The 72,089-nt window shown below is 44.3% G+C and overlaps 2 protein-coding genes and 1 pseudogene across 2 annotated transcripts; 2 read left to right on the forward strand and 1 right to left on the reverse strand.

Annotated features, from left to right (window-relative positions):
- The first annotated feature begins 16,693 nt into the window (after positions 1-16,693).
- On the forward strand, positions 16,694-28,515 carry LOC146007095 (peptide YY-like). The gene is made up of 4 exons (XM_083145478.1): positions 16,694-16,799; positions 24,673-24,860; positions 26,182-26,265; positions 28,193-28,515. Exons 2-4 carry the CDS (start codon positions 24,673-24,675, stop codon positions 28,215-28,217), a joined length of 297 nt encoding a protein of 98 aa, XP_083001604.1. The 5' UTR covers positions 16,694-16,799; the 3' UTR covers positions 28,218-28,515.
- A 10,000-nt stretch (positions 28,516-38,515) lies between these two features.
- On the forward strand, positions 38,516-50,582 carry LOC146007096 (peptide YY-like). The gene is made up of 4 exons (XM_083145479.1): positions 38,516-38,618; positions 41,297-41,484; positions 48,718-48,801; positions 50,263-50,582. Exons 2-4 carry the CDS (start codon positions 41,297-41,299, stop codon positions 50,285-50,287), a joined length of 297 nt encoding a protein of 98 aa, XP_083001605.1. The 5' UTR covers positions 38,516-38,618; the 3' UTR covers positions 50,288-50,582.
- A 13,165-nt stretch (positions 50,583-63,747) lies between these two features.
- LOC146011789 (5S ribosomal RNA) lies at positions 63,748-63,865 on the reverse strand (annotated as a pseudogene).
- Between the last annotated feature and the right edge of the window lie 8,224 nt (positions 63,866-72,089).

The following is a 72,089-nucleotide window of genomic DNA, read 5'->3' on the forward strand; positions in this document are numbered from 1 at the left end:
CAACGCTGTGTCTCTGCAATCCACTTCTGTAAAAAATATAATAACAGTAACACCATATTCTGGGTTCTTCCAGGCATCCCTCTGCTGAATTGATAACTGTAGGAGGCAGACATGAGAGTACCTCACCCTCGTGTGACTGAGTGGCCGAATTTGGCCAGGTCCCCGATGGTGGGGGTGTGCACTTGCGCATAGGCGATAAATGCACATGTTACAAACCCCTGCAGCAAGCGCTTTTGGCAAATTTTCATTCACCGTGCCATTCACTGCCTGGGCACCTGGCGTTTCAGGGGCATACCCACAAAAATGGTGGGCATGCCCATAGAAACGCTGGACGGATCCCTGCCTGATCGGAGCGGCAGATGACGTCAGCACCCACCTTCAATTGGGCCATCACCTTTCAACTAAAAAGTAAGTTCTGGAGCAGCTCCTAATAGAATCGCCATTTGTCAGCCGACAGAAGGGGGCGCGCGTGCAGGAGACACTTGCGTGTCCTGTTCCATCAGAGCCCTCCACCGCCCTCAGCACTTGGATGAAAATGGATGAGAATGTCTTTAGATTGGTGCACTACCACTGGTGCAGCAGCAACACTGCATCAGAACCCCTTGGGGCAAATGCAGGCTTTTTAGAGAGGGGTTTCCAAATGTAATCCACACTCTCCCATTCTGCAGCACATTGGAGTAGGTACGGGAGTCTGGGGGATTCACTGGACACTGTATGGAATACAGTATTAATTTTTAACTGTACAGAGTGTCTATAGTATACACTGTTTCAAACATTTGAAGTGGTCAGGAAATGTTTAAACATATAATATATACACAAACATAATAGAAATAGTACTGTCCTTTTTTAGGCGCACCCTCTCCCACTTCATGGCAAGGCTCCTGTCTCTTCCTCTTGGCAGCTGCTCTCTGGTCCATTGCAATGTTTGAGAGTTCAGATCCACACATACAGTAAATGTGGTAGAAGAAGCTGGTACACTGGGCATGTGCGGCAGCTCTGCTCTGTCCCTTAAACTGCATGATGTGGTAGCAGCTCTATTGATCATATTATTATATTATATACCTCTGTTATTGTTGTCCTAATTTAAGGCACTTCTCAAGATGGGGGGTTTCCGGGCACCCAGAAACCCTCCCCTGCGTTTGCCTCTGAAAGGGTCTCCACCCCTGTCTATACCTGCAATGAGTTTCCCCCTGGCCTAAATCCAACCATTTTAACTGTCTATGCTCAGGCTCTTCTCCATCTACCAGTGTGTATACCATTGGGTACTGCTGTACCTGCTTTATCTTTAATAAAACCACTTTACTGATTAGGTAACTGGATTGTTCATAATTACAAGGCATCCACTTATTTGTTCAGAAATTTTGCTACATCCCCAAACCTACAGTAAACACACACATATTTCCAACACTATGTAAGTCTAGGCCACTGGTGGTCTAGATGTTTCTATCTTCAGAGCTTATTATATAGCCACAGTAAATCAATCACAGGATTGTCTACTTTTGAAAAATAATTTCAGAGAGAAAAGTAAAAGCCAGGAGGTGGGCCTTGTGTCGCCAGGAGGCGGGCCTTGCATCACCAGAAGGCGGCCCTTGCATCAACAGGAGGTGGCCCTTGCAGCACCAGGAGGCGGCCCTTGCGCCACCAGGAGGTGGGCCTTGTGTCGCCAGGAGGGGGGCCTTGCGTCACCAGAAGGCGGACCTTGCATCAACAGGAGGCGGCCCTTGCATCACCAGGAGGCGGGGTGCATCACCAGGAGGCGCATCACCAGGCGGCGGGCCTTGCGTCACCAGGAGGCGGGCCTTGCGTCTCCAGGGGGCACACTACATGGTGAAGAGGACTGGACCTGAGTGCAATGCTCTGCAGATAGCATACATGGTGAGGAGGACTGGGGCACAGTGCAATGATCTGCAGATAGCACAGTACATGGTGATGAGGACTAGATCTGTGCAATGCTCTGCAGATAGCATACAGGGTGATGAAGATTCAGAGCACCAAGCATCGAATACAAACTGAGCGAATTATAGGCTGAATATTACACAAATGAATGGTGCAGCACAGGGACATCTGGCTGGAAAGGATGAATGTTTCTATTAATCCAGAAGTTTTAACATCAGACATGGGCATGGCATATAAGGGAACATGCTCAGTGCAGTGTGTGAGCTGATGTTCTAAATACTAAGGTACAGTAGGCAATAGAGGGAAACTGGGAGTGGGTGAGGCTCACTGCACATTAGGGCTTACTCACCCCTGCCTCAGCCATTACCTGTCGCCGGTCACTCCATGTCTCTGACACGGGGGCGGTGGGGGACGCAGTCCTTGTATGATGTGGCCTCTTCAGCAAGATGCACAGAACTACATTTCCCAGTATGCACAAGTCTTTGCTGCCGAGCTCTCTATCTGCCGGCAGAGGGAAGCGCAGGACATGGAAGTGTCGGACTACAAGTCCCGTCAACATGTAGCTGGAGGTATGCCAGCAGGTGGCGCTGCGTCATCGTGTTGGTGGCGTCATAGCTCAAGCACAGTGAATACAAATGCGGAATAAAGTGGCGGCTGCGGGAGAAAGGGGTCCTCTTCCGGGAGTCTGTGAGATGTCCCAGAATTCTGGGAGTCTCACGGACATTCCAGGAGAGTCGGCAACCCTGATCTATCACAGGCATTGGCACTATCACAGGCAGCTGTTGTGAAGTCCCATCATGTCTTGCCACAGTTTTGCTATTAGGGAATGTTAAAACTTTGGCAAGGCATGCTGGGACATGTACTTTTGCAATAGCTGTAGGGCCACAGTTTGGCCATGCCTGAACTCAGTGGCATCACTAGGGGGTGCAGGGGGGGTGCGACCCGCACCCGGGGGTTACCCTTTGTTGGGGTGACACCAAACAGAGTTGTACTCACACCCGCACACCTGCGTCCGCAGTCCACAAGTTCCCGATGGCAAATAGCAGCATATAAGAAGTACTGTTCCACTGGTGCAGTCAACCTATTTATATTTAAATATACTGTAGTACAATTTTTCCTCTAGTTCTCATTGATTTCAATAAGACACAGTGGCCATTTTTAAGGAGTTTTTGTCTCCAATTCAGAAGGGGACATAGGGCCTGAATCTGGTTCACTTGCAAAAGCAAATTCTCTCTCTAATGAACAAAACCATGTGCACTGCAAGTGGGACAGATGTAATATTTGCAGAGAGAGTTAGATTTGGGTGTTATTTTGTTTCTGTGCAGAGTAAATACTGACTGCTTTATGTTTACACTGCAATATAGATATCAGTTTGAAGTACAAACCCCCACCCAAATCTATCTCTCTCTGCACATGATTTTGTCCATTAGAGAGAGAATTTGCATTTGCACATTAACCAGAATCAGGCCCATATTTTGATACACAGATTAATATTAAGCTTAAACAGAAAAACAGCTAGTTGTGAGACGCTCGCACGTCCCTGTCCCGGCAAGTACTGCGCTGTGAGAGGGTTGGTTCGATGTAGTGCCTGCTTCTTTGCAGGTGTAGCTTGACCACTTACCTTGTGCCGCACCCTCTCACCTTCAGGCCATGACAAACAGCGGTCCAGGTAACTAATTTGCACCTGGACAAAATGACCTAGGAGGAAGGAGAGGAGATGAGTACTGTCCAGTGGCGTAATTTGGGCTCCGCAGCCCCGGCGGGGGCGGGGGGGGGGGAGCAGGCTCCTCCGGGGCGCAGGTTTTGTGTTCTAATGTAGCCCAAGAGCAGTGTGCAAGCTGGAAGGGCAGCGCTCTCTGGCTGTCTGTGTGAGGATGCAGTGACAGGGTCACTGAGTGTCCTCACACAGCCAGCCAGCCAGACAGCGCTGCCCTTCCGGCTTGCACAATGTATTTCCGGGCTCCCTGTAGCCAGGCGGAGAATGTATCCGGCGGACGGGGATGGCACGTTACGGGACAGCTGAGACAGTTTTTCTGCCTGCCTCGCCGCTCCTGGCCACAGTGATCAGATAGGCTGTCTGATCACTGTGGCCAGGAACAGCGCGGCTGGTGGAAAACAGCGGCAGGAGCTGTCAGTAGTCAGGACGGCGAGGACGCGGTAAGCAGGGGGCGTGGGGGGGAGAGTGGAGGAGAGAGATCGCCAAGCCCCAGCGCTCACCTCCGCCGGCTAGTATCCCCCGCCAGCTACCGTGTGTGTGTCACTCGTGTCGGCGTCCAGCCTACCCCGCTACCCAGTGCCTGCTGACATTTAGGAGGGGAGGGGGCGCCAATTTTTTGGGGGGCAGGGGGGAGCAAAATTGCTAGTTACGCCACTGGTACTGTCCTTACTTAGTGCAGACTGACGTGCCCTCCATCCTGCGATGTTTCTAGAATACATAGTTTCATGTGAAAGTCATCCTCGGCACTCTTAGCCTCAGAGCCCGAATTAACACCTATCGGCACTTGCGCACCTTAGGTAAAAATTCGACCTCGCAACGTGCAGCAAGGTCCATGGTCCGCCCTGAAGGAAGGGAGACAGGCAGAGACAGACACACAAAAGACAGATGGACAGAGATGAAACACACCAGCACCAGTGGCGGCTCTTACCCTTGCGGAGGAGGAGGGCTGTCTCGTTGTGCCCCCCCCCCCGTCTGCTCCCACCGCCGTTGTGCTCCCCGCTGCTGCCGGTCCCCTGCACGGGCCAGCGCATGTGCAGTAACTTCATACATACTGTGCATGCGCTGGCCCAAGCCTTCATGGGCTGCAATAGGAAGTCCTTGCCAGTCACACTGCAGCCCATAGGTAAAAACCGTCACTGACCAGCACTTATCTTGCACTTCTTCCGCTGCTCCTCTTACAGATGGGGCCAACCCCATCGTTGCTGGAGTATCACCAGCCACCCGGATCTGGCAGCTGGCGTGCTTGCAATCGTCGATGTGCGAGCATCTCTCATGCTTGCACGCCGATTGTCTCCAATGCATGCACACCTTATTCCGTGGCCCTTCCACACACTTTAAACCACTGCTTACTACACATGCCTACCTAGAGCTGGCCAGCTCACATTGAATATTCCCGTTAAACCTACTTGGGGCCGGAGAGCGTGTACACCTTTTACCTCAATTACCCACGGGAAACTTTACGCTATGGGGATTACACTTCTGGGCCTAGTGCCCGCCTATAATTGTCCGAGTGACTTTGGCCTAGTGCCAAAGTCACTTACAATCCTCCTAAGTGCTGTCAGTGCCCACAGATCTAGTACATGAATACACAGCCCATGGGCCTAGAGCCTGTTTGTTGGGGCCTCAGGCTTAATTTCCGGCTAATGGAGCCTCGGCCTAGTGCTCGGCTACTGAGGGCCTTGGGCCTAGAGCTTGGCTAACAGAGGTCACGGGCCTAGTGCCTGACTAATCTTATGGCCCCAGGCCAAGGGACCCAACAGTTTTTGGCCACAGGCCTAATTCCCGACCTATATGGGCCTCGGTCCTGGAGGGTCTGGATGTGGGTCCACAAGCCTGGAGGGCCCAACCACATTGCCCACAGGCTTGGAGGGCCCGATTATAATGCCCATGGGCCAAGGGGGCCCGAATACAGTGGCCACAAGCTGAGAGGCCCTGACTGTGTCTACTGGTTTAATGACGAACCCTGGTGGTCTAGGGAGGGAGTGAGGCCCACATCAGCTAAATTTCTTCCCTCTTTCACTAGCCTCTGCTCTCCCTAGCCAGTTCACCCAGGTGGCGTCTGGTCTCCTCTGCGGCCGCCGGAACAGTTCTCACACCTCCACTATCTTTTTGGGGAGCTCCCATAAACTCTATGCCAAAATATTACAATTTGATATATCACATTTTCACTGCTGTCCTCTGACAATTGGGGAACGCCTCTGCACAGTGCTCAGTCCTCTGCTTTTTCCTTTTAATTTATCTGGTGGTCATTTATGATAATTGATTGTCTAATTTCGTGTCACAGTAAATGTTATATGTATTGCTCTGGATATGTGCAGTAGTACTTACTAATGAGGGCACTTTGTTTGACCTCTGTGGCTGATTTTATGTAGGGAGCAGAGTGAAAACATAGATAACTTTGTTCTTGCTGACTCATAGGACATATACTGTATACACAATATTCGCAATCCATTTGATTAACAAATTATTGCACATGTATACATATCATAGCATGCATGCCCTAAGCCAAAATAGCTACAAAAATAGCAAAAATAACCAATAGCAATCCCCTTTGCAATTTGATGGAATGGAAGTCTTTTAACCCTTTGAGTGCCACGTGAATATGTCAAAATTGGTGTGAAAATTGCCAAGCAAACATTTCATTCATCATAATGACCTGTAATGTTTACCTTATATAGGAAATGCACAAAAGAGGAGGTATGGATCCGCACAGACTTAATACATATTAGATCTTTTATACTACAACCATTAGTAAAACCAATATGCTGGACTACTCAATTGTATAGTGGTAGTCTTGGATTGGTGGTGCGCCCAACACATCAGTATTTGTAACTGTAAGGGGGAGGTTGTATGCAAGAAGCATACAGAAAAGGACAAATGTGCCTTTTTGGGCGCACTCTTTGTTCAATAATTTGGTATGATTAATTCATTAAAACATAGCTTTTATTGGCTTCTTATTCTAAAAAATTAGGAGCATTCATCGTTTCTTGGTCATTTGATACATGGTCATTGACCTTCAATCAAAAAAAGGGTCACATACAACATTTGGACAAGACATCAACAGACATTTAAAGACATGCTAGGCTTCTAGCTGGTCCTCATGTGTAACCATCTAATTCGTGTGACCTTTCACAATAATCAGGTTATAAATTTTTTGTTGTTTATAGTTAATTTAAAAAAAAAAAATTTTAGAAATTTTTTTATTTTATCAAATTGCGGACTGAAGAAGCCAACGGGCGAAACGCGTACCCGCCACCGCCAGCCACACACGTCTGGTCCATCTCCTGCTCAGCACACAGCCGGTGTGAGCACACGCCGCACCATTCAGCCACCGCATCTCGAACTGCTGTCCCCGGCTGGGGAACAACACGCGAACGCTGTCAGGTAACCACTGCCGCAGCTCAGCTGAGCGTGCGTGCACCTGACTCCACAGAGTCACATTCGGTGGGAGCTTACAGCTCCCTTCTATTGCTTCAGGGTTCCACGCTGCAACAAACTATCGACATCAGTACAATAGTAACAGCTACCTGTGGAGTCCTGATATGTGTAAATCTCATTGTTAGAATTAATGTCATGAGATTACCTGTACGGAATTGTTTTACACTGCAGCTGAGATTTATTAACAGTTGTCCAAACCCCAGTGACACTATATTGTCCAAACGGAGCTTGGATAACTTATAGATACAATTTAAATGTCTATAGCCATTTTTCATCTCTGTGCAGCATCCTGATTTATGTGTTTGAGAGCAATTAGCTCCATATATGCTCACTCTGTGTGGACAGATTCCACAGTACAAAGTATATGCATGTATAACCACTGGATATTGTAACGGCATGTGGATTTAAAGATATCAGTGACTTAGACTTTGTTGAAAGATTCACTGCAATCATTTGTGTATAAAAGGAGCAATTTACTCTCCAAAGGTTTAAATTGTGTGGTTACAGTGGATATTAGTACAGGAGATATTTATGTGCATAATCACGGGACTGGACCCCAGGGGGCATGTTACAAGCCGCAGTATAAAGATATCAGTGATGGAATTTATGTGTAAAGATTTATTGTAATCATTTGCAGACAAATAGAGCAATTGGCTCTCTAAAGGTTTAGTTTGTGTGGTTACAGTGGATATCAGTGCATGAGATACACGGGGGTATAATCACTGGACACGACCACAGGGTGTACCTACAGACCTTAGTGGGAGTGGCCAGCACCATTTTCACTACACCGTGTTTCAATGTCTGTATACCAGAATACATGTGCATAGAGATTCACTGTACCCATTTTTGATAAAATCCAGGAACTGCAATAGATTGTGAGATAACCCGCCATTTTTTCTTATATAAGATTTAACCTTTTTTATGCGTATTGGGGTGAGGTCTACTTGTATATAGGCCACCGAGAGGTTTTGACGTGAGTAGACATACATCTGGATATCCAGGAGATGTCACTTCATATTCCACTTAATATCTAAGCCTAATTAAAGTTAAGTATTCCATGCTGGTTGTTTGTGTCACCCATCCATCTTCCGTCTCTTTTTCTACCTTACTTAAAGCTTTCTATTCATGTCATGTAGGATGTCCATGTAATTGGGACTCTCTCATCAGAGATTCGATGCTTGCAGATCTCTGAAAGCAGAAGTACCAACCCATGGTAAAACTGACAAACTGTCACTTATCCACCAATTCCATAACACTCTCTCATCCATCCAGCCCATTGTGTCTCCCTGCAATACTGAAAAGCACCAGGGTGACTCACGGAGCTTATTGGAAAGCAGAAGTGTATCCTATCATAACTCCCACGGTACAACCAACCAAGCACTCTCATTCAACACTAAGTCCAAGAGGTTACCTATATACCCCACCATAGGCCTGATATCAGCAGCACCCACAAGGGGCCGGTCTAGTAGCCAAAGAGGAGACTCCTGGCGAACAAACTGGGTGGTAACTTAGACGGGTGATTGAACAGCAGATGCTTAGGAGCAACCGGTTGTTGGAGTACTTTTCACGGGTGACTACACTCACCTTCTTCAGGTCCACCCACTGGGCTGGGTTACTTTCCTCTTCCAAATAAGAGTGACAATAACCCTATGATACCACAACTGAAGAGTATAAGAGATTGACTGAGCGTGTGTGGCTGAGCGAACCGCTGTTATTTTTTGCCGAGGCAATTTGATAAAATAAAAAAAATTCTAAAATTTTTTTTTTAAAAATAAACTATAAACAACAAAAAATGTATAACCTGATTATTGTGAAAGGTCACACAAATTAGATGGTTACACATGAGGACCAGCTAGAAGCCTAGCATGTCTTTAAATGTCTGTTGATGTCTTGTCCAAATGTTGTATGTGACCCTTTTTTTGATTGAAGGTCAATGACCATGTATCAAATGACCAAGAAACGATGAATGCTCCTAATTTTTCAGAATAAGAAGCCAATAAAAGCTATGTTTTAATGAATTAATCATACCAAATTATTGAACAAAGAGTGCGCCCAAAAAGGCACATTTGTCCTTTTCTGTATGCTTCTTCCATACAACCTCCCCCTTACACACTTATATAGGAAATATAAGCTTTTTTTTTTTAAACAACATTTTTTTTTTATTTGACTTTATATAACAAATGTGCATGATGTCATTTTTAGGGGATATTTTGAGCATCTCTCACAGAGATTATGGCGCTCAAAGGGTTAAGGTGTTTTAAGGGAGGGTCTGTGATGTCAACGCCAACATCGATCAGCCTGTTTCTGGTGCAGAGTTGTGGTCACACTTTCACATTTGCACAGACTGGGAAAATCATTTAATGGTCCAGGAATTGCAATTCACTCACAGATTTACACGGGACAGGTGTTCTTTCTGTCTGGGCAAATTTACAGATGAGCGATTATTGCTTACTTTGCAGTCCTCCAATTGTTAAAACAGCAGCTGATGCCCCAAGTGTTAAAACAATGATGATTACTAATGGTGGCAGTTCCAGAGGTGGGGCTGCAGTGCAGTCCAAAATTTAAATAGGGGAGCCACATGAACTGCCACATAGTCCCGGACAGCGATGTTTGGCAGCATATATGGTTGCAGTTGGCAGGGCTTCCTTATCTAAATTTTGGACTGCATTGCATCCCCTCCTCTGGAGCTGCCACTGATTACTAACGATCGTTCTCCCTGGACTGAACAGAGGAGGTCTGTTCCCAGGAACCACCACCATCCCAGCTCTGAGTAGGGGACCCATAATAAAATAATATGTCACACCACAGTTCAACCAATTAACGCTTGTCAGCCTTTTTATTATTTTATGCTCTGCAATCTTTGCAATCTTTGCAATAATTACTGCTGGGTTTACACTATTTTTATTTTAAGTATTATAAGTAGTAGCTATCATCAAGTATTTGAAGATGACTATGACTTCTATATGCTTACTGAGGCTACATTAAGCTATGCCAGTGTGACTATGCCAAAATTAAGGATGACTCTGAAAGAGGTATCTTTTTTTGTAATGTAATGTAAATGGCAGGTGTTGAACTGTAAACGTCAGTATTGGCGTGTGGGTGGTGGGACCAGTGAGATGAAGTTTTACCTCGGGGACCAAAAAACCTTGCACCAGTCCTGATTTCCATGCAGCAATTCCTTATGCTTTTAGATTTTGAGTATATGTGAAGTGTAGAAGAATTTTTAGATTATAATCTCTAATAAACATGACCCTCCTCCCGAGATGCAGATATCATCCCAGCGGTTTAGACACTGCAGCCAGAATACCAATGTCAGCATCCCAACTAGTGGCCAGAAGTCCAGCACCAGAATCTCCACAATGCCAGATTCACGAATGAGGCATCCCTATTGTAAGCATGCATGGCAGTTTAGGGTTAGACCAGGAAGGGTGGGTGTTAAGGTGCTAAGATTAGGCACTTAAAAGGAGGGGTAAGGGACAGGCTGCAGGGAAGGAGGGTTAGGTTTAGGGTGAGGGATAGAAAGGTTAGTGTTAGGCACTATTGAGGATAGTTAGGGTTTGGATTAGGCTGTGGGGAAGGAGGGTTCAGATTGGGGGACAGAGGGATGGTAAGCATACATACCAGACCCCTGTTAGGAATCCTTTTATTGGGATGCCGATGTTGGTATTCTGACCACCAGCATCCCATCTGATGTGCCTGACTTTTAACCAGGCAAAGGTTTGCTGGGCAGAACACTTTACCTATTTTCACCCCCTTAGCAGCTGATGCCCCATAGTATACCTGCCTAAATGGTGGCTGCACATAACTGTGACTGTATCGAGACCACCTGGTAGGTGCACTGGCAGAGTTGACCAACTGGCTCATTTTCCAGAGATCAATAAACATGTGCAGGAGCTGATATGGATATCCGACACTGAGACTTCCCTCCTCCGAAGGGTCATGGACTACCTTCTCTACCCCTTGCACTTAGACACATAGGGTGCCAAAAAGGGTGTGTGGCTGTGAGAAATGGCCATGGATTGTTGATATCCAGCCGTGAACTCGACAATCCATGGCCGTTCTTGGCAAAAAGAGCCTGACTGCTTTTAAAGTTGGGCTCATTTTGCCGAGATGCCTTTTCAATGCTATCGGGAAAGATAGCATTAAATAGGCACCTGCCGCTATTTTCCCATCAGAAATAGTGGTGGGGGATTGAATATCCCCCAAAGACTGCTCACCTGGGCTGCCCAAGAAAGCAATCTATATCCAGGAGAAGAGGGGGGGGGGGGGGGGGATTTGTCCAAAATTCAATGGAGGGGGAATTCCCAGAGTGGCACACTCATGTTGGCTACTGTGCTCACTTATGGTGATGAATTGGCCGATACTTTGCCTAATACCACAGAAATCAAACAACTTATTGCAATGCCAATATAACTCTGCACATCTACTAACCAAGAGCTTTCATTTGGTATATGATGTGCCCTGCTCAGGCAACGGCATCATAGAAATATGTCATTCAGACTGTGGCACACTAGGATACAATTATTTAAACCTTGGTGACCTATTTGTGCCTTGAAACCCCCATTTTCTCGGTTGTCCTTCTCCTAATGATAAACCACAGTCCTTTATTATATGATGTCTTTATGTTGGGGAAGAACACTTAAAAAGTGACTGAAGTGGCTTTCCGCTGCATTCATTCACTATCCAATTCTCCACAGACAGGAAGAATTGTTGTACTGAAAAAGATCACAAGCAGTGACAAAACTGTTTGAAAGGTCAAAACGCCATGACCGATCTATTGATCCTGAATCACACTCATGTGACTGGAACCACCTGCCACTTTGAGTCATTGACATTGACAGTGGAGATCCCTTATCCAAAGAAGTGTGGGCAGTCAAAGGTTAGCGGATGGGAAATAGAATTTGTGCGTGTTCTAGGTTGCTATTATTTATTCAGACTGCCCCTTTACTCATTCTTCCCCCTTACTGAAAGGCAGCTTCTAATGGGCAGAAAGAAAGACTATCTTTCTCCAGAAGATGCTGAATGATGAGGAGATCACTAAAACTAGGATAACTAATGGATTGTCTGGTAATGCCTGAGGAAATATTTTATAGTTGAGATACCTACTGTCAGATAGATCAGCAATGTACACTAAATACGGCTGAAATTTAACTCATTGATGACAGCAGAATCCTCACAGCCATTTATTAGTAGAATAAGTTTGAAGTCTGAATTGATCAATATATTGCTGAAGTCAGTGGCTGGGGCCCGGTGACAAGCTCACGCTAGAGGGCACAATCCAGAGCAAGTATTTTATTTCAAGATTTATAGATTCAAGCCATTATTTAGCAATAGAAAATGCTTTTTTAAACTATTTTTATAAACTGGTAAAATTAATAAAACTATTATAAAATACTCAAATGCAGACTCATCTGCTCACTATAGTATATATAATATCTACATTATAATAGGAACTTTACAATGATAGATAGGTAGATAGATGTACACGGCACTCTCAGGGTTAATTAAAAGTCATCATGGATTGTATTCATTGTTTGCAAGGGCACCCAGGTGGATATGTTTATTTTTAGCAGTGCATATACTGTACTGTGGGGGTTATTCTGGTCCGTTCCTTCTGACCCCTTCGTTCCCAAGGCATCCAATTGTGGGCGTTTGCGCAGGCGCATTCCTGTGCATGTGCATAGGCAGAGTGCGTGTGGCCACGGCGAACAGACTGTTCGCCAGGTGCATGCACCCAACATTGTGGGCAGGGGGCGTGGGGGAGTGTGGGGCGGTGGGCAGGGGGATTTACCCATGGGAACGTCAGCTGCCCGCCCACTTCCTCTAGAATGTCCATGTGCATGGGCCTTCCACACCATGATGTGGGTGTTCCCCCTGGCCTGCAAATGGATGTTTATGTTAAATGCCAGCACAAGGTACATGAATAACTTTACACCCCACAGTACATAAGGACAGGTGATAGCTAAGAAGAATTTAATAAATTGGGGGGGGGGGGGGGCACCAATATTTTTATTGCCTCCGGGCAACTGGGACGAACTTACGCCACTGGCGCAGAAAGACACTCCCTTCATTAGTACTGGAGTCAGTAAGCTGTATAAGTATAAGGGGCACATTTTCAGAAACAAGAAGTCAGCTAAGGGAGGCCAGTGAGCCCCTTAGCAGCCTACATGTCTAAAACCAAACATTCAGAGTCTCTGAGATTAATGATCATCCTAAAAGTCTGTCTGAGAGCCTTAGGCAGGGCAAAAGTTCAAAGTGCCCCAGGAGTTAATACAAATGTATTGTGTCTTGTAATGCTGCTAAACACACATGTATAGACTCTCAGGGACTCTCCATTCATACTGCCCATGTACATGTAAAGAAGATTATACAACTGGCATGTAGGATCTAATGCTTGTGGCATGTGAAGGAGACTTTGGCTTTAGGCTGCCCGGCTGATGCTGTAGCACAATGTACATAAAGTAATGGTTCCATCAATAAGTTACATTGGCACAGGCATCTGGCATTTAGTTTAAGAACTTTACCCCACACAGTACATTGGGACGGGTGATGGCTAAGAAGCATGGAATAAATTAGGCCTTTATTTTTCTCTCAGTGACAACCTCTTGGTTAATCAGGCATTGGTTAAAGGTTCCCTGTTGTAAGCTCTCAAGGACCATTTCATTGGCATAAAGGATATTATTGATGAATATATCATAGATATGAACAGCTTATAAGAGCTATTAAACAGGAGTAGACACAACAGAGTAGATCCAGTTAGTCTGCGAAATCAGAGACAACTGTTTTCCTCAGACACAGTCAAAGGGCCTGATTCAGACCTGATCACTGCTTTGCGAATTCGCACTGCGGACAATTAAGAATAGACTGTGCATGCGTATGGGCAACAATGCACGTAGCCATCCGCCGAATAAATCCTACTACTTTTTTTCTTGTCTAGCAGTTCACAAGGTTGTGGGAAGTCTAGCGCTGCAATCCCGACACCAACAAAAAATACTGTCAAATATATTATTAGAACAATAGTATTAATACCTCAAATCTCATGCAGCTGTATTATTTAAGGGTTCTCTGCTCCTAAAAGCAAAACTCGAACTACAAAAATAAATAAAACTGCGCAAGGGTTTGGGTAATTAGTTATTCACTGTCATGCGTCCTGCTGGGTCTCCGGGAGCTGCCGACCTGGGCTCTCCTAGAGGGGTCTGGGGTACCCAGGCAGGGGACGCCCGGCCATGCCGGGGATGCAGCTACTGGACAGAATTATATGCTCCGGTGTTTGGTGATGGCTAAGGACTTCCTCCCGTTGCTAAGCAATGGGGATGCCGGGGGTGGCCGGCCTCTGACATCATGCATCTCCTGGCTGCTCAGAGCGAGGTGGCTAGTTCAAATGGCCTGCGCTTGCTCTAGCATACGCCTGTTATAGCTCTGCTATAGGGATGTACGGTATATTCCCCTGGTTCCTGAAATCTCCTAACAGCCGTCCAGTCCTCTGGTTAAAGTGTTAAAGTGTTTTAATGCTCATGCAATTGTTATCATCTAATGTAAACTCCTTTATATATGTCTGTTGTTGTCCTTTAAAGTATTTTATGAGATACTGTATTTAAAATCTACTGTAAAAGCCTAAGGAAGGAGAAGTGTTGTGACAATATCTCAGGTTACTGTACCACAAACTACTTTACTGTGAAATATAATGATTTGTGCCACTAGGAAAGAGCATTGGAACCTGGTAAGAATTACTCATCATTATCAACCAACAATGCAGTACCTTCCTTGGTATCAGACTGGACTACTGTATGTTGTGTTCACCAACCAGCTAAACAAAGCTCAGACATTGAGCCAGATGTGACAAGCTTGGACAAGTGATAAACAATCAGACAATTAGCTCATAAATGTCACTGTTCAAACCCAATCTGTTCTTATTGGCTGGTTTTTGTTTCACTCTCCACTTTATCACTTTTTGAAGCTTGGCGCATCTGGCCCTCTATCTGTTCTCAACTGCACATGTGCGAGTCTGACAGCCATGCATGTGCAATCAGAGACTACTGGGTATAGATCCATTAGCAAAGTGTAGCCCATGGGCTTGAGTGGATACAGTTAGCTACTAGGGCCAAGTATCACATTTTGAAGCTCGCTAATTTGTCATTGATAAAAAATCTTAGAAATCTATGGGGCAAAGGCTTAACTACTATAAATGGAGGAAGTGCAGTTGCTACATGGGCCAGGGTTGAGAGAGTCCCACCTTCCCTTTTAAAGTTCCATGTGTTCTATATATTTTTTTACCATTCGGTGGTGCATAGGAATCCGTACAAACTTAATGCCCTGATTATGCCCCTGGATCTGGGGGCCGCTTTAAATGTTGCTATGAAGCCTGCAAAGTGCTGGCTATTCCCTAGTTTACGTAGCAATAGGATGATGAATATGGAGAGGTTATATACTCATTTATAGGGTAAGTTTAGGCAGGCAATTATTTCTATAATTGGAAAACACATAGAAAAGCTGTCAGACGAGGTCTTTTACATATGAGAATTATTGACGGTCAAAATAATCAAAATAGTGCTCTGGTGTAGGTTATAGGTTACATGCACATAAGCATATATGTAGTATCATGTCCTCAATGATAGGCAACAACGGGGCAGATGTATTAAGCCTGGAGAAGAGATAAACTGGAGATAAAGTGGAGATAAATTAAAAGGAGATAAAGCACAGCCAATAAACTCCCAACAGTCATTTTCAAATACAGCTGATTGGCTGGTGCTTTTTCTCTGCTCCAGGCTTAATACATATGCCCCAATATTAGAATAAATGTACATGGACCCACGTGTTTTGGTTCTAATACATCATTATATTTTGGTTTCCATTTTGATTTAGATACAGGTTTTGGTTCAGGTTAGGATTCCTGTTCAATCATACATTCAATTTAAGAAATGAAAAGAAAACCAGCTAAAATCATGTATTTAGTGTACAGGCAATCCAAAAAAATAGAAAATCCAAAAATCAGTTTTTAAATCTGAGTTCTGAAATGACAACCGATCCGAGCCAAGATGGAACTCAATTCCACTCAGAACCCCTGAGTGTGAGCGTGTTTGCAATTCAGGAAACCCGAAACCACACATCTCTATTAAAAAAAGACCAGTAATCCACCATTTACATAGTTATAATAGGTTATTAAAGAACACTAAAAGTAGCAGCAGTATAAACAAACATAAGAAGTACACATAATGACTGGATATATTAGTGTTATATGTAATAAACGAATAAAAACAAAGGGTCACTTATTTTTCCCTGAACAAACAAAGGCGAATGTCTTTATATTTATTCTAAACATAAAACCTCTCCATAACTAATTAACTTCTATCTACAGTGATAAAATCCAAAAGCAATTGAGTTGTAAAAGCTAATTATGCCCCAAACCAGAAGGTTAATAGATGGTGTATACTGCGCCCACACACACCTCTACCACTACATCTCCCTCAAGTTTTTAACCCCCCCCCCCCCCCAAAAAAAAAAAAGAAACACCCAAGACACCATAATAGCAAACTGATTGATCAATTAGAGATGAGTGAGTGTTTTGTCATCGGAGATGGAGCAGGGAAGTTTGATGGGGAGGAGGAGCTGCCACTCTCCTGCTATCACAAGAGATAAAAACCCACAGAGGAATCAGCAGACAAAGCAGATTGTCCTCAGCTGCCTGCAAACAGAGATAGAGGAGCCTTGGAGCATCTTCACCTGCCTGCACTGTTCCTTCCATCACACAGTAAGTACCACAACCAGACCAGGAATCCAGGCAATTGCTCATCTCATCCTCACTAATGTCACAGTGTCATCAGTCTCATTTTACTTTACATAAAAAACTGTTGTAGCTCATCCCAATGGTATTTAAATGGCTCAAAAGTGTGATATTTCACAGTATAAAACTTCTACTTGTTTTGTAGTGCAAACACATTTTTTTATGCAGACAAATTGACTTTAAAAAATAAGGTGTAAGTTTTGTAGGAGATCATTTTATCAGAAACGTTCTTCTTTGGGATTCCAAGAGGCATTTTTATTTGTTATGCACATAGCCTCTCTCCTGTAATATATACTACACCTTTATTTGTGATAGAACAACTTGAGTTCTGCATAGCTCTGCATTCACAATGTAGCATCTATCTATCTATCTATCTATCTATCTATCTATCTATCTATCTATCTATCTATCTATCTATCTATCTATCTATCTATCTATCTATCTATCTGTCTTCTGTGAGCATAGAGGACCTCACCAACTCCTCACCAGTGGATAACATGTATTATTGGTATCATGGAAAGAAGTCAAGAAATTAATGAGGAACAGAAAACTCAGCAGGCAGCAATATTGATGCAGACTTTTAGAGCGCTACGTATCACGAATAGCCTGCGTGGGGGGAGTCTTCAAGTTAAGTGTTAGCAGCACAATGCAACAGACTGCAGACATTCGGTACTTTAAACAAATCACTCATGGCTAATCATCATTCTCAAACTCCCCACCATGGATTCAACTGCTTATCTGCCAAGAGAGAGGTTCAACTGAGTAGTCAGATGAAGGCCCCTGCATCTGGCTGGTAGGATGCCTGGCTTGGTACCCTTCTTCCAAAGGATCCTCCAGGCACATACACTGCAGTGTGTGGAGCTGTCTGGAGCATCTTGGAACTCCAGGGCACTTTCTCCAGCCACTTGTTTAGTGCAAAGCCTACATTTAAGGTTACACTCCTAGAACAAGTAGAGTTGAGTCCTCTTTGAACAGTACATATGCAATGTGTTCAGGACACTGCATCATTGTAGTTATCTTATAGTATTTTTTGGGACTGTTAGATCAATGAATAGGAAGCGTTAAATGGAAATATTATATGGAGCAATAGGAGGAATAAAATAGGATATGTTTTATGTAGCAATTGTGCTGCCCTCCTCTGCCTCCCACTCCTCCCCTCCATATAATCCACTCATTACAGAACAAACAGCCCCATGCACACAGATCACTGCCCCTAAATCATAGACCACATTGACTTCACAAAGCCCATTCCCACCCTTAGATCAAACTGCTTCCACTCAACCCCCTCTTACATCATACTGGCTCCACACAGCCCCTTCTTACATCATACTGGCTCCACACAGCCTCTTCTTAGATTACACTGCCTCCGCACAACACCCCCCTCACAGATTGCACTGCATACAGTATGGCAGGCATGTCCAAGCGGTGGCCATCCAGCTGTTGTGAAACGACACATCCCAGCATGCCTTGCCATGGTTTTGGCATTCCCTAATAGTAAATCTGTGGAGAGGGTTCTGTAGAATTCCTCAGCAAAGACTGCTTACACATCCATGGTCAGATGACCAGGCATCAGAGGTAGCGCAGTCTTCCCCTGAAGCAGAACAACATAGCAGAACGGGATCCTATCAGAGTACATGTGGCTATATCTACATTACAACAATACAAACTATCTTATTGCCACAATCAGCAGCAATAAAAATATTATAACAATACAGTCGAAAACCTGATAATTAGTAAAAAAGTCCCTTGGTCCAGTTGTATCATTGTGTTTGTTATCTATAAGGAAACAAATATGTAGTGTACTATACTTATGGACTTTACTATAATCTCTGCACTTCAGATATGTGGCCTAGAAACAGTGTCTTCTGGCATTGTCTTGTCATGGAACATTCTCCTTGTAATGCTTCATGGTAAGGACATTTCCAGGTAATGAAAATCATTCTAATGACTATGACGCACAAATGCATGCCCCTACATATGGCAGTGGTTTTGCACAGCATTACAAACTGGGATTCAGGAGTCTCCCCGACACTATGTGGTAAATTTACTAAAGGTGCCCATACATGGTACAATTGCTGGGTGCGATGAGATGCGCGTTCCTGTCATACATCTCATCGCACAGCTCAAAAAGTATGTGCTGCACATACTCTATGTACTAGATCTCATCTCATTGCATTGCAAAAGGTATGTGATGCAATGCAATCTAGTCCAATAATTGTACCATGTATGGGCACATTAAGATAGGAGTTCTATTGAAGATGTGATGTTGCCCATAGCAACTAATCAGAATCTCCTTTTTTATTTTGAAGATAATAGACAGAAGCTGATTGGTTGCCCACAACTACATTTCATCTTCAATAGAACTCCCATCTTCATAAATAAATCCTAACTACTATGCCTCAAATTTTCACTTCCTGTTGCATCACATCATTTACTATTGCTGAATCAATACAATATGGACCCTGCTAGTGGCAGATTGGTGGTGTTACTGTGGGACATGAAATGTTTCCCATTTATGTGCGTAGTTCTTAAACGCTTTTCTGCTAAAAAGTGTTTGGAACCAATTAAGCATACTGTATAGTGGGTTGATACAAAGGGTGACATTTAATAGGATGTGAAATTTGATTTGTGCGATTTTTTCACTAAAAACGGACGAAATCGCATGTTTTGACGAAATCGCATATTTAATGAGATGTGAAAAACGGCGGAAAAACAGCAAAAACATTCTGAAGGTGCGATTTTTAGTAAAGCCAGAACTCGCATCCAGATGTTTTCCCATTATAAAGTATACAAATCGCATATTTAATGAGATGTTAAATGTTACTAAAAATCGCCACACATGCAGACCAGGTTCTGACAGGCGAATTTGCCTGAACCATGCACAGATCATTGAGATCTGTACATGGTCCTGTCTCAAAAATGTGTAAAAGTTATTATTATTTTTTTTAAATGGCGTGAGGTCCCCCTTCCTGAACATAACCAGCCCCGGACTCAATGAGCCGGACCTGGTTTCAAAATACAGGGGAACCCAGATTTTTTTGTCCCCCCTATTTTTGGAACCAGGTCTGGCTCAATGACCCCGGGGGCTGGTTATGCTCATGCCATTTTTTTTATTTTTTTTTTAACACAAATTCGCACATTTCCAAATTCACACATTTTCATGAATAGAAATCGCACATTTTCATGACTAAAAATCGCACATTATCGCACCATATCTCACTTTTTTGCCTGGAACACGCAGCTCATTAAATATGCGATTTCACGGCAAAAAATGCGATTTTAAAAAGTTCGATAATGTGCGATTTTGGAAAGTGAGTAAAACTCTCATCCTATTAAATGTCACCCAAAACATCTACACTTGTGACTGAAGAGACATAACTGTGCTGTACTGGAGTGCTCCCACATAGGAAGAGATTTACCAAAGTTTGGTGAAAGATGAAATACCAAACATCAGCTTCTAACTAAGAGCTGATCGACTGTTGCTTTATTTTCATACAACTTTATCTCTCTACAACAGGGATAGCCAAACCAGTTCCTTGGATCTACCAACAGTTCATATTTTCTAGACTGGTTTGAGCCACCCCTACCCTCCAAGCTTTGGTAATCTCCCCCTGCATTGGCAAAGATCAGTGAGGGCATGATGATGAAATTGTGGGGTACTGTAGACAAAGTTCTGCATAGAGGCAATCACACCTACTTTCTGTTAGATCCTTTACAGAAGGGACAATACCTGGTATAAGTGTGCACTGGTCAGGAATTGAATTTGGTCAATGCGGTAGTAAATGTAACCACTACACCAACCCTGCTGCTCTCCAGCCTCATCCTTGCCTATGTCTCTCCAGCAATATCCCTGCCTTATCTCCAAAGCACTATCCCTGTGTCTTCAGACTTCAGACTCATTCACACCTGTGACTCTCAGCCTTAATATTCTCCCCTCTCATGTCTCTTCATCGTCATCCCTGTTTCTCCAGCTTCATCCTCAACAATGTCTCTGCAGCACCATCAATGTCCTATCTCTACTGCACCATCCCTTTGTCTCCAACCACATCTACACTATGCCTCTCCATCTTGAACCATTGGCTCATCTCATCCTATGTCTCACAGCCTCATTTTCACTTTGATGCCCAGTCTCATCTCCTCTGTCTCTCTCAGTGTAATCTGCACTGAGACTATCAGCCCAATTTCTTCTGTCTCTCAGCATCATCTCCACTGTGACTCACAGTCCCCCCCCCCTGTGTTCCTCAGCCTCATCTTTCCCTAATGTCTCTCAGTTTCATTCATCCCTATGCCCATCAGCCTTATCCCTCCTAGCCTCTCTCAGACTCTTACCCAATGTCTCTCAGCTTTATTCAACCCCCCGCCCTTCCCGAGTCTCTTAGCCCAATTCCCCTTTGTCTCTAAGTGTTTCCAAAGCCATGTATCTTCAGTATCCTTTGTGTCTCTCCATCTCCAGCCACTCTTTCTCCTGCTGCTCCTTTTCACAGGTCCTCTGCAAACCAGTGCATGCAATGTCATGAGCACTGTGCTGGCACAGAGGCAAAACAAGAATAAGCAAGACTTCATCAGGGGTAAAGTTTTTACAAGTATATTTCTTCATTTTCGATTAAGTTCCTATTGGTCTTAAAGTGGTCACACCTTTCTATAGAGTTCCTGTCCTTTTTAAGGGCCAGATTATCAGTGTAGGGTGGTCCTTCATAGAAGGGCCAGATTATCAGTGTAGGGTGGTCCTTCATAGAAGCTTTTTCTAAACTTTTTTTTTCATATGAAGACATACAATGATTTTCCCTTATAGGGAACTGGAGGGGTGAATTATTTTAGCCTCCTTGGCTTCTACCATGATATATCAGTTGAAAGGTGAGGGAGAAATGTACAAATAACCCTTTCTCCTTGAGAAGATAGATAAATGGTAAGATAGAAGTTAGCTGGTCACTCCTGGTTGCAAGTGCTAGTGTGCTCTTCAGTGTTTTAAACATAAGTGTATATATATATATATATATATATATATATATATATATATATATAGTCGCAGTACGGTCCGGCACTCACTCCGAAGGGTTAATGGCCACGGTGCCTGTCTCAGTAAACAGTGTAGGCTAGAAAAGAAGACTAGCACTCGTAGGTCTTTCTTAGAAATTTGTATTCAGCAAACCAACATTTCGGGGCAGCGCCCCTTTGTCACACACACCTTGACAAAGGGGCGCTGCCCCGAAACGTTGGTTTGCTGAATACAAATTTCTAAGAAAGACCTACGAGTGCTAGTCTTCTTTTCTAGCCTATATATATATATATATATATATATATATGATCCCCAATAATCCTAAACACGCTACCAGAAATGCAAATAAAACAAGGTATACAAGTTAACTTTTTCTAGACTTGGCTGCGGACCACAACATTCCCCGAGGGTTCAAGGAATAAAGCCCACAAAATGTTTTCCAATAGTGGAAAGGCGCCTATAATACAGAAACACAGTCCATAAGTGATCATCCTTTTTCAATGATGCAACAAGGATTTCATCCAATATTAGTTTTTATTTTGTCCTTCAATGGAGAGTCAATAGTACAATCATATGCATAAAAAATGAACCAACGCGTTTCGGCTTTAAAAAGACTTCATCAGGGGTACCATGATACAATCTTGTGGCCACTGTGGAAAGTTCACAATGAATAGAACTGATATATTCCTTTATTCTATCCGAAATATGAAAAAAATTCTTAATAGTGAATAAACCGTGAAATATGAAAGTGAAACCTAGGTGGGTATTCAATGCTCCGGCGAGCGCATGGCAGCGAATCCTGTTTTGGATTCGCCATGCGCTCGCCGTGATTCTTCTGTCCCCCGCAATTCGCCGCCAGCCACCAGCCGATACTATTCAATGCGTCAGGGGCTCGCTGCCCCTGACGGCGAAAATGATCCCTTATGACGAATTCAGCTCCCTGCCACTGCTGCTGGGGATGGAGTGGAGTCCCGGCGGGGGGAGCGCGCTTATGCCGGCGGGAGACTCATCACACAGCCTGAGGACGGGTGCAGCAGCAGCAGACCTCTGGCTCCAGCAGTCGCTGTGGAGTGCTGACATCTGCTAACACCGCGCTGGGCTGCTGGAGGTCTGCTATTGCTGCTGCTGCTGGACCCGTCTCTCCTGTCAGGTCAGTGTCACTCCCACCTGTTGCCTTATGGGGTCGGGGAGCAGAGCGGGCTGCGTGTCGGGTGTCGGATCCCGGCTGAGAGGTGCCCGGGCTGCTCACCAGCATCTTCCTCCAGGTGCCCCCCTTTCTCCTCCGCAGCGGTCCGCACTTTACTGAACGGGCGGGGGGCGCAGTTGATCTTACATAACGGCTGCAGGGAGCCCCTGTCCGCCCGTGGGTGGCATGTAGCAGGGTCTGGCAGGATGTCCCTGCGGTGTATGTGAGATCAACGGCGGGGTCCCTGCAGTGGATGGGAACTACTAGTTCCCACCCACTGCAGGGACCCCGCTACTGATCTCACATACACTGCAGGGACCTCCTGCCCGCCAGCACTACCTGACATGACCCTGCGCTGCCAGACCCCACTGCATGCCACCCACCAGCGGGCAGGGGGTCCCTGCAACCCTTATTTGAGATCAGCGGGGCCCCCCTGCAATATGTAAGTGAATCAGCCGCACAACATATGTAATGTGACCAGCAGCGCCCCCCTGCATATGGTATGTAAAAAAAAAAATATATAATTAAAAATATATTTGTGTTACTTGTCCAGTTAAAAAAATAGAAAGACCCAAAAAAAAAATTAATAAAAGATTTTTTTACACCCCCACCCCCCCCCAAAAAAAAACAAAAAACATCATTTTAAAGGATCACATTCCAGTTCACCTAAAAAAGATGACGAATGCTAAACGGAGAATCATGGCGAAAATCAATGGAGAAAGCAGTTCTCCATTTGAGCATTGAATACACTGTCGGCGAATTCCACTAAAAACCCCATTGAAAAATCACAGGCGAATTGTGGAGAATCATTTACGGCGAATCGGCAGACATTCGCTGTTCATTTGTGGCGAATTGCCTCCATTGAATATGGCGAATTGTTTTTTGTGACAGAAAATTCGCCGTTAACCCAGCGAATTGCCAGATTCACTGAAAAAAAACGGCGAATCTGAGGCATTGAATACTGGCCCTAATGTGACTCTCCCAAAGGTACCGTTTACTCTCACCTAAGATATTAACAGAATATTAATGAGAAGTTTATCCTTGAGGGGTTGGTAAGGATAGCAAACAACCTCTCCAAATAGCCTCTTTCTCCTACAATTGTGGTCAGCAGAAACTGGAGCAGCTGCCGAGGCCCAAATGCCCAGTGGCGGTGGGCTGTGCTCTCATAGAGATCCCCCGGCTCCCGCTGCTTTGAGCTCTCTATGATTTACAGAATGTACATTGGAGGGAGCTGCAGTCATTTGAAAGACGCAGCAGAGGATCTCAGCTTTGTCTGCCTGGGGAGGTAGGCTCTCGGAAGCAGCAGGAGCCGCGGGATCTCGGTGTGAGTGCAGCGCCACAGGACCAACTCCATGAAGATTTTGTCTGTCAAGGGGGTTTCTGGGTACTCAGAAACCCCCCTGCGTGCACCACTGAAGAGGTATATTGCATGTGACCTTTTGGAAAATGCAAAATGACAATAGTGCTGGGTCCAGGGTCCTTAAACAAACATACATCTATGTCTTGTACATACAGTATATATTTTACCCTGTATTAGTAAGATTTGAGCATAAGTAGAGTGTTGGGGTTATGCATGTCATTGAAATGTCAGGGGTTACAGTATTCAATTCAGAATTATATAAAAAAGTCTGATTCAGTCTCTTCCAATGTATCTCCAGATGGTGACCTCATTGAAGCTGTGGCCAATGATGATAGCTGTTGCAGTTTGCATCTTAATATGTCTAGGGACAATAGTGGAGGGATATCCACCCAAACCAGAGAATCCTGGAGACAATGCTTCCCCAGAGGAAATGAATAAATATCTGACTGCTCTGCGACATTACATTAACTTGGTGACACGGCAGAGGTGAGAGGTTATTTCAACATGAGTGTACAATATAAAAAAAGAAAGACATTGTTAAATTATTGTTGTGTATATTCCAATTATTTAAATAAAATGTATTTTAGACTGTGGACAGAAAATCTAGAACACACAAGTTTTTTTTTAAATTACTCTTCAAATAATAAAATGTTTTTGATGTAGACAGCCGAGGTTAAATAAAGGACATTGTTCTGGCCAATTCGCTCCCATGCAAAATTGCATGGAAACGCAATATTTTTGTTTTGCGCTTTTCTGCGCATGTGCATGTGCTGTGTGTGACCGGCCAAGTGAATTCACCGGCCCTCACACACAACAGTGCAAGTGGGGGGCACTGGGCATTCTTATGCCCCAAAGACGGGGGTGCCGGGGGCATGCAGCTGACATCACCGGATGTCAGCTGCCCGCCATGTCCTCGCACAGGACACACGCAAAACTAAGACTCCTGAGATTGTCTTAGTTTTGTGTGTACTCACCACACCATTTGGTGGTCGGTGACCATCAAATGATGTGGGTGTCGCCCCATAGGCTGCGAATGGATGTTTATGCAAAACATCCATTCGCAGCCGCGCGGGCGAATTCACCCTGCGAAGGGGGGCAGGCAGCAATGCGAGCGGTGGGTGGGCTAAAAAAGACACACAGCGCTGCAAGTCAACCAGAATAATAATATACAGGCCAACTTATCAATGAGTTTTATCTATTTAAAACTCATTGCATATGATAAATGATGCTCTAGCCAATCAGCTCCCAAGTGTCATTTTTCTAACACTGATTAGGAGCTGATTGGTTGGATCACCATTTATCATACTCAATGGGATTTAAATTGCTAAAACTCATTGATAATTGGGCCCATAGTATTGTAAAACAATTGCTACAATATTTAGATCACTTTTAGCTATATGGAATGTAATATGCAAGTTACTTAAGTATCTTTATGTGATTAATTACATAGTACTATTTTAATTCATTAATTCAATGACAAAAATAATCTACTTTAAGTTCATGTAAACCTAAAACAAATACAATATGCAGCCTGTGCTATTCGGCTGATGTGGAACTAAAGGGGCCTCCACACGGGGAAATTTACTGAGCGTTGTGAGCGATGCTACTGTAGATCGCTTAGAATACTCAGCAGGGCCGGTGAGAACACTGGCCCTGCCCGGTGATATTACTAGATTTATCAAGCATGCTGCATAGGCGATAGCAACGCACAGGTTAGAACATATTCATCTATTTGTATTGTATATGTATTGTGCATCAAATTTCTGCATTTTGCAATTTAATGTTATTCCCATTATCTCTTCTGCAGGTATGGAAAGAGGGACAGTCCTGCTGACAATCTGCTTTCTGAGCTTCTCTATGGAGATAGCGGAAACCACAATAGCAGATCACGGTGAGTAAACTAGATACAGGAGAACAAGTTAGAAAGAAAGCATCTGTACGCAACATGTAGCACAATGTTGTCATAAGGAAGTACCGACAAGAGAGGATCCAATATGCTCATCAGAGGCTCCTCAGAGGCACTGCTTAATTGATGACAAAAGATTGCTAACAAATGTTACTCATTTCTGAAAATGAATTCATACATTTTATTGTAAAAATATATATATATACCTAGGCTGTGTACATAGTCCCCCATTGGTCAGAGATCCCATTAAAATTACCCCCTACCTCCTTAGTACTAAAAGATCTCCTGTTGTATAACGCCACCCCAGTGGTGTTATACAACACCACTGTCGTGGGACACCGGAAGATATGTATTATCAAAATGGGTGCAGTGTGTGGTGTGGGCCCCTCTGGGACTCAGGATACCATGTGCACCGCACACATTGCACCCATTATAGAAACACCACTGATGGTTGGTAATAAGTCTCAGCAGGTGCCGGATGACTGGCCGATCCCAACAGTCAGTGTACCAACATCGACATCCCAACAGTCAGAATCCCAACCAACAGGGGCTATTTACCCTTGATCTGTGGCAAGCACATCAAGCATTCGCCCCCCCTGTCGGAGTCCCGGTTGCTGGGATTCCAATGTCGGTATACTTACCATCAGTATCCCGACCGTTGGCCAGTGATACCACACCCTTCTCAGCTGGCACAGTGTCACCTCAGCAGTTTTATGTACAACTGGTGAACATTGATGTGCACTGTATATCCCTGCTCGAGCTGGAGGTCTAGTTTAGTGTATGTGACACCCAAATGGGTTAAGTAATCAGTAATGTCATTAATTCTTCTGCTGCTCAGTAGCAGGATGCAGTGGTGCATACAGCAAGGGTTTTTGAATACACCCCCTCCCCTTCACCTCATTCCTCATATTCCCCAAACATACACATATACCAGCAGAGGTGCCTGTCTAGGGCCCTGCAGTTCCCAAGGGGCTTCCTATTAGTTCCTGGCCATCCAAAAATGTTGTCACTCTGCAATTAGGGCTTAATTCAGACCTGAATGCAGGGCAAATTTGTTCTCAAAATAGGCAAAACCATGTGCACTGCAGGTGGGGCAAATGTAACATGTGCAGAGAGAGTTAGATTTGGGTGGGGTGTGTTCAAACTGAAATCTAATTTGCAGTGTAAAAATAAAGCAGCCAGTATTTACCCTGCACAGAAACAAAATATCTCCACCAAATCTAACTCTCTGCACATGTTACATCTGCCCCACCTGCAGTGCACATGATTTTTGCCCATTTTGAGAACAGATTTCCCTTGCGATCAAGTATGGATCAGGTCCTTACGGTGTGTAGTCAAAATCTAGTCATCACCCGTGTTCTCTCTATTGAGAACACGGGCAGTGACATAATGCTCAGCACACATATCCCTGCTGCAGTGATGTGTGCTGAACTATCCGTACTGAGCAATCTGTGCTTAACTAGATCACTCAGCACAAAGCTCCCTTCTCCCCGTGTATACGGGGCTGAATAATGACTGAACCTTTAAAATTCTTCATGTCTTCTCTATTGAAACTATTTCTTATGAAATCTTCTGCTACAAGACATCACTAGACCTGGCCCAACTAATTTAGTAGTTGATCATTTATTCAAATATTATGTGGAACATTTTATTATATATTTCTAATGTATTTTTTCTATACTTTTTATGAGAGAAACGGTTTTCCAAACATTAAAGATCTTTTTTAGTATTCATATAACAGAATTCTTAGGAAAATGGATCGTCCCACCAAGACATAAGAAGAAAATTACAAAGGATTGGCGCCATATAGGAAAAGACATACATGGAAATATGTGCAAAATAAATAATTTAAGTATACAGTTATACATAAAGTTCTAGTATGTCCCTAATATGTTTTTTCATATTTCCTTAGGTTTGATGACTCCTACAACTGGTGACCTTTGGACCTTATCACTTCCCCCATCCCCAGGTGGCCGTTCTCCTGCCTTCCCTAATTTTTAACGTATCAATTATTTTTATGCCATTTCGCATTCTGACTGTTTCCTGTATCTCATCTCCCCGTATAGTGGGGAGTCTGCAGACTAGGGGGTGCCACCCTCATGTGGAATAGAGAACACGCGTGTGCGTGTTGTGTGTGTACATCATCCTACCAGAGCTGCCTCCCCCATGACATGCAGTCTGTGATGTTTGACAAGAATTCCACTGTGTCCAGAAATAAAAGCAAATTTAATGGAAGCTAAATGAGTTTGCTATAGTTCTTTAATCTTATAATAAAAAGCTGAGTTCCAAGACATTGGGGTGTGTATCCCACTGGTTTCCTAAAAAGTCAGACACTCGCCCATATCCCACACACTAGCTAGCGAAATGGACAGGTATGATGAGATAATTTTCTGTCAAACATAATGCCAAGATTTTCCGCTTTGCGCTATGGGGGCGGGGCCAAATGGTGTAATTCGTTCTCCACCCCCTTCTCACAGTGTCCACCTCCAGACTTTTGTGTATGGGGATTTTTAAGTATTGTCTTGTATGCACTGCAGTCTCATTCTTATATTTGTGCATAACAATAATATTATCACTGAACTGATTTGTAGTATATTGGAGATCTATAATAGTTACATACAAAATATGAATGTGCATATAAATAAATATAAAAGTGGATTGATTCTTTCCAAGGAGGCTTCTATAATTATTTCCAAATATTTAACAACTAAAATAGTACTTAAACAAAAATACAAATACATTATATATATATATATATATATATATATATATATATATATATATATATAGGCCCTTATTCTTGTTCACTCTTTCTGACAAAATATTTCCTAGATGGACAAAACCATGTGCACTGCAGGTGAGGCAGGTGTAAAACCCCACCCACATCTAATTATCTCTGCACAAGTAACACCTGCCTCACCTGCAGTGCATATGGTTTTGTCCATCTAAGAAATATTTTGTCTGAAAGAGTGAACTTGAATAAGGGCCTCAGTTCCTGCTGGAGCCTGCACAAAAATAGCCCTGTATATATATAATCAATAGATAAAATAAGAATCTTGCTAACCCCAGCAATGATGGCTGAAAATGTTTTGCTAGAAACCGTAGTTCATGCACATCATGCCATAGGAACGTGTGCAACATTAGCAGGACCTTTCAGGAAGGTAAGCCAGAGGGGGTCGGCGAGGTGGCGGGTTTGCGTCGGAGGCGGCGGGTGGCGAAAAGAAGCCCATAGGCTTCTATAGGGTATCGCCACCCAAAGGTGGAAATACCCTTCAATGTGGTATCGGTGCGGCCGGGTTTTGATACATAGGAAAATGCGGTAAAACCGGGGTTTTACCACATTTTCAGTTTAATACATCTCGCCATCTTATAACACATCTTAGGGGGAGATGTATTAAACTGAAAATGCGGTAAACCCCGGTTTTACCGCATTTTCCTGTGTATCAAAACCCGGCCGCACTGATACCGCATTGAAGGGTATTGCCACCCTTGGGTGGCGATACCCTATAGAAGCCTATGGGCTTCTTTTCGCCGCCCGCCGCCTCAGACGCAAACCCGCCACCTCGCCGACCCCCCTCTGGCTTACCTTCCTGAAAGGTCCTGCTGGACCCCGGAAGGTAAACCCCTCCTCCCCCTAGTGAAGCAGCCGGACATCCTTCCGGCTGCAGGGGGGAGGAGGAGGCGCCGCGGACAGCCTGCTTAGCTGTTCCCGGCATGAGGGGAGAACCAGGCGGCAGGGAGATGACGGAGACCCCCACACACCACAGTACAGGTATTGCGGGGGTCTCCATCACCGCACCGCAATGCCAGCCGCATATGTTAGTACATATGCGCTGGCAACGCGGCGGGCGGGCGGCGAAGGGCGGCGATGTATTTTAATACATCCCGCCCTAAGTGTTTTCCTAAACGGATTTAATACTGGCACAGTGCCATAGGTTTTGCTTTTAATGTGCGGCACCATTTCCCACAGAGGTAACTGGGAAGATAGCACATGGAGGATGAGGGAAACAATTTCTGGTATAGGGTAAGTTGACTCTATGGGACCCATTATAAACAAGCCTTGGTATCTGCTTCTACAGTCCATGCACACAGAGTTTTGGTTGAGGTCATAGGCATTTCTATAATAGGTGCAGTGTGCATGGTGCACACAGACCCCTGAGTCAAGGGGGCCCACACCGCACACACTGCACCCATACATTATACTTACCTATCCGGAGTGCTTGATATGTCCGCAGAAACAAGGCAAGAGTGCCATGTTTCTGGAGACCTGCGCATGCACAGGAGACACTGGCAAAATGCCAGCAAGTACTCAACGTCAGAGAGGAAGGGGCCTGCAGCAGAGGCGACACATGGGTCTTCTCCTCTCTTGAAATGCCCCTTGTTGATGTACATGTATTGGGTGCTCCGGACATCCTGGGAAGTGATAGGAGGGTTAAGTGAATACATGGAGATGATCCATTTTTTGATTGGGTGAGAGAAGTCCCAGTGACTGATCAGTCACTGGAATTCCCTCAGTAGCGGGGGGAAGAGCCATTTGGGAGCAGTGCCTAAATTGCTACTACGCAAGCGAGGCACCTGCCTAGGGGTGGCACATGTTTGGGAGCGGCACTTGGATGCTTGTGATAGTACTGTCACCCTGAAATGTACCAGTAACTGCAAAATATCCACTGTACTGTCCATATTCCACCTTAAATAGAGTGTAAATGGATAAGACATGCAGATACTGCCCCTGTAATCAATCCTACTTAATATATATATATATATATATATATATATATAATGGTAAGAGGCGGCACTCGAATATAATGAATGACACAAACGCAAGTACTTAGTCAAACGTTTTCGATGTATTTACATCGTCATCAGGACAACCAAATAACAGTGCAAACATACCTTATATCTACCCTCCACCAAGTGAGCTGACACCCACAGATCGCCGCGCTGAAGCTGATGCGCCCATCAGTGACGTCATCACGCCCCGCCGGTTACCATGGTAGCCTGTAATCCAAGAAAAAAAAAAAAGTAAAACAATTGTTGCAGTGCATGGCGATAGCAAAGATAAACATGTAGCAATAAGCGCATAACAATCCCAATGCAGATACATAAAGCAGGATGACATGACAACAGAAGAACGTCCTGCAGTGGCGCCAGCAACAACATAAGAGAACAATGGTGCAAACATACGCAGTCAATCCTAGATACTGACTATAGGAAGCAATGCAATCCTGCAGATTCATTCAGGCCTTTGGGCGAAAGTGTCCCTAACCTATGGATCCACCTTGCCTCTCTTTGGAGAAGGCGCAGGGCCCTGTCACCTCTCCTCGCTGTCAGGGGCTCATGATCAATGATCATGTATTTAAGTTGGGTAATGCTATGTTTGTTAGGCAGATAGTGCCGTGCGACAGGTTGGTCGCTATGGTTACTGGAATACGCTGCCCGTATCGAGGTCTTGTGCACTGCCATCCGTTCCCTCAAGGTGCGCTCGGTCTTTCCTACATAGCAAAGGCCGCAGGGACAAGTGATCAGGTAGACAATGTACCTGGTGGTACATGTCACCCTGTGTCTAATCTCATACCTGCGACCCGTATGTGGATGAGGAAAGTCCTTGCCAACCGTGAGGGCTCCACAGACGGCGCAATTAAGACAGCGAAAACAGCCCTTTCTGAGTTGTAAAAAGGAAGAGGTTTGTTCAGAACTGGCAGCTCTCATGCCAGTGATATCAGTACACATAACGTAATCCCTGATATTCTTCCCCCTACTATAGCATGACATGATACGGGACTCATTGAGGTTGAGATCCGGGTCAGTGCCCAGAATAGGCCATAACTCACGGGTAATGGTGCCAATCTCCCCACTGTTAGAGTTGTAATGGTTCACCCAAGGTAAAACCTTTTAAAGTTGCTTTTTGGGCCTGGATGTAAGGGCATCCAAGCGGGAAGTGCGGAGCGCTTTAGTTTTAGCTCTGGCCAGTAAGTCAAGAGGATACCCCCTGTCAACGAAATTGGTCGACATTCTGTCGATATGCGCGATGGCAGTGGACTGATCGGAACAAATCCTAATAGCCCGCAAAAACTGTGAGCAAGGCAATGAGAATTTCAGTTTAGGGGGATGAAAGCTCCCCGCATGCAACAGTGTGTTGCGATCGGTTTCTTTACAAAATAATTCTGTAGCAATCCTGCCATCAACCAGTTTGACACAGACATCAAGGTAGTTAACACAACAATCGTTAATCATGTATGTCAGCTGTACGGGATGTCCCGTGGAGTTGTGGACATTGATGCACCTTTCAAGCGAGGCGGCACAGCCGTGCCACATAATAAACACGTCATCAATATATCTCTGATAACACACAATATTGGACGAAAAGGCCACATCACTTAAACAGAGATCATCCTCTATGGCATACATATACGCATTGGCGTACGATGGGGCCACGGAGGACCCCATCGCACAGCCAGATGTCTGGAGATAAAACCTGCCGTCAAAAATAAAGTAATTACAGGTTAAAACCATTTCCAACAGATCAATAATGAAATCAGCCTCGGGACCCATGTAATAGGGATTATTCACAATTAACCGGCGTACAGCCGCCATCCCTTCAGGGTTGGGTATGATAGTGTATAAGCTGGAAATATCCATACTGCAAAGCAGTGTGTCGGCAGGTATCACTTCAATGTCACGCAGCCTGTTAAGGAACATGGTAGTGTCCAGCAGATGTCGTGGATGGTTGACGATACACGGTTGTAACACGGAGTCAAGATAGGTGGATACCTTGTGGAAAATCTCCCCTTGAGCCGAGATTATCGGTCTATCGGGCGGTTTGTCCAAAGTTTTGTGAATTTTAGGCAAAGAGTACAATAGAGGTACCGTCGGACATTCGGTGTAAAGGGCTGTTGCGAGATTTTTACTGATCACTTTATTGTTTGCGGCCACTGTAAGTTTCTCCAGAAGTTGTTTATTGAACGCAGGTGTAGGGTCTGTGTTGAGGACTCTGTAAACACTTGTGTCGGCAAGTTGACGCTGTAGTTCAATGGTGTAGTCTGATAAGTCTTTTTTTTTTTCTTGGATTACAGGCTACCATGGTAACCGGCGGGGCGTGATGACGTCACTGATGGGCGCATCAGCTTCAGCGCGGCGATCTGTGGGTGTCTGCTCACTTGGTGGAGGGTAGATATAAGGTATGTTTGCACTGTTATTTGGTTGACCTGATGACGATGTAAATACATCGAAAACGTTTGACTAAGTACTTGCGTTTGTGTCATTCATTATATTCGAGTGCCGCCGCCTCTTACCATTGCATACGCAACTCCTGCACGGGGTTGTCCATTGGAAGGCACCGGAGACATTATTGCTTTGAGAGGAGTGCTGCCTTCCCCAGTTCCCTATATATATATATATAAATAGATAGATAGATAGATAGATAGATATATTTATACTAAATACAAATAAAAAATGTCACAGCTATTGGCTTTTTTATTATTCTCTTAAATTGGCTAACATCAAATGTGAGCTTATAACTAATCAATAAAAATTAATAGAATTAGGCGGTGGAGGGGGGCTGTTATTGTTGTGCCTATGGGCAACCCCACCCCTAAATCCACCCTGTCTGTGAGTACACGCACAGGTGGCTTCTCAATTTTGGGGTTTGAGTTTTGTGGTTATTTTTAACCCCCTGGAGCCCTACTGGAAAAGAGGACAGACCTGCGGGGAGCGTGTGGGAAGTCGAGTACAGTATGTAAAGATGGAGCTGCTCTCATCAGAGTTGCTCCCATTGCGCCGTCCGCCACACTGCTATGCCGCAGCTGACGAACAGGGCACGCGTGCATCTCACATACTCGTACACCCCATTCTCCGCTTTGGACGTGCAAGCATGTGGGACGCTTATGCGTCCATGTCCCCCAGCCTGCCCTCTGCCAGCAGCCGCCGGATACTTAAATCTGGTGCGCTGCCGGGGAGGGAGAGAGTGGCTCCATCTGTATATTTGTGTGCATGATTGGGTGTATGTCTGTATCTTTTTCAAGCTCTACTTTTCTGGGTGTTCGTCTGTATTTATTGTAAAATTGGTCATGCTGTGAAACTACAAGTCCCAGGCCCTTTAATGTCCCGCATGCTGGAACTTGTGGTTCTCCAAGTCCCTGCATGAGGGGAGCTTGCTGGGCCTTGTAGTTCCGCAGCTCAACCCAATGTTACATTTTAGTTTTATTTTTACACAAAAAACATCAGCCAGCCACCCACTGCCCAGGGGTGGTGGGGACAGTCCCAGGCTTCAGCTCTGGAAGGGTTAAGCTGGGGGTAAGCTCGGTACTTGTGTACTAGCACGGCGCCCACGATAATTAGTCACCCGATTTTTGATCGCATCGCATCACATGCCATACACCCGATGGCATGCGATGCGATTTTGCCCCATATACGATGTTAAATTGTATAAGCACCCTAATGGGCGCTTACAATGTTAAATGCACCCCCACGCCACCCCCCAAGTATAAACGTGAACCCGAAGCGTGGTGAGCGCAGCGAGCCCGCGAGGGGCGGCGGTACGCGTCCTACGATCTTTTCATACCCCCACTATCCACGTCGGCGTGGAGTTGATCTTATAAAGTGTGGCAAATGCAGCGAGCCACTGAGCCCGAAGCGTGGCGAGCGCAGCGAGCCCCGCTAGGGGACGCGTATACCTGTGAAGTTCTGTGCGTCCGCTCGCCACGCTTCGGGCTCCATCGCTCGCCACACTTTATAAAATCAACTCCACGCCGAAGTGGATAGTGGGGGTATGAAAAGGACATAGGACGCGTACCGCCGCCCCTCGCGGGCTCGCTACGCTCGCCACACTTCGGGTTCACGTTTATACTTGGGGGGTGGTGTGGGGGTGCATTTAACATTGTAAGCACCCATTAGGGTGCTTATACAAGTTATAATTGCATCCCATCACATTGTATGGCATTGTATGCCATATGCAATGCCATACAATTTTAAAATTGTATGACATTGTGGAGCATCGCATGCGATATGGTCTGCGATGCGATGGGCGCCGTGATAGTACACAAGTACCGTAAGCTCTTTTTGGAGGGTTCCCCCTTCCCCAGGTACCCTGTCCAGGTCTGACCAGCCAGGGGGTGATGTGACAGCATTTATTCCGCTCCCTGTTTTGGGGGGTTATTGAGACGTGATCACTGGGCTGCGAATTTGCAGGGCGGATGATTATTGAACAACTGCACATGCATAGGGATCATTTCACGCATGCGCAAGGCATCCAGCAATAAAATCTATAGCCTTTTTAATCACAAGCTATACGCACGATGACTGACAGGGCATTTCTGGGTGGCCCTCAGCTGTTTCCTGGGAGTGGCAGGAGAAACACAGCCGGGTCCAAGCGTTTTCAGGGAGGGCATGTGACATCAGCTCTGGCTTTAATCAGCCTGTGGCTATCGCACTGGCCGCGTAGGTCCTGAGTTACACACAGACATTGGAAAAATCATTCAATGCTGAGTTACAAATTAATTTGCAGCTAATCGCCGATCTACAATATTTCCACAAGCCTTTTGCAGCCTTGCACAGAGTGGGATTCCACTCTGGCGGGGCAGCAATTATCTGGTTGCAGGGCTCTGCAAATTAGCAGAGAAGCGTTAAATTCTGAACAACCACCTTAATGGACACTGCTGTAACCACCATCATTTATATAGGCCAGTGGTTCCCAAACTTTTTGAATCATGGCACCCCTGAATATCAGAATTTTTTCATGGCAACCCTAGGGCAAACGTTTCTCATTGATAAAATAAAAAAAAATATATATAAAATCAAGAACATTGTGTTTATATCTCATCCTGTCAGTTATGTGGTAATGGACAGGATTTACTTATGTTTGTCCACATTTTTCCTATTACATTTACATTATTAATAGTTCTTTCTTTGACATGGACCACCAATCCAGGGAACCCCTGCAAGCTCCCCAAGGCACCCCAGGGTGCCATGGCACACAGTTTGGGAACCACTGATATAGGCACTTTGCAGCAAACTCATGTTCCCTATACAGGCCTCAAACAACTGTGAAAGTCTGCCTACACAGCCACCCCACTTCCGCAAAACAGTCCTCACAGAGCGTTCCACTCTCGTATTCTCCACCAAGGTGCGTAACCAGGGCCAGATTAGCAATGGGGTGGATGGAGCTGCTGCTGCAGGCCTGCACATAAAATAGTCCCATCACCATGACAGCATGATGACCACCAGACAGACACCAGCTGGCCGCATGGTTGGCCATTCGTGATAAGTATTAAAATTGCATATCTATTTGTCACAGTTATACAGTACTTTTATATCTTAAGGGAGACACTGGGGCTTATACAGGGGCATAACCAGAACTTTGTGGGCCCCATAGCGAAATCTTGATGGGGCCCCCTACCTCCAGAGGGTTTCTTGGAAAAAGAGGGAATGAGAGAAAGAGAGAGTCGAGAGAGGGAGTATGTCCGGGGGTAAAAAGAGAAATGGATGAGAGGGGGAAGAGAGAGGGAGGGTGTCAGAGAGTGGGAGAATCAAGGGAATGCATCGGGTGTAAGGGAGATAGAGACTGTTAGGGTAAAGAGAGAGAGAGACGGAGTGGGATAGACCATGTCTAGGAGTAACATAGAAACTGTCTGTGAGTGTGATAAAGACTGTCCCAGGGGGCCAAATATAGGTGGTTCTACACTTAAGGTGAAAGAGGGGAGGGAGAATGATGGGGATAATAGAGGGGGGAGGAGGGCAGAGGTGGGACAGAAGGTGAAAAATGAAAATGGAAGCATGCTAGTTGGCAGAAGCAAAGGAAAAGGAAGGGGCAGATAAAAGAGGAAAGGGAAGGGGCAGATAGTAGCACGCAGAAGTAGTGGGAAAACAGCTTTATCACATAGGAAGGTGACACAATCCAGGGGAGACAGAGGATGTGACAGAACCTGTCACTTACAGGGGAGTCGGCAGGTACACCCTCCTGAAATGCAGGAGAGCGAAGTGGCACCTCTAGATCCAGTGCCCACGACCCCCCCACCCCCAGGTGGTTACCTGCTAAGCATGGTTTGGGAGATATCCTGCTTTGCCTGTGACTGGCAGTGCAGAGAGCCGTTGAGTGGTGACCCGCTGAACCTGAGTTGCTGTATTCTCTGCAACCTTCTCTTCCCTGGCCCTGCATACTTTGAAATATGGAGCCCCCCATCCCCAGTATGTGGCAGATCATGGACTTTGTCTCCTTCTCACCTTCTCAGTGTCAGGTCTTCTTTGCCGCGGGGCTGGTCCCTCAGCAGCCCAGTCTCTCAGAGCAGCCAGGGGTCTCCTCTGCATTGGCTCCCCCAGTGGCTGGTCCCTCCTTCCCCGGCTCCCCCTGCGGCGGCTTCCGCAACGGCTGGTCTCCTCTGCCTTGGCGCATGGCTCTCGCAGTGTCTGCTGGTCCCTCAGCCCTGGTTCCTCAGCGGATGGTCTCCTCTGCCCCATCGCTTGCTCCCATCGGTATTGGTAAGGAGAGCGGAAGCGCGCAACCATTACCTTAGTAAAGAAAACAGGCAAATGGGGCCCCCAAGCCCCGGGCCCCATAGAAGCTGCATCCCCTGCACCCTCTAAAGTTACGCCACTGGGCTTATAGTGTATGGGTCCAATATGTCTCCATGGTATTGGCCTCACCTCCTCCACTTCTCATAACATTTCCAGCTCAGGCCCATTAGGCCTATAATACGTTCCTGTGCGTAAACCTGGTGCAGTCTGTGACCACTTATTACTGCGCATGTGCGGCTACTGATAATCACCAGAAGTGTCCATTCAACACAGGAAGGCCCAATGTCTGAGGAAATTACTATTATAAACACACATTGAGGGGTAAGCAGTGATTCAGAAGTAATAAACTAATACAAGCAGAGGGTCAGTTCTTTTTATCTGAACAAACAAAGGCAAACGGCTAAATATTTTTCCCAAACATATTACCTTTGCAATAACTATTAACTACTATCTACAGTGATAAAATGATACAACTATTGAGTTGTAAAAGCTAATTATGCCCCAAACCAGAAGGTTAATAGATGGTGTATACTGCGCCCACACACATCTCTACCACTACATCTCCCCCCTAGTTTTTAACCCCAAAACACCCAAGACGCCATAATAGCAAATTGATTGATCAATTAGAGATGAGTGAGTGTTTTGTCATCGGAGACGGAGCAGGGAAGTTTGATGGGGAGGAGGAGCTGCCCCTCTCCTGCTATCACAAGAGATAAAAACCCACAGAGGAATCAGCAGACAAAGCAGATTGTCCTCAGCTGCCTGCAAACAGAGATAGAGGAGCCTTGGAGCATCTTCACCTGCCTGCACTGTTCCTTCCATTACACACAGTAAGTACCACAACCTTACAGCGGACCAGGAATCCCCTGCACCTGCTCCATCCCATCCGCACTAATGTAATGGCTTATAGGGAGCTATATGCACCAATACAAGGAATTATAGGAAAGGGTTACATAAGTAATACAAATAATTATATAGAGCAGTGGTTCTCAAACTCAGTCCTCAGGACCCCACACAGTTCTTTTTTTCCAGGTCAACCAACAGGTGCACTCATTACTGACTGACACATTTGAAAAGAACCACAGGTGGAGCTAATTATTTCTCTTGTGATTCTGTGAGGAGACCTGCAAGACATGCACTGCGTGGGGTCCTGAGGACCGTCTTTGGGAATCTGTGATATAGAGTAAAATGAGCAGTGCTGGACACACATGCTCAAAAGATACCCCTTCTCTGCACATGTTTTTTTGAACAGACTCAGAGTGGGGGTACCTGTTAGATGACAGTTCTCATCGCATACATTCTTATGTGGGTCCGGGGGAAGCAATGCTCAGGCCCTGAATATATATATATATTTTTAATATAAGTTATATTCATTTAATAACACATATAGTATAAATAAGCTACAATAACATGAGACAATGGGACAGATGCACTAAGATTAAAAAGTGATAAAATGGAGAGTGATAAACAACCAACCAAATCAGCTCCTACCTGACATTTTTCAAACACAGCCTGTGACATAGAGTAGCTGGTAGGAGCTGATTGGTTGGTTGTTTATAACTCTCCATTTTATCAATTTTGAATCTTAGTGGATCTGACCAAATATATGTTAATATAGATATATAGCTAGGAGTTACCTCAGTAACAATAAAATGCAATAAAGTTATTTGAAATATTGATGGCCTCTATTAAGTGTGTATCTGTATTCAGACTTGTATCTTAGTAGCTGAGGAGAAATTAACTTTGGTCTTATGTAGGATGCAATGAGAAGATGGAATATCCCAAAAGAGGCAATCCTCTTAAGGAAACAGGTGGGAATGAACCCATTTCCGAGACCTTCTTGGATTGTAAAGTGAATTAGTGACTCTGCAAAATATTAGAGAGACTAGATTACTATGAAATGCATGAAATGTATTTTCCGGTGTCAGCAGCTAAATGAGTCCGTATAGTGACTTGCAGAGAGAGAGGAGATTGGGATTCGTATATTAGGCTCTAGGTCAATGTTGGGAGTGCAGCCAAAGCACAGGGTATACCTGCAGGGTGGCTGATGATAGGGCAAGTAAAGAGATCCAACTGAAAAAGAGAAGGGGGTACCCTGCCTGATGCAGTGCATTGTAGCAAACCACTTCCTCAGAAGCATGGGTGCAGTTAGTAGTAGTACACTGTTGAAGACTTAAAGATTCTACTAAATAATAGATAAACTCATCCATCTGGATGTTATACTTTAGTTTGCATAATTTTAAAGAAATATCACTACTAAAGAAAATGAATAAAGGAGGCAACCCTAATAATTTGAACACTGTTCGGAAGATAACAGATTTATCCTCAAAACCCCCCCCCCCCCCTCCCAAAGAAAAATAATAATATAGATCTATCTATCTATCTATCTATCTATCTATCTCGACAGTATATATAGACATAGATATCTATATATCTATATATAGATAGATAGAGATTTATATATAGGTAGGTGGAGGTGTTTTAATCATGGTTAATGGCTTTTTGAGCTTGTAGATGAGAGCTAAAAGTGTTTATTCTAACTTGTATAATAATAAAACCACTGAAAAGTGACTATACGTACATTACTATGCATACATTTTTCGGTACTTATTTCCTAGCACGGCGCCCACTAAGCAATTTGCTTAGTGGGCTATTCTGCATAGTGAAATCGTCGTGGAGATGGTTTTATATAGTGTGGTGAACGCAGCGAGCCACTTACCCCAAGCGAGGGGACACGGAATACATGTAAAGTAATCCGCATCCCCGCACGGGGCTCGGTGCGCTCGCCACGCTTCGGGCTCGGTGGTTCGCTTCACTCGCCACACTGGACGTGGATAGTGGGGTAATGAAAAAGTCGCATGCGATTTTGCGGGACATGCAATGCAATGGGATGTGATTTAGTGGTGTAAATTGACGGGGAAAAATTACATGAAAAAATGAAAAATGCGATGCGACTTCCCTAAGGTGCCGTACGTAGAAAATCTGGGCGCCGTGCTAGGAAACAAGTACCCATTTTTCTCTACCCCAAAAAAGGTGCAACAAGTATTCATTTGACACCATTTAAAAACTTCCATTACTTTTCATATGGCCACTTTCTAACTTTAAAGCTTGGAGAGAGATAATGTGGAGAAAGATAAAGTACCTGCCAATCAGCCCCTGTTTACAGGTTGTGTTTGAAAATGACAGTTATGAGCTGATGGATTGTTACTTAACTTATTGATATATCATCCCCATAGTCAACCTTCTGTACACAATGGCCCTTATTCTGGTTGATTGGGACGGATGTGTATTTCGGATACACATCGCTCACACCGTCTGAATGCGGTAACACGCCCAAGCATACAGACCGCGAGTGGATGTTTCATGTGAACACCTCCTCCATCTGTGGGAACCTCCTCCGTCCGACTGAATCAGAATAATGGCCAATGTACAACTATGTATAATGAGTTGACTTATTATGCCATTCAATGAGAACTGTTTTATTCAGTCTATTCCACTGTTTCTACAGATGATGACTTCTTTGAAGCTGTGGCCAATGATGATAGCTGTTTCAGTCTGCATCTTAATATGTCTAGGGACAATAGTGGAGGGATATCCACCCAAACCAGAGACTCCTGCAGGAGATGCTTCCCAAGGGGAACTGGATAAATACCAGACTGCTCTGCGACATTACATTAACCTGGTGACACGACAAAGGTGAATGTCAGCAACACGAATGTATGGCCTCATAAAGAAGGGTTTATACTATTAACATTTGGTGTGCATATTTCTAGTTTTCATACCTTGAAATAATTGTATTTTATAGTGTGGAAAATACCTTGAAATGTGTTCTTTTTAATATGAAACCAATAGGGAATAACCAAGCGCAGGGCACTAGTAATGGTCCCAGCTTCCGTTTATGAGAGATACTCAGCCTTCAAAAAAGACAAAAAAGCATAGACACAAAGGTAAACGGCGCTAATGGACCACACTAATTAGTATTCAAAAAAGTATAAATTTATTAAAATACACAATGAATATATTTCTAATACAATTTTACAATACCACCGGCCGGTAGAGCGATCAAATGTGCACAACAATTAATTTCTGGCCATAAAAATATTTAAAAAGAAAAACTTTTTTCACTAGGCTGCACTAGGTGTGACTGAAAATCCATGGTTCTGTAAGAATAAATCTTATAAGTGCCCAATTAGGCTGTTGCGTAATGTGAATCTGAGGCTTGGTAACTTTTCATCCACTTTAGGGTTAATCAGTCCCAGAAACTCACTAAGACACACTGATGTTAATAACGATAGCAAGCGTGTTAATCAGTCACACAAACAGGCTTGGTTATGGAACCGCCTTCATAGATACTTCATATTTGTAAAAACTGCAAGTGCTCATTCACTCAGGCATAGCAGCATATGTAGATTGAGTAAAATAATACTTAGGCTTCCAAGCGAGTACAGCAATTTATAATCCACTTTTGGGTGAGAGTTTGCTGGCCTGGAGCGGGTCTTGCTTGTTTGCGGAAGCGTGCAGTCACTGCACGCTTCCGCAAACAAGCAAGACCACGTGAGCCGGGGAGACTTTTGCCGGAGCAGGGAGTCCTAGAAAGGGCTGCACTATCGGGAAGACCAGCAGCCGGGGACCCGCTCCAGGCCAGCGAACTCTCACCCAAAAGTGGATTATAAATTGCTGTACTCGCTTGGAAGCCTAAGTATTATTTTACTCAATCTACATATGCTGCTATGCCTGAGTGAATGAGCACTTGCAGTTTTTACAAATATGAAGTATCTATGAAGGCGGTTCCATAACCAAGCCTGTTTGTGTATACACACAGTATATATATATATGCATACACAGTTTAATAGTTTTAGTCCCCCATATAAAAAGTTTAATCGTTGGTGGTATAGTGTGGCATCCCCCTCTCCCCTCAACCGTTGGTGGCACAGTGTAAAAAAAAAAAAAAAGAATATACTTACCAACTCCGTTGTCTTCCAGCGTCGCGTCCTCTCACTGCAGCTTCCATCTGACTGCAGAGGGCGGGCGCGGCACCCGGCAGGTCCAGGAAGCGTCTCTGCTGGGCTCCGGCGGCGAGGCTTCCAGGCGGCGGGGCTTCCAGGCGGCGGCGGCGGCGGGGCTTCCAGGCGGCGGCGGCGGGGCTTCCAGGCGGCGGCGGCGGCGGGGCTTCCAGGCGGCGGCGGCGGGGCTTCCAGGTCGGTGGCAGCGGGGCTTGACAGTCACAGTCACCGGCATGACAGTCGCTCAGATGGCCCTGCTCATCCCCGCGCCACACATGCGGGAGATGAGCAGGAGCTTCTGAGCGACTGTTATGAATTGACTGACCGGGCCATTCTGAATCTTGTGCAGATTCAGAACGGCGGGGGCGCGCATGTAAATCGCTGTGTGGGCTATATACACAGCGATTTACATGCATTTTCAGGCATTTTCTGAGCGATTTAATAAAATCGCTCAGAAAGTGCCTGAAAATTGTGCTGTGTGTGGGGGCCATTAGTGAGTTTCTGGGACTGATTAACCCTAAAGTGGATGAAAAGTTACCAAGCTTCAGATTCACATTACGCAACAGCCTAATTGGGCACTTATAAGATTTATTCTTACAGAACCATGGATTTTCAGTCACACCTAGTGCAGCCTAGTGAAAAAAGTTTTTCTTTTTAAATATTTTTATGGCCAGAAATTAAGTGTTGTGCACATTTGATCGCTCTACCGGCCGGTGGTATTGTAAAATTGTATTAGAAATATATTCATTGTGTATTTTAATAAATTTATACTTTTTTGAATACTAATTAGTGTGGTCCATTAGCGCCGTTTACCTTTGTGTCTATGCTTTTTAATATGAGCCTGACAATCATAAGGACTTTTTTTTTGTTCCAGGTGGCTGAGGTTACACAGACAACAATGTCTATTAAAATAACTGCTAATCTATTTAGATAACATTGAGATGTATGGAATGTAATATAAAAATTACTTCTTACGCTGGGTACACACTGGGCGATATATCATTATCTATATGGATGACATTGTTGCTAATATCAACCCCTACCACCTGTTGTCATGCTCATGCAGCTCAATCTGACAATATTGTCAGAAACTATATCTACGGAGTGGGGGTAGGGGGTGGGGCAGGTGACATCACTTGCTGATATCGTGAAGGAAATCAGCCAGTATGTACAGTCAATATAATTCTCCTGCGGCTCCACTGATATAGTTAACTATATTGGGGGGCAACGGTCATCTGTCAGACCACACTTAGGTCGACAGTCATTAGGTCGACCCCGGAAGGTCGACTGGCCCCAAGGTCGACAGGGTTAAATGTCGACATGGGTCAAGGTCGACTTGACTTAAGGTCGACATGAACCAAGGTCGACATGGGTTTAGGTCGACAGTCATGAGGTCGACATGAGTTTTTCACTGTATTTTGAGCCGACATGTGCCGACAGGCGGTATTTCCTGCCCTACCATCCACTAGGGCGTGGTGGGAGAATAAAATAGGTTGCGGTTCAACTCCAACTGTATCCATGTCGACTGTGTCGACATTCGGGTAAAAAAACAGTGAAAAACTCATGTCGACCTAATGTCTGTCGACCTAAACCCATGTCGACCTTGACCCATGTCGACCTTAAGTCATGTTGACCTTGACCCATGTCGACATTTAACTCTGTCGACCTTGGGGCCAGTCGACCCTCGGGGTCGACCTAATGACTGTAGACCTAAGTCTGGTCTGACAGATGTACCGATTTTATCACTTACTGTATATTATTTACAATAATTATAAAAAATATATAATGAATAAATATTCATGTGCAACATCCTTTAATGACAGAAAGGTAAGATACAATTGAATGTGTTTTACATATATAATAATATACTGTAAAATAACTTAAGAAGCCAACATTATTTTATTTTTATTATCTCACGCCACTTTCTAGCTTATAAATATATTTACAGCTTTACAATTTAGTATAAATACAGTAATTGTTAATGTACAAAGCTATACTTGCCTTATAACCGCAGTAATTGGTGCAAAAATAGCAGAAACATCTGCATAGTTCTTGCCGTAAAATTCTAAGAATTCTGTCAGATTATGTTCTGCTGTACCCTGAGAATACATTACAGTACAGTATACAGGTACTATACTGTAAAATTAGTTTTGCAACTATAGTATAACCTGTATATAATGCAGGTTGGATCACTTTGCGCAGCACGGATGGTGTAATGGTTAGCATTACTGCCTCACAGCGCTGAGGTCATGGGTTTGATTCCCACCGCTGAGGTCATGGGTTTGATTCCCACCATGTGCGGATTTTGTATATTCTCCCCGTGCTTGTGTGGGTTTACTCCGGGTGCTCCGGTTTCCTCCCACAATCCAAAAATATACTGGTAAGTCAATTAACCCTAGAATGTATGCGCGCGTGTGTGTAATAAATAATAAATTATGCGATCCAACCTGAATTAGCCCCAGTATCACCTAGTCTAAATTTAGTAGCTGTCTAAGCTAATAGTTACCTGCCTTGATATACATAAACTTTCTCAGAGAAAAACATTTATATCTAGAAGCAATCACAAAACATATTAAAAGCTATCCCATTTCATATCAAGGTCCAGTTCAAAGTTTAAACCCACACTGGGGGCCAGATGCACTAAGATTCAAAAGTGATAAAATGGAGAGTGATAAACAGCCAGCCAATCAGCTCCTACCTGTCATGTCACAGACTGTGTTTGAAAAATGTCAGATAGGAGCTGATTGGGTGGTTCTTTATTACTCTCCATTTTATCACTTTTGGAGCTTAGTGCATCTGGCCCAAAGGCTGACACCCTTCACTTTTACAATATATAAATCCACTTACATTCTGATTCTTTAGTGCAGCTAAATACAGTATTATTGCACATGCACATGCAACACTCACACATTACAGAGGGAACAGTTAAAATGATTCGATGGGCGCCTATTACATTTGGGCACCCACAAAATGATTGAATTCCACCCCCATGTGTTCATTCCATATAATTATTTTTAAGGCGCCTATTGAATTATTGCGATTGACATTTACCTTAACTTAACTCTAATTACCCCTAGAAATAAATCACACGGACACCTTATCCTAAAATAATCACACGGACCACAACTGCATAAGTTCAAAAGGTCAACAGTATTTATTAATGTACAACAAAAGGCTAGAGTATTCTCCCAAGTGCGCACTAGCAGCTGAGGTATAGAAACCCCTGGGGTGTATCTCAAGCACCCAAATCAAACAAGTGAATACAACAAAGGTTGGGGTAACCCTCCACCAGCGCTAAATAAACATAAGATTTATGCTTGAGTATTCCGCTGGTGTGTGACTACAGTGCATACAGTAACTCTGCATATGACAACACTTGCACGTGCATCATTCCCAACAATAGATTAGATTAAGCGAGGGCTGTATAGGCATGAGGGCATTTAAGAACCTTGGAATTTTTGTGATTTTCCTAATAAAGTTAGTTGAAGAAGTTTCTTACTCATAGAATTCAGTGATGTTATGTGTAGCCAATCAGGTATAGAATGGGTGGTAGTTTATGCAGGGTTATAAAAAGGGTAGTCAGGTGATTCTGCTTCCTCTTTGAGTCTGGATTCCCACCCTCCCTCCTTGCTTTCTACAATTACCACCTGGCCTTTTGGCCTTCACACAATTTGGCTTCACAAAAATTAATTTCTAATTGGCGGGAAGGCGCTCTCGACCAGCGGTCAATTTTGAGGTACAGGTGGTCACTGTGCGGTATTGCCACCCTCTGCCAGGACTGCTGGTGAGTCCTGCCCTCGAGGGGGGACGATGGCCACTCCCCTTGAACTGTCCTCCCCATGCAAAAGGAGGGGCGGTAAGACCGTCACAGTGCGGGCTGTGCCTTATACCCCTTTTACACCGCCGAAAAATCCGGATCAGCGGCGGGTCAGACCCGGATCATCGGCAGTGTAAATGGGGTATATCCGTGTCCATTTACACGGGTCCTCTACCCAGGTCCTGACCTGGGTAGAACCCGGATAGGACCCGTGTAAAGGCCGGTGTAAATGGTCCACAGCGTGCAGCACTGGGGAAGCTGTCCCCAGGTGCTGGGAGAAGGGGGTGTCTGCGGCTGCTGAGGGGAGGTGGGGGTACCTGTCAGCCGGTCGGAGCCGGAGGGGATGATGTGCGCCACCGCTGCTGCTGGTGAATCAGGCCCAATATCATACAACTGCGGGGGATGATGGTCGGAGCCGGAGGGGATGATGTGCGCCGCTGCTGTACCACCCCCCGGCAGCCGGTCCCAGTCAGTGTCGGCGGTCCCTCCAGCGCATGGGAACTAGTACTAGTTCCTATGCGCCGGAGGGACCCCCGCCACTGACTGTCCATTCGCCGCAGGAACTTCAAGGCTGCGGGGGAGGTACAGCAGCAGCGGCGCACATCATCCCCTCCGGCTCCGACCTCAGGCTCCGACCATCATCCCCCGCAGTTGTATGATATTTGGCCTGATTCACCAGCACATCATCCCCTCTGGCTCCGACCATCATCGACCGCAGTTGTATGATATTGGGCCTGATTCAGAAGCAGCGGCGGCGGCGCACATCATCCTCTCAGGCTCCGACCTCAGGCTGACAGGTACCCCCACCTCCCCTCAGCAGCCGCAGAAACCCCCCTTCTCCCAGCACCCCAGGGGGCAGCTTCCCCCCTCTACCCCTTCAGAATTTTTATTTAAGTAGTATATATATATATATATATATATATATAATGTGTTGCCTCCTGGGAACAAGCAATTTCACCCCCCTTGGCAACGAGCAAGCATTTTTTATGACATCCACAAGGAAAGGCAGTGCTGACCCAGGTTCAGTATAAATGGTGCAGACCCAGGTCCGACCCAGGTCGAAGTGCTGTGCAAATGGGGTATAAAGCAGGGTCAGACCCTGGAAACTCCAGCGTTCAAAGACCAGGGTCGGACCAGGGTTTTTGGTGTAAAAGGGGTATTCGATTCAATGGGGGCGGTTCATCTCCCTGGTTACAAGTTGGGGCGTTGTAGTCGCCGCCATTGTTAACATTTGTGACTTAGCTGGTCTCCAAGCGCTTTCCTGGCCATCCATTTCAATAGGGTCATACCATTAATAAATACTACAAAGGTTGGGGTAACCCTCCACCAGCGCTAAATAAACATAAGATGTTACTTCCCTTTTTTGTACGTGTGCTTGCTCCTTTCAAGATAGGTACCACTTTTTAGCTCTTTCCACTCATCAAGGTTTACATGTAATAAGAGCATATAATTTTCATAGTGTATACCATTTAATTATCGCACACAACAAAAATAACATACATAAAGGATAACAATGTATCACATAAAATCGCTCAGTTCACAAAAAAATGACATAAAACACACACACTGTTTTATGCCATTTTTTTCTAATCTATTGTTGGGAATGATGCACGTGCAAGTGTTGTCATATGCAGAGTTACTGTATGCACTGTAGTCACACACCAGCGGAATACTCAAGCTGTGACTAGCCCAGTTACTTAACAAGTGGTGTTTGTTTATTGAAGTATAACAGGCACAGCTGTACTCACTGTTCTATTAAACATTAGTGATGGGGAGCATGAGCTTAGTGGGCTTCTATGTAGCTCACCAGCAGCCAGTGAGTGTATGGGAGGAGTTGCTGCAACAGCTTTACGTTAGGTCTCTCTGAAGATAAGTGACAGACATGCTGCTTCTTCTTTGCAAGCTCTACAAGATGGCTTCAGTCACATGGTGCAGCATTACAACAGATAGGAGGACAGAGCTCCTTGAGTCCTAGTGCACAGCATGTACAGTATGCACAGTACGGAAACAGTACAGTCATGCATTGCTTTCTAGCAGATACTGCAACATTCTTGCACATCCAATGTTCCCATTGTACAATTCAACATTATTGTCATATCTCCCCTGCAGGTATGGAAAGAGAGACAGTCCTGATGACAATCTGCTTTCAGAGCTTTTATATGGAGACAGCGGAAACCACAACAGCAAATTACTGTGAGTGAGCTGCACACATGAAGTCAGATTGCATAATACCACCACACAGTTCAGAGGAACAGTCCCACTATCTGGACACTGTCCTGCCCTTCCGCCCTTCCACCCTCCCGCAGTCCCACCTGTGGGCAGCAGTTTCCAGAGGGTGGCCGAAAGGTTGCAGAGCATCTGATCACCATTGCTGTGCAGAGCAATGGTGACCACTGAATAGATGTGCAGGAAAGAGTCTGGGGGAAGCGGAGATACTGGGGAGTGTTGGGCACCCCCCAAAGTAACAAATACCAGAAACATGTTTTGAGGGCATGGGCCATTTTCGGACACGCATCCTATACGTAATGGGTACAATTGTTTGGAGGGGTATGGGTCATTGGGTCAACCCATATTAGGTCGACATGCATTAGGTTGATCAGAGAAGGTCGACGAGACTTAGGTCAACACATGAAATAGATCAACATGGCTTTGGTTGACAGGGATGAAAGGTCGACACAAGCATAAGGTTAACAATGGGTAGGTCAACAGTCAAAAGATTGACATGAACTTTCCATGTTTTTTTATCCCGAATGTTGACATAGTCAACATGGACACTGTCAAAGTGTACCACGTCCCCTTGCAATGCTCGCTGCACTCGCCATGCTGCAGGCACGGTGCCTCGCTATTCTTGGCACACTATTCTATTCTCCCTACACAGGATAGTGGAGGGTAGAGCATGAAATAGCGCCTGTCGGCACTTGTCGACTCAACAAAACGTGAAAATCCGTGTTGACCTTTTGACTGTACACCTAATGCCTGTGTCGACCTTCCAACCCTTTCAACCTAAGCCGTGTCCACCTTTAGTGGTTAACCTAATATGGATTGACCTAATGATCGTATACCGCTGGAAGGTATTAGGTTAGACCACAGATTCTTAAAGTCGGTCCTCAGGACCCCACACAGTGCATGTTTTGCAAGTCTCCTCACAGAATCAGGTGAAATAATTAGCACCACCTGTGTATTACTGTAGCCCATATCTTTACATAATGTTCCCCATGAAGTGTTTTGAAGGAGTTACTACAAAGGTCTCAACATTATTTCATAGTGACTGCTTGTGTCCAGCTGGTAACATGGACAGCAGTGTTGGTGTTTCAGTCAATGCAATCAGTAGACTAATTACACACCACCTGTCCTGACAGGCTCTCTGGGAGTAGGACGGAGCCTGCATTGTGCTGAGAGCTTTGCTTCACTTTCCATAAGTAAAAAAAAAACAAAAAAATGATGAGAAAATATTTATGTTGCAGTATTTCTTAAAACGTTGTTAGACCCTCCTAGACATCAATAAGAACAACTGATGGCAACCTTACTGGTACATGGCACACATGACTAATTCCAGTAGTTTTTATATACAATTCAGGCTTCTCGTTCAATGCTTTGCTTCAATAAATGTGTTTGTTACGTATGTCCCTAATATATGTTTTCAAATTTCCTTAGGTTTGATGACTCCTACAACTGGTGACCCTGGGACTCTATCTCTTCCCCCCCGGGTGGCCACTCTCCTGCCTTCCCTTCTTTTTAACATATCAATTATTTTTATGCCATTTTGCATTCTATTTCCTGTATCTCATCGCCCCGTATAGTGGGGAGTATGCAGACTAGGCGGTGCCACCCTTATGGGGTATAGAGAACACACATGTGCGTGTTGTGTGTGTGTACACCACCCTACCAGAGCTGCCTATCTCATGACATGCAATCTGTGATGTCTGATGAAATTCAACTGCGTAAAAACAATAATAAAAGCAAGATTGATGTAAGTGAAATTGATTTATGACTGTGAAATTGTTCATTTAATCTAAAAAGAAACACACAATACAACACAAATATGTTCACACATTGGGCACTAAGACAAGTGTCTGCACGTGCTTCGTGGTTGGCCATTTAGTAATGATAAAACGGAGCAACACAAGGTCTGTATACACTGTTACACACTGCTTTTTTGTTTAATAAATACCAAAACATTCCCAACAGAATGTCCCACAGAGTCTCAAACTTTTGGGTGTTCCCCCAGACTCCAGAGAGAGTGGGCCATCCTACTGCATATATCCAACTTCCTGAGTGAAGTGGGCGGTATGGGAATAAGATGTGCAAGGCTAAGAAAACTCTGACACTTGGGGCAAAATTTAATAGGGGCCGATTTTTAGGCATGTTTTAAAATCGCACAAAATCGCACTTTTTAAAATCCCATTATTGGGCCAATTTTCGCATATTTAATGAGATGCGAATTTGCAGCAAAATAGCGCGATAAAGTGCGATATAGTGCGATTTTTAGTCATTAAAATGTGCGATTTTCAGTCATGAAAATCGGCACATTTTCTGAAATGTGTGATTTTGGTGTAAAAAAAAGTGAAAAAAACAAAAACTGTGTGGGGTCCCCCTCCTGATCATAACCAGCCCCGGGCTCAAAGAGCCGGTCCTGGTTTCATAAAATCACGGGGCAGAACAAATAGAATTCCCCTGGATTTTACAAAACCAGCACCAGGCTCAAGGGCCGGTCCTGGTTCCCAAAATACTTGGGACAAAATGAGTAGGGGTCCCCCGTATTTCAAGAACCAGCACCGGGCCCAACCAGCCAGCAGGGTAATGCCACAGCCGGGGGGAGACTTTTTATACAAGTCCCCCCGGCCAAAGCATTCATCCCCCTGACCAGTCAGCATGGGCAGGGGTCCTGGGGAAGTGGGGACCCCCCCAAAGAAGGGGTCCCTCCCCTCCAGAACTTACCTGCCCATGAGAAATAAAACTTTAATATATACAAAGTTCACACATACTGATACTTACCTATCTTGAGCCCGTCGGTAGGTCCCTGGGTCTGGTCTGGGGGCTTGGTTTCGGTGTTGGTCCGGGGCTCCAGGGCTGAAGAGTCTGGGGTCCTGGATCCGAAGAAATCCATGGGGGACCTGTGGAGGGAAATCCTACTCACCCAGTTCCTCTGGAGAACATCCCGACATCTTCTCCTTCTACTGGGTGTCAGTGTGTTTATTTAACTATTTATTTTACTGTGGAACTACAAGTGCCAGCGGGCCCTTTAATGCCCCGCATGCTGAGACTTGTGGTTCTCCAAGTCCCAGCATGCGGGGGGGCTCTTTGAGCCCGGGGCTGGTTATGCTCTGGAGGGGGGACCCCACGCTGTTTTGTTTTTTTTCACTTTTTGGTTTTATCTCATGATTTATTATCATTGAGATCTGTGCATGTTTCTGACAAATTTGCCAGTCAGAACCTGGTCTATTTATTTTGCGAGTTTTAGTAACCTTTACTAAAACTCGCATCCCATTAAATAGACGATTTATATACTTTTTAATGGGAAAACATCTGGATGCAATATTTAGTTTACCTAAAAATCGCACCTTTATAATGTGCGAAACAGTGGAAAAAAATTCGATTTTTTCCGAAAATCGCACCCTATAAAATATGCGATTTTCGGAAAATGTCCGAAAACGGCCGTTTTTGTGAAAAAAATCGCAAAAAAAAAAATCGACCACTATTAAATTTCCCCCTGGCTCCCTGAGCAACATGAAAACACAAATAGTAAGCTTTGAACATCTGAGGAAAAAGTGACAGCTGAAGATTTAAGTAAATTTAACCCTTTGCAGTCCAAATAGTTTTTTTGCCATTCAAACAATCTGGTTTAATTTATTTTATTTTTTTAATTAAAAAATGGTCTACACTGAATGTTGAATGATATTAACGTTCTTATTTTAAAGTGGCTCACCATTGGATCTGCTACTAGTGCTAAGGCCTCACTAGATGTTGGACCTGAAAGGGTTAAGCAATTTCTAATGGTGTGTACACACTTGTACAATTAATAAAATTTAGACTATCTGCATACAATTCAGACTATCTAAATACAATTTAGACTATATAGTGCAGATCTGCACTATATAGTATATGCAGCCAAGACTTTCTGGCTGAGATACGGGAGTGCGCATCGGGATCACATCGGGATCTGAAGGGTTAACACCTGTGCAATCTGCATGCTATCCAGATGAGATTTTGACTATATAGTCAAAATCTCATGCACATAGTACAAGTGTGTACACACCATAAGAAATATTAAGACGTTCCAATGTGCAGTATATGTTGGAGACAAAGACATAACGAGCACACAAAATAAAACATGCATACCCCACAAATGTCATTGGGCATTGGCAACAATATATTGTATATTGAAGCTGGTGGGAAGAGTAGGAATAAATGGTGAATTTTCCAGGGAATCAAATTAGACACAGCTGAACAGCCCTTCAACTAACGCGCCTGCAATACGTCTGAGTTCTGGTTTTACGTTCTCATTTTGCAGTGTTCCATTCCCCACCTTTTATAGTTGTATAATTGTGTTCTGAAGGACTAGGAACACAAGACTAAATTCCACTTGTAAAATTTGTGAAATTGTGAAACTAAATGTGAAAGGGGTCTGATTTATAGCAGACAATGGGCCAGATTCAGCTTTATTCGTATGTGATAAGCTGCTTGCAGCTTATCATATGCGGGAAAATGAGAGGGCGATCAATTTCAGGACCTCAAAAACATATGGGAGCACTTTTGTGTCCGCTGTTGCTGAAAAGTAGTGAAAGGCTCTACCCTGACCTAAATTAAAATAGGAATCTTGATATAATTGCTGGACCATAGGCCAAATGATGAGATTGGGTAAGGGACAACCAACAGCTCAGAGAGAACAAAGGGAGGTTTTCCTAGCACCCATGAACTAATTTTCTCAGAGCTCTAGAGAAGACTTGACATAATTGGATATAAGAGATTAAAGCTTTTTTCTTGGATCAAACCTACACAAACCGGAGAAGGTCGTTATAAGGTGTTTTAGATATTATGTTAAAGCAGAAGCCAGAGTATTTGAAAAGACAAAAAACAGTAGACTGACGAGAGGGCAGATGATGGATATTTTGTGGGCTACAATAGAAGGTACTTTGGGGAACAGGAGTATGCATATTATATACAGTACTAAATAAATGAATGCACACTCGGTACTGTAAGCTGTTTCACAGAGTTGTAGAGAGAGGTCAATTTATCAGCACTGATGACTACATCAACTATTAAGTGGGGCTCTGACACTTGACACTATTGCCCATTAGATAAAATGTTCAACTATTGAAACACCATCACTTTCATTTACACAACTGAAACAGGAGATCTGAGCAGAGGAGTTTCTGAAAGAAGACATGGATAAAGTGATAAGTCAAGCAAAGGTTGATCTCAAAATCCAGTCCATGACTCAATAAGTGCTACTAAGATAATAAAGAAGGAAAAATATCTAAATTATTGTCCTTTCAGTAAATAAACCAGACATAGAAACCACAGGCTAGAGTGAGATGAAGAACAGGGTTGGGTTTGTAGAAACAGATTTGTGTGCAGAAAACAGGCCAACTGGCTAGACAGTGTAAAGAAAGAGAAAGTGTTGTGATGTTTTTTTTCAACACTGTCTCACCCAGAGAGTTACGAGGAGCTGAGATGGGCCTTCCAAGAAAAACAATACAAAAGACAGTTTTAGATTATATAGGGACAGTTTCAGAAAACCCTAGAATAATCCATAATAGTCAAGTATGTTCATGTCCATGCTAAAGCCAATCAGGTATCACTGCTTGAATGCTTTTGACCTTACAATGCCATACTTACTTTGTCTCTATGCCAGGAACATGCACAAGTACGTATAACTGTGTGAATTTCCAGGGTGTCCTAACTTCGTCGCTCGCCAACAAGTTTAAACCTTGTCAGGGATAGTTGTGTGGTTTGAATGCCTGCTGCTACAAAGGAATAGCCTACCCAAATTCCTGGTTTCCTAGTGGAAACTGTTGTGTATGTGAAGCAAAGTGGATTTAGAGAGAGGGATTGGCACTGGTTTGAAATTTACATTAATTAACAAATTGTACAATGGTATTAGATAGAAATAACCAGCATGGTTACTGCTTTTTATTAGTAGGGTATATAATAGCAGTGTTTGGCTGGTGGTGCTCCCAAAGGAATGTTCAGTATTTAAACTGTAAGGCAACAAAGGGGGGTGGTCACTAGAGTGACCAAAAAGGGAACATGAAAACGGGTTTTGGGGGCACACTTGATGATAAAGATGGTATAGTTTATGTGAAGAGATGATACATGGGTGAAATAAGACTTAACTTTTATTAACCCCTTCCTGACAGAGCCTGTTTTTGCCTTCCTGACAGAGCCCTTTTTTTCAATTCTGACATGTCTCACTTAAGTGGGGATAACTTTTTTTTGCTTTTACTTATCCCAGTGATTTTGAGATTGTTTTTTCGTGACACATTGTACTTCAAGTTAGTGGTAAATTTTCGTCGATACAGTCTGTGTTTTTTTGTGAAAAATACCAAAATATCGTGAAAAAATGGAAAATTTAGCGATTTGCAAAATGTTAAATTTTCTGCTTGTGAGACAAATAATCTTACCACTCAAAATAGTGAATAACTAACATAGACCATATGTCTACTTTATGTTGACATCATTATTTCAACTTCCTTTTAATTTTTTGGGACACTAGGAGGCTTACAATATGAATAGCAAATTCTCAAATTTTCAAGAAAATTTCAAACACTGATTTTTTTAGGGACCAGTTCAGTTCTGATGTGACTTTGAGGGACTTGTATGTGAGACACCCCCATAAATGATGCCATTTCAAAAACTGCACCCCTCACAGTATTCAAAACAGCATTTTGGAAGTTTGTTAACCCTTTAGGTGTTTCACAGGAATTAAAACAAAGTGTAGGTGAAATTTCAAAATTTCTTTTTTTTTGCAGATTTGCAATTTTAATACATTTTTCTAAGGAACACAGTACATTTTACTAGAGAAATGTGACTAAAAATTGATTCCCCCAATTCTTTTGTTTTCATAAATATCCTATATGTGGCCCTAGTGTGCACGGTGACCAAACCACAGGCTTCATAATAGAAGGAGCACCTACTTGATTTTGGAGCCTCCTTTTTATGAGATTATTTTTTAGGCACCATGTAGGTTTCTAGGCACCATAACATGCTAAAAGTTAGGAACCCCCCCACAAGTGACCCCATTTTGCAAACTACACCCCTCAGGGAATTCAGCTAGGGGTATAGTGTACATTTCAAACCCCCAGAAGTTTCACCAATTGTGGTACAACTGGGCAGTGAAAATGAAAAATTATTTTTTTTACACAAAAATGCAGTTCTGGCTCCAAATTTGTCATTTTCAGAAGGTATGAAGGAGAAAAAGCACCCCAAAATCTGTGCCCCAATTTCTCCCGAGTACGGCAATGCCTCACATGTGACCAAAAAATACCAGTTGGGTGCATGGCAGGACTCAAAAGGGAAGGAGTGATTTTTGGATTTTGCAGCTCAGATTCTGGTGGAATTTTGGTGGGTGCTATGTCGCATTAGCAAGACCCCCCAAGCACCAATACAGTGGAACCCCCCCACAAGTCACCCCATTTTGCAAACTACACCCCTCAGGGAATTCATCTAGGGGTATAGTGTACATTTCAAACCCCCAGGGGTTTCACCAATTTTGATACAAGTGGGCAGTGAAAATGAAAAATTACATTTTTTTACACAAAAATGCAGTTCTGGCTCAAAATTTTTCATTTTCAGAAGGTATGAAGGAGAAAAAGCACCCCAAAATCTGTGCCCCAATTTCTCCCGAGTACGGCAATGCCTCACATGTGACCAAAAAATACCAGTTGGGTGCATGGCAGGACTCAGAAGGGAAGGAGTGATTTTTGGATTTTGCAGCACAGATTCTGGTGGAATGAATGGTGGGTGCTATGTTGCACCAATACAGTGGAACCCCCCCACAAGTCACCCCATTTTGCAAAGTACACCCCTCAGGGAATTCATCTAGGGGTATAGTGTACATTTCAAACCCCCAGGGGTTTCACCAATTTTGATACAAGTGGGCAGTGAAAATGAAAAATTACATTTTTTTACACAAAAATGCAGTTCTGGCTCACAATTTTTCATTTTCAGAAGGTATGAAGGAGAAAAAGCACCCCAAAATATGTGCCCCAATTTCTTCCGAGTACGGCAATGCCTCACATGTGACCAAAAAATACCAGTTGGGTGCATGGCAGGACTCAGAACGGAAGGAGTGATTTTTGGATTTTGCGGCTCAGATTCTGGTGGAATTTTGGTGGGTGCTATGTCGCATTAGCAAGACCCCCCAAGCACCAATACAGTGGAACCCCCCCACAAGTCACCCCATTTTGAAAACTACACCCCTCAGGGAATTCATCTAGGGGTATAGTGTACATTTAAAACCCCCAGGGGTTTCACCAATTTTGATACAAGTGGGCAGTGAAAAAGAAAAATTACATTTTTTACACAAAAATGCAGTTCTGGCTCAAAATTTTTCATTTTCAGAAGGTATGAAGGAGAAAAAGCACCCCAAAATCTGTGCCCCAATTTCTCCCGAGTACGGCAATGCCTCACATGTGACCAAAAAATACCAGTTGGGTGCATGGCAGGACTCAGAAGGGAAGGAGTGATTTTTGGATTTTGCAGCTCAGATTCTGGTGGAATTTTGGTGGGTGCTATGTCGCATTAGCAAGACCCCCCAAGCACCAATACAGTGGAACCCCCCCACAAGTCACCCCATTTTGAAAACTACACCCCTCAGGGAATTCATCTAGGGGTATAGTGTACATTTCAAACCCCCAGGGGTTTCACCAATTTTGATACAAGTGGGCAGTGAAAATGAAAAATTACATTTTTTTACACAAAAATGCAGTTCTGGCTCAAAATTTTTCATTTTCAGAAGGTATGAAGGAGAAAAAGCACCCCAAAATCTGTGCCCCAATATCTCCCGAGTACGGCAATGCCTCACATGTGACCAAAAAATACCAGTTGGGTGCATGGCAGGACTCAGAACGGAAGGAGTGATTTTTGGATTTTGCAGCACACATTCTGGTGGAATGAATGGTGGGTGCTATGTTGCACCAATACAGTGGAACCCCCCCACAAGTCACCCCATTTTGCAAACTACACCCCTCAGGGAATTCATCTAGGGGTATAGTGTACATTTCAAACCCCCAGGGGTTTCACCAATTTTGATACAAGTGGGCAGTGAAAATGAAAAATTACATTTTTTTACACAAAAATGCAGTTCTGGCTCAAAATTTTTCATTTTCACAAGGAATGAAGGAGAAAAAGCACCCCAAAATCTGTGCCCCAATTTCTCCCGAGTACGGCAATGCCTCACATGTGACCAAAAAATACCAGTTGGGTGCATGGCAGGACTCAAAAGGGAAGGAGTGATTTTTGGATTTTGCAGCTCAGATTCTGGTGGAATTTTGGTGGGTGCTATGTCGCATTAGCAAGACCCCCCAAGCACCAATACAGTGGAACCCCCCCACAAGTCACCCCATTTTGCAAACTACACCCCTCAGGGAATTCATCTAGGGGTATAGTGTACATTTCAAACCCCCAGGGGTTTCACCAATTTTGATACAAGTGGGCAGTGAACATGAAAAATTACATTTTTTACACAAAAATGCAGTTCTGGCTCAAAATTTTTCATTTTCAGAAGATATGAAGGAGAAAAAGCACCCCAAAATCTGTGCCCCAATTTCTCCCGAGTACGGCAATGCCTCACATGTGACCAAAAAATACCAGTTGGGTGCATGGCAGGACTCAAAAGGGAAGGAGTGATTTTTGGATTTTGCAGCTCAGATTCTGGTGGAATTTTGGTGGGTGCTATGTCGCATTAGCAAGACCCCCCAAGCACCAATACAGTAGAACCCCCCCACAAGTGACCCCATTTTGCAAACTACACCCCTCAGGGAATTCATCTAGGGGTATAGTGTACATTTCAAACCCCCAGGGGTTTCACCAATTTTGATACAAGTGGGCAGTGAAAAAGAAAAATTACATTTTTTACACAAAAATGCAGTTCTGGCTCAAAATTTTTCATTTTCAGAAGGTATGAAGGAGAAAAAGCACCCCAAAATCTGTGCCCCAAGTTCTCCCGAGTACGGCAATGCCTCACATGTGACCAAAAAATACCAGTTGGGTGCATGGCAGGACTCAGAAGGGAAGGAGTGATTTTTGGATTTTGCAGCACAGATTCTGGTGGAATGAATGGTGGGTGCTATGTTGCACCAATACAGTGGAACCCCCCCACAAGTCACCCCATTTTGCAAACTACACCCCTCAGGGAATTCATCTAGGGGTATAGTGTACATTTCAAACCCCCAGGGGTTTCACCAATTTTGATACAAGTGGGCAGTGAAAATGAAAAATTACATTTTTTTACACAAAAATGCAGTTCTGGCTCAAAATATTTCATTTTCACAAGGAATGAAGGAGACAAAGCACCCCAAAATCTGTGCCCCAATTTCTCCCGAGTACGGCAATGCCTCATGTGTGACCAAAAAGTGGCAGGACTCAGAAGGGAAGGAGTGATATTTGGAGTTTGCAGCACAAATTCTGGTGGAATTTTGGTGGGTGCTATGTCGCATTAGCAAGACCCCCCAAGCACCAATACAGTGGAACCCCCCCACAAGTCACCCCATTTTGAAAACTACACCCCTCAGGGAATTCATCTAGGGGTATAGTGTACATTTAAAACCCCCAGGGGTTTCACCAATTTTGATACAAGTGGGCAGTGAAAAAGAAAAATTACATTTTTTACACAAAAATGCAGTTCTGGCTCAAAATTTTTCATTTTCAGAAGGTATGAAGGAGAAAAAGCACCCCAAAATCTGTGCCCCAATATCTCCCGAGTACGGCAATGCCTCACATGTGACCAAAAAATACCAGTTGGGTGCATGGCAGGACTCAGAAGGGAAGGAGTGATTTTTGGATTTTGCAGCTCAGATTCTGGTGGAATGAATGGTGGGTGCTATGTGGCATTAGCAAGACCCCCGAAGCACGGTGAAATTATGAACCTAATATTCCATAGATGTGTGGTATAATTTAAAACACTCCTTTATACATAGGCCGGGTTTGTCGGGGCAAGTGTCACACTGGAAAATAGTTTGCTTTCTTATTCCCTTTTTATAGCAAACTTTGCACCTTTTTTGTGTCCTGCCCTTTTTTCCAGTGGAGGGGATTTCATCAGGAAAATGCTGCCCTGGTACAATACGGGGGCCAGTACTAGAAGTACTGGGGCCCTCTGCCTGCTGGTTCCCAAATATTAGGCCCTTTATGACTTCCTCTTGAAAGTGCATAAATGTCCCCCTCTGGCCGGTAGAACGGAATAGCACGTAAGCGTTATACAGTGCCATCTGGATGATATACACGGCCACCTTCTTGTACCAGATTTTTGTTTTCCGCAGGGCACTGTACGGCTTCAGTACCTGATCTGAAAGATCCACTCCGCCCATGTACCTATTGTAATCCAGGATACAATTAGGTTTTGAGGTGTGGGTACTGGTACCTCGTACAGGGACGGAGGTGGTACTGTCTCCGTGAATTGTTGTCAGTATAAGGACATCCCTCTTGTCCTTATATTTGACCAACAACATATTTTCGGTGCATATTCCCCTGCTTTCACCCCTTCTCATTACTTGGGCAATGTGCGTTTTTGGGAGGCCTCTTTGGTTCTTGCGCACAGTACCGCAAGCTGCTGTACCTCTTGAACCAAGGGCCTTAAACAGGGGGATGCTAGTGTAAAAGTTATCCACATAGAGGTGATAACCTTTATCCAGGAAGGGGTGCACTAAATCCCAGACAATTTTCCCACTAACACCTACGAGGGAGGGGGGGCATTCTGGCGGTTGAATTCTTGAATCCTTCCCTTCATAAACCCTAAACCTGTGGGTGTACCCTGAGGTGCTTTCACACAGCTTATACATTTTTATGCCATACCTTGCCCTCTTACTGGGAAGGTACTGGCGGAATTTAACCCTTCCTTTAAAATGTATAAGGGACTCGTCGATACAAATAAATTTTTCAGGGATGTACACCTCTTCAAATTTGGCACTGAAATGATCAATGACCGGCCTGACTTTGAATAGCCGGTCAAAGGTGGGATCATCTCTGGGTGGGCACTGTGCATTATCGGTGTAATGTATGAATTTAAGAATTGTCTCAAATCGAGTCCGGGGCATGGCCATACGGTAAAATGGAGTACTGTACAGAACATCTGTACTCCAATATTGCCTAATTTCGGGCTTTTTTACTATGCCCATATGAAACACCAGACCCCAAAACGTCATCATCTCTACTGCATCTACAGGGGTCCACCTAGCAAATGATGACGTGGGGTTTTGAGCAATAAACTGCTGGGCATATAAATTAGTTTGGTCCACCATTAAATTTATAAAATCATCAGAGAAAAATAATTTGAAAAAGTCAATTTCTCTGAGACCTGTGGAATCAAATTGGATTCCTGGCATGCCCAAAAACTCAGGAACCTGGGGCTCAAAATTGTCTGGTGGTGGGGTCCATACTAGATCAATTATTGGGGGGGGAATCTCAGCTGATCTACGGGGGCGTCTTTGAGGGGGTCCCTCATCAGCAGAGGAGGAAGAGGAGCTTAAGGCAAATCCTTCAAATTCCCCGCTTGCATCACTGCCTGTGTCAGAGTCAGAAGCAAGCATGGCATATGCCTCCTCCACTGAATACATTCTCCTGGATGATTGGGAGGACATTTGGGAGGACATTTGGGAGGACATTTGGGATGCCATTTTTATTTTTGTGTTACCGGTAGTGAAATGTTTCAACACGTGTATAGTGTGGGGGGGGGCACAAACTTTATTTCAATCCGGGTGGTATGTATTGTGTAGTGTGTATGTGGTGCAGAAAAAAAAAAAAATGCTTTATACCAATAAAAAAAAAAAAATGAAGGGGTTAAAAAAAAAAAAAAAATGAAGGGGTTAAAAAAAAAAAAAAGGAAGGGGTTAAAAAAAAAAAAGGTCCTGCGCCAAAAATTGAGCACAGATGTTGGTCAGTAACGTCTGTCACTGAACAGCGCTCAAAGGCAACAGGAATTTGATCAAAAAAAAAAAAAAAATAGATCAACCCTATGCCGAAAAAGATGATCAGTGATGTACGTCACTGATCAGCGCACAGCGGCCACAGGACACCCACAAAATCACAGTGTGTGTAAAAAAAAAAATTAAAAAAATACCCCACAGCACACACACAAAAAAAAAAGGTGATCAGTGATGCGACACTGATTACCAGTGAGGTGCAGCAGGTGCACAACCTTTGGTGCAACTGACAGGTATATATAAAAAAAAAAAAACCTCTGTACCCCCAAAAAAGTTGCTGATCACCTCAGATATAGTGATCAGCACAAAAGGCGGGGACAGCAGACACAAAATTTAGCACTCTCTATCACTATCTCTCTCTATCTCTCTATCTCTCACTATCTAACACTATCTAACACTCTATGACACTGCAGCAGCAGCACTCACAGGTATATCTATATATAAAAAAAAACCTGCGCCCCCAAAAAGTTACTGATCAGTTAATTTATACTGATCAGCACAAAAGGAGGGGGCAGCAGTCAGTTATATAAAAAATATATAGCACAATCTGTCACTATCTCTCTCTATCTCTCTCTATCTCTCTCTCTCTATCTCTCTCTATCTCTCTATAACTATCACACTGCAGCAGCACAAAATATAGCACTCTGTCAGTAGGCCTCTCTCTCTATCTCTCTCTCTCTCTCTATCTATAACTATATCACACTGCAGCAGCACAAAATATAGCACTCTCTGACACTATCTCTCTCTCTATCTCTCTCTATCTCTCTCTATCTCTCTCTATCTCTCTCTCTCTATCTCTCTCTATCTCTCTCTATCTATCTCTCTATCTATCTCTATCTATCTCTCTATCTATCTAGCTAATACCTAATACAGTGCAGCAGCACAATATCACAGTATGGCACAATTATTGCACAGGATCCAGGAAGTAATCAGCAGCGATCAGGTAAGTATTGCAGCAAGTATTTCTGGTCAGTATGGCGGCAGGGGGGTACGGTGACCGCACTGCACGCTTTCCAGACCGGAATGGCGTCTGCAGTGCAGTCACCGTTAGTTTAAATCTCCCTCCTTGGCTGTGATTGGTCCGTCGGTCCGACGGACCAATCACGGCCTTTGGGGGCGGGCGGGGTGAGGTGGGGTGACACCAGTGTCACCCTTACACCCCGCGGTGATTGGTGCTGTACTTTACAGCACCAATCACCTCTGATCCCGTGTCACCGGCGAACGTTATTCGCCGGTGACACAGGAAAACGCTGTGAATGGCTGTTCACACTGAACAGCCAATCACAGCGATCGCCGACGGGGGGGCGGCATCGCAGCCCCCCCGGGGCATGCACGGACATGTCTGCTGTCAGGGACAGCAGACATGTTGAAACTGTCACCGCGTCTATAGACGCGGTGACAGTTTAAATCCATGACGTACATTTACGCCATGTGTCGGGAAGTGCTTCCCGACCATGACGTAAATGTACGTCAAATGTCGGGAAGGGGTTAAGGAATAATTAAAAAAAAAGGGTGATATTTATATCAGGTGCAAACAATGCACTAAACAAGACAATATGTATTCAATAAATTGTATGTGGAAATATCACAAGGTATAATATAAGGTAAATAACCTGTCAAAGAAGAGAGAGGGTCCTTGATATAATTAGCAAAGTGGGTGCAATGTTAAGATGAAAATACACATATACCTGTATCAAAAGTCCCTGTGGTTAAACAGAATTTGTTCAATTAGTATTAATATATAAAAATTATACAGGGTACAGGTATATAATTGTGGATGCTTGACACACCTAATAAGACAATGGATTTAAGAGATATATATCAATCTGTCTCCGTCACTAGTAATGGAAGATCACTACCTGGGAGTGGGAGGTGATAATAGAAGGTCACTACCTGACAGTAAGAGGTAGTAATGGAGATTTGAAAGTGTGAAAGATACAGAAGCTGTAGAAGATATAGTAAGATTGAGCTGTGTCCAGAAGGTGATCTCCTGCCTGTAACTTAATTACAACACCCGGTATTCCCAGAGAGTCTTCCCAAAGGTACTAGCCGGGCCCATCACTGCTTAGCTGCTGAAATCGGAATGGGTTCAGGCGATCCAGTGTGGTATGGTAGTAATATTCATTGGCATGCGAGGGGGATACCAGCGTTTGAGGCTCAAATGAAATAAGGTGCTTCTGCTGTCAGAAGCGCCGTCAGTAATCCACCCTGGTGCTCACCTGCATTGCAGGGGGGATGGATACGACGCGACTGATGAGAGAGCACTGAAATGAGAAGAGATCAGCGAAAATGATGGGCTGGTATCAATGATGCGGTCCCTAACCTCTGCTGTCCACCATCCACCTTGGGTGTCCAATGGTGAATGAGAGAGTCAAGGATTGCTGATCCTACCCCAGAAAGAGAAGAGAAAAATATATTGGGGCAGCACAACCAATGATGTTGTTGCTGGTGATGTTGTTGCTGATAATTGAATGAGGTTTACCGAAAGTAGCAGTGATTGGTTGATCCAAAGTTAATTTAGGGTTTGTATCCTCAATAATGGTGCATCTTAGTCCCCATAAATGTCAGTGAGTGGTAATTTCTGACAGGAGCTATTGTGTCACCTTGAGGAAGTTTATTGCTGGATTACCCAGTCTGTGAGCTATAAAGACATATTAAGTGCCAAATACAGTCATATATGCATACAGTCAGGATCAGAAATTGTTACTGTTCCCAGTGATGGTCTCTGTTAATATACAGTTGACAACATAATAGACAATGCTGTATTGTCCCAGATTTATAGTGTCAAGATGACAGTACCCACAACTATTTGCATATTGTGAGTGGGTTTCAATTGTGGCAATATTGTACACCAAATAGAGTAATGTAGCAGTATTGTACACACAGTATCATATGATGGTATTGTGCACGAAGTTTCATACAAAAAAATCGAATGGTGTAATGCGCACAGAATTACATAACAGTAATTGTGAGAGTCATATTAACAGATTTTCATTAATGCGTTTGTTCAAAAACTAAAGTTAAATTACTGTACACTTTACACGGTAACTGCTGCGATCAGGTGCTGCCGTAATAATTACCGCTGCCTGTAGTTACTGACGGAGGTGGACAGGGTTAATTAATAGAAGCAGCCGCTGGTAGCCTTTAAACGCTGGTTAAAGCGATAAACACCCGGCTCACGGCACCGATTTGCGGGGGCCGTCAGTGGCGTGCAAGGTGTTACTTAGCCGTCTAGGGGTAAAGAGGTGCGGGAAGGCTAAGGCAGCAATCTCCCCGAGGGGAGTAAGGGGAGAGACAGTACTTAGCTTTGGAGACGCGGCACCCGGCGCCAGATGACGGGAGCCGCTGCTCCAGATGATAGGTAGTGACCAGCGTGGAAGACGGAGGCTGGGGGTGTGTCAGAGGCGTATCCTCACACGTGTTTCGCCTGTAGCTTTCTCAAAGGACACTGAAGCACACATACAGTTGTGCTCATAAGTTTACATACCCCGGCAGAATTTGTGATTTTCTGGTCACTTGTCAGAGAATATGAATGATAACTCACAAACTTTTCTTTCACTCATGGTTAGTGGTTGGCTGAAGCCATTTATTGTCAAACAACTGTGTTTACTCTTTTTAAATCATAATGACAACAGAAACTACCCAAATGACCCTGATCAAAAGTTTACATACCCCAGTTCTTAATATCGTGTATTTCCCCCTATAACATCAATGACAGCTTGAAGTCCTTTGTAGTAGTTGTGGATGAGGCTCTTTATTTTCTCAGATGGTAAAGCTGCCCATTCTTCTTGGCAAAAAGCCTCCAGTTCCTGTAAATTCTTGCATGAACTGCACATGTGAGATCTCCCCTGAGTGATTTAATGATATTGAGGTCAGGAGACTGAGATGGCCACTCCAGAACCTTCACTTTATTCTGCTGGAGCCAATGACAGGTCGACTTGGCCTTGTGTTTTGGGTCATTGTCATGTTGGAACGTCCAAGTATGTCCCATGTGCAGCTTCCAGGCTGATGAGTACAAATTTTCCTCCAGTATGATCTGATAACATGCTGCCTTCATCTGGCCATCAATTTTGACCAAGTTTCCAGTGCCTTTGTAGCTTACACATCCCCAAAACATCAGCGATCCACCTCCGTGTATCACAGTAGGAATGGTGTACTGTACCTTTCATCATAGGCCTTGTTGACTCCTCTCCAAATGTAACGTTTATGGTTGTGGCCAAAAAGTTAAATTTTGGTCTCATCACTCCAAATGCCTTGTTCCAGAAGTTTTGAGGCTTGTATCTGTGCTGTTTGGAGTATTGTAAGCGGGATGCTTTGTGGCATTTGCGTAGTAATGGCTTTCTTCTGGTGACTTGACCATGCTGCCCATTTTTATTCAAATGCCTCCTTATTGTGCTTCTTGAAACAACACACCACCTTTTTTTTCAGAGAGTCCTGTATTTCAGCTGCAGTTAGTTGTGGATTTTTTTTTTTTTTTTCAAAATTTGTTTATTGGTAAATCACGATACAAAATAGAAATAGCTCCATAACATGGAAGAGTCATTTGCAGTGAAATATAAAACGTGATCCATTTTAACAATTTTATAAAGAAATGTGAAAAAACTGTAAGAAGAGCATAAGATAAAAAGGAAAAAAGAAGAGACCAAGAGGTAGAAAAGGAAGAAGATGGAAATGGAGGAAGGAAGAGAGGGAGAAGGAAAAGATAAGGGTGGATCCTCGGTGGAATATGATAATAATAGTAATATATTAGAGGTCGAGGTCTACATGGCTCGATAACATATAGTGAAAGGGGAGGTGATCTGCTGGAGGGAAACCCAAGGAGTCCGATAATAATGTTATTTGTGGATATTTCTTTGCATCTCGAACTATTTTCCTGGCAGTTGTGGCTGAAATTTTTGTTGGTCAACCTGACCGTGATTTGGTTTCCACAGAATCCCTCATTTTCCACTTCTTAATTGGAGTTTGAACACTGCTGATTGGCATTCTCAATTGCTAGGGTATCTTGTTATATCTGTTTTATACAGTTCAATTACCTTTTCCCGCAGATCTTTTGACAATTCTTTTGCTTTCTCCATGACTCAGAATCCAGACACGTCAGTGCAGCACTGGATAAAAGATGCAACTCACTAACCTTTTACACACACACACACTGATTACAAGCAAACAGATCACATTTGAGGATGGTTACCTTTAGTAGCCATTTAAACCGGTTTGTGTCAACTTGTGTGCATGTTATCAGGTCAAAATCTCCAGGGTACAGTATGTAAACTTTTGATCAGGGTCATTTGGGTAGTTTCTGTTGTCATTATGATTTAAAAAGAGTAAACACAGTTGTTTGACAATAAATGGCTTCAGCCAACCACTAACTATGAGTGAAAGAACAGTTTGTGAGTTATCATTCATATTCTCTGACAAATGGCCAGAAAATCACAAATTCTGCTAGGGTATGTAAACTTATGAGCACAACTGTATATATATCTATAGACATATATATCTATATATAGATAGATATAGATATCTATATATAGATATCTATATCTATCTATCTATCTATATATACACACACAAATATATATATATATATATATATATATATATATATATATATATATATACCACATGAAAAGTCAGTTTGTCCCTCTGTACCTTGCTCTATAGGACACATCACAGGCTCAGTACTGTCTCTGATTAAAAACCCTCCCATGATGATGCTGCTGCTGTTTTTCAAAAAAAGCATGCAATGAGCTCCACCAATCAGAGCTCAGCACAAGCTTCTCGGCCTCTGACCACTTGTGTAAAATCTCATGGGACTTATTCAACTCCAAGCACTGCACACTTGTGCACTCAGTTTGCCTCAGCTGCCAATACTTAGCATCATTGATCATTGTCACATTGGCAGATAAGTGAAGCTGCAGCACTACCCCACTCCCATGCACACAACCTTTAGCTAAAAAAAAAAAGAAAAATACATGCCAGCCACAGGGCAGATATGTAGATAGATATGTAGATAGATACTAACCCCCTGACCCCCCCCCCCCCCCCTTTAATCCAGCCCTGCCTGTTAAAATGGGTTTTGGGCATAATCACACATTTGTAAATAGATTTGTAGCCATACACATCCATTCGGGCAGTTACAGTATCACATTAATTTACAGAGCAGGTTGTCACTGAACACTGGCTGCTGCTAATTTGTGGACATGCGATCAGGTCTGAAGCAAACCCATAATGTGAAATAGAGCACTACTATGGTTCACTAACTAAAATAGGGCACTATTATGGAGCATAAATTAATTACTGCTGCAAATAGCTGTTTAACCTAGAAGCATGTGAATAGGGGCCCCTTCAAAATGCTGCTCTGGGGCCCACAAAGTTCTGGCTATGCCCATGAATGCAGCAATTATTTGTAAGATGACCAGGAAGATGTCAGCTACTAAGTACAGAAATGTATTTCAGCATAACCAGCAAACTGATGTTACTGGAAATCACATGAGATTGAGTTTACAAAGGAAAGAAGTGAACACTGGAAGCAGGAGAGGTTAAAAGACATATGGAGATATTCCAAATGGTAGATAAGTTTATAAATATACATGTTTTAAATACAAATACATTTATATTTAGGAACAGATCACACATTAACCAGCAGTTTAGAGAATTAAAGCTCAAACCATTGGCAATGTGCAGTTGTTCCAAACCTGTCGAAAAGGCATATATATATACGAATGACCGACAGTGTATTGATGCTGGCATCCCATTGTAGGAAATCCCCTCTGGGGTCAGGAAAGTAAACTTAATCTTATGCCTGCTAACCCTCCCCCCAACAACAAAAAATCCTAACCTTCTCTCCTCACAGCCTAACCCTCTTCCTATGTAATCTAACATTAACCCTCTTCTTCACTAGTGCCTATCCCAAACCCCTGTGCCCCGCTGCCTAACCTTAATCCATCGCCCCACAGTCAAATCCTAAAAGCCACCTAGTGCCTAACCCTGACATCCCCCCATCCCGCCTATTGCTACGGCTACTCACATACTTACAAATGATTTCAGCAATCCGGCACTGGTCCCTTGGTGACAGTCAGAATGCCAGCATCGGTATTGTAACTGCTGGCATCCCTTCTGCTGGGATACTGAACGCATCCCCTTCAAACTGCTAGCAAGATAAATGCTGCTACAGTATATATGAAAACACATGTAATTTTGCCTCACTTGCACTACTATGCTCCTTGGTGGCAACTTGGTGGGACTACTATCAGGGCCAGATTAAGGGGGAGGGGGGTGCTCAGGGGGTCAGTACCCCTGGGCCCCCCTCTATCTAGGGCCCCCTGTAGTCAGCAAGTATATATATCTGCCAATGTGACAATGATTAATGGTGCTGAACATCAGGCACACTGACTGCACAAGTCTGCAGTGGATTACTGGGAGTTGACCCAAGATACTTTGCATAAGAGGTCAGAGGCTGAGAAGCTTGTGCTGACCTCTGATTGATGGATCTCATCACATGCTTCTCAGGCCCATGGAGGACAGCGACAGCAGCAACGGCCTCATCATGGGAGGGTTTTTAATCAGAGGCAGCGCTGAGCCTGTGAAGTCTCCTACAGAGTAATGTACAGAGGGACAAACACAGGCATTTCATATGGTGTGTATATATATATATATCTCTATATATATATCTCTATATCCCCCACCCTGCAGTTACCCATTGACCAAGTTTATACTGCCTTTACTCTGTGTTTTGACAGTATAATATCCTCCCATGCAGTTTGTTGCAAGTAATGACTAGTGGGAGGGGGTCCCCCTGTCCAAAGTGACCCGTACCCCCAAAGGCTTAATCCGCATCTGACTGCTATGCTATTACTAGTGCCGGTCCTTGTGTTCCCTCCTACTATCCCTATAGATTGTAAGTTTGCAGCAGGGCCCTCTTACCTCCAAGTCTGTTGTTACCCAGTATGTTTTATCACTATCTACAATTGTAAAGCACAACGGAAAATGCTGCGCTATATAAGAAACTGTAAATAAATAAATTAAATAAATAAATACTATACAGTATATAAAACTGTTGCATTTTATTAAGAAGTATGTGCCACCTGCACAACAGGAAAGGCCACTTCGCAGTAGCCTGCTACTACACATGTAGTGACTCCACTCACTGCACCTGCTCCTTATATGGCTACAGCCAGGGCCGTATCTAGACAATTTAGCTCCATGGGCGAAGAAATAAACCCCCCCCCCCCCCACCAAATACATTACATGGTATCAAAGAAATTGCGCGCGCTGAAAATAGGGGGGACGTGGCTTAATTTTTAAAAAGGGTGTGGCTTATTATAAGGGTGTGGTCTAGCAGGAAAACATTACCTTACATCACACTTTTGCAACCTGCATGACCAGACATTGGTTACCGCAGGAAGTGTCATTGTCCTCCCGCACATAAGTTGCCGGGCTGAAGGCCACACAGTGACTTAGTATGCCTCACAGATCAAGGCCAAACAATGACAGGCTACTTAAATCATTATACACTGTTTATCCGTGATGCCAATTACACATTACGCTGTACACTGTGATGACAATTACACATTACGCTGCACACTGTGATGACTATTAAACATTATGCTACACACAGTGATGACAATTACACATTATGTCGCACACCGTGATGACAATTACACATTATGTCGCACACAGTGATGCCCATTAGACCCCACACTGTGATGCCTATTACACCCCACACTGTGATGGCAATTACACAATACTCCCCACACCGTAATGGCCATTACACTTTATGCCCCACGCGCCGCTGCCGCACAACTGATGCCATTTACAAATATGCCCCCACAGTGCCAGATATGCCCCCACAGTGCCACACATATATGCCACCACAGTGACAGTTATGCCCCCACAGTGCCACACATATATGCCCCCCACAGTGCCAGATATGCCCCCACAGCGCCACATATATATGCCCCCACAGTGACAGCTATTTCCCCACAGTGCCATACATATGCCCCCACAGTGCCACAGATGTATGCCCCCAAAGTGCCACACATATATGCCCCCACAGTGCCACACATATATGCCCCCAGAGTGACAGCTATGCCCCTACAGTGCCACACATATACCCCCACAGTGCCAAATATGCCCCCACAGTGCCAAATATGTCCCACAGTGCCACACATATGCCCCCAAAGTGCCATAAGCAGCACAATTCACTGTCTCTGGGTCTCCTCCCGCTGCCATCGCCTCTGCTGCTGCTTCCTTGGGGAAGGGAGTGCATTGCGCTGCTTTCCTTCCCCTTCACTGTGTACCTGAGCCATCAGCCATTCATACCTCGCGGGCTGGCTCCTGATTGACTGCTGGCCCACGAGCTCTGATTGGCTGACAGCCCAGTGACACAGTGAGCGAGGGGAAGGAGAGATGCGCGATGCGCTCCCCTCCCCTGGGAAATCAGCTGTGCACACTGCCTGTGGTGGACGGAGAGAGGAGGAGGAAGGGAGGCGGCAGCGTTGGGGGGAGCTGCTGGGCGCCCCGGCTTTTTAACAGAGGCGGACAAGCTGTGCTGCACCCCGGGCTGCTGCACGGCTTGTCCGCCTCTAGAAACGGCCCTGGCTACAGCAATAAAGCAAACTAAAGGCCCACACACACTGGGTGATATTGAGCTGAAAGCAGCTCAGTTTTGTCATTTGAGTTGCTTTCAGCTCAAAAGCTGCCCAGTGTGTATGCATCAATGCCGGCAGCTGCTGCTCATCTGCTGGTGTTACCAGCAGATAAGCAATGGGGTAGGCGGCTTTCCATGCATCTTGCTATGGAAAGTCATCCACCCCCAGGAAAATAGCTCAGAAGGATGAAAAGCGATTTTCAGCCCAGCAATCTTCCCCATCGTCGCTGTCCATTCACGCTGGGCAAAATCACCCAGTGTGTATGGACCTTTACCTACTCTCTTGAAAAACCAGGAGGTTTGCTCACCTTTCGAGGGGGGCCAGGAGGACCCGATTTTCGGGGCCCTCCTGGCCATTCCGGGAGGGTAGGCAACCCTGGTGTAGCTATGAACCTGGCTATTGCAGAACATCACCCACACCTCCAATCTAGCTATAGCCAGGGCCGGCGCCACCACTAGGCAGGTCTAGGCATTTGCCTAGGGCGCCAGCCACTGGAGGGCGGTAGTGAGCTGGAAAGCTCTACTACCGCAGGAGCAGAGGAGCAGGAAAACCGGAGGAAGGAGTTCGGTGAGTAAACACTTCCCCCTCTCCTAGCAGTACAGCGGCCATATCATAGCACCCATCCACCCACTCCCCCTTCCCCCTGGCGGCTGGGAAGACACACCGCGCACACACACACACCCCCGCGGCCAAGCAG

The sequence above is a fragment of the Crinia signifera genome, chromosome 6, assembly GCF_055691185.1.
Source record: "Crinia signifera chromosome 6, ASM5569118v1, whole genome shotgun sequence".
Taxonomy (NCBI): Eukaryota; Metazoa; Chordata; class Amphibia; order Anura; family Myobatrachidae; genus Crinia; species Crinia signifera.

What these genes read in the sequence shown, in the direction of transcription:
- LOC146007096 (XM_083145479.1), top strand. Translation starts at nt 41,297, where the DNA reads ATGATGACTTCTTTGAAGCTGTGGCCAATGATGATAGCTGTTTCAGTC. An exon ending in AACCTGGTGACACGACAAAG is followed by an intron (nt 41,485 to 48,717) that starts GTGAATGTCAGC and finishes TCTCCCCTGCAG; the next exon opens with GTATGGAAAGAGAGACAGTC. An exon ending in AACCACAACAGCAAATTACT is followed by an intron (nt 48,802 to 50,262) that starts GTGAGTGAGCTG and finishes AAATTTCCTTAG; the next exon opens with GTTTGATGACTCCTACAACT.
- LOC146007095 (XM_083145478.1), top strand. Translation starts at nt 24,673, where the DNA reads ATGGTGACCTCATTGAAGCTGTGGCCAATGATGATAGCTGTTGCAGTT. An exon ending in AACTTGGTGACACGGCAGAG is followed by an intron (nt 24,861 to 26,181) that starts GTGAGAGGTTAT and finishes TCTCTTCTGCAG; the next exon opens with GTATGGAAAGAGGGACAGTC. An exon ending in AACCACAATAGCAGATCACG is followed by an intron (nt 26,266 to 28,192) that starts GTGAGTAAACTA and finishes ATATTTCCTTAG; the next exon opens with GTTTGATGACTCCTACAACT.